The sequence below is a fragment of the Lactuca virosa genome, chromosome 5 (assembly GCF_052849685.1).
Source record: "Lactuca virosa cultivar CGN04683 chromosome 5, Lactuca_virosa_CGN04683_v6, whole genome shotgun sequence".
Lineage (NCBI taxonomy): Eukaryota > Viridiplantae > Streptophyta > Magnoliopsida > Asterales > Asteraceae > Lactuca > Lactuca virosa.
In genome coordinates this window covers 24,244,294-24,316,382 of record NC_136430.1, presented here as the reverse complement: position 1 = coordinate 24,316,382, position 72,089 = coordinate 24,244,294, and the positions used below count along the sequence as shown (strand labels likewise).

The 72,089-nt window shown below is 41.6% G+C and overlaps 3 protein-coding genes and 1 pseudogene across 4 annotated transcripts; 3 read left to right on the top strand and 1 right to left on the bottom strand.

The window, feature by feature from the left end:
• Positions 1–17,512: 17,512 nt before the first annotated feature.
• On the top strand, positions 17,513–19,353 carry GPCR (G protein coupled receptor). Its single transcript, XM_079051815.1, has 6 exons — positions 17,513–17,763; positions 17,853–18,031; positions 18,106–18,217; positions 18,302–18,418; positions 18,487–18,798; positions 18,884–19,353. The coding sequence occupies exons 1-6, from the start codon at positions 17,602–17,604 to the stop codon at positions 19,220–19,222; spliced, it is 1,221 nt and encodes a 406-aa protein (XP_078907941.1). The 5' UTR covers positions 17,513–17,601; the 3' UTR covers positions 19,223–19,353.
• A 1,404-nt stretch (positions 19,354–20,757) lies between these two features.
• On the top strand, positions 20,758–23,195 carry LOC145115636 (mediator of RNA polymerase II transcription subunit 4 pseudogene; annotated as a pseudogene). Its single transcript, XR_013711637.1, has 3 exons — positions 20,758–20,987; positions 21,614–21,679; positions 21,840–23,195. The product of XR_013711637.1 is annotated as a mediator of RNA polymerase II transcription subunit 4 pseudogene (transcript).
• A 32-nt stretch (positions 23,196–23,227) lies between these two features.
• LOC145111076 (lanC-like protein GCR2) lies at positions 23,228–23,774 on the top strand. The gene is made up of 2 exons (XM_079047379.1): positions 23,228–23,350; positions 23,436–23,774. Exons 1-2 carry the CDS (start codon positions 23,228–23,230, stop codon positions 23,772–23,774), a joined length of 462 nt encoding a protein of 153 aa, XP_078903505.1.
• Positions 23,775–23,979: 205 nt separating this feature from the next.
• LOC145115637 (protochlorophyllide reductase, chloroplastic-like) lies at positions 23,980–25,599 on the bottom strand. Its single transcript, XM_079051981.1, has 4 exons — positions 25,447–25,599; positions 25,286–25,366; positions 24,316–25,203; positions 23,980–24,223 (listed from the first exon to the last, which is right to left on the bottom strand). The coding sequence occupies exons 1-4, from the start codon at positions 25,489–25,491 to the stop codon at positions 24,068–24,070; spliced, it is 1,170 nt and encodes a 389-aa protein (XP_078908107.1). The 5' UTR covers positions 25,492–25,599; the 3' UTR covers positions 23,980–24,067.
• Positions 25,600–72,089: the final 46,490 nt, after the last annotated feature.

Sequence of the window (72,089 nt, the reverse complement as noted above, 5' to 3'; positions counted from 1 at the left end):
TATATATATATATATATATATATATATATATATATATATATATATATATATATATATAAGTCATATTTTGTAAATCTGTTGTGCATTGGTTTACACCAATGCATCTCGTAACTAGGTATTATAAAGTGTAATTCCATGCATGATTTGGTGAGTAAAATTAATGATTATATAGTCGAAGTTTATTCGTTCATTTTGCCTTAACAATGTGGGCCCCTCGATGATTTGTTGTGACATTTGAAGTGCTTGGCCAAGCCCAAACTAAATTGATGTGTTCAATTAGTGGTTTGAATTCAATCGTCATAAATCGGGAAATTGAGAAATAGAATCTTGGACAATGAGATTGATTCTAATCCATGTCTTGTGTCCATACGATATCTTGTATAACAGATAGATAGTTGATCGCTTATCTTAAGACCAACGTCTAATCAGAGTTTGACAGTGTCTTTGGAAAACACTCTTTACTGGGTATTCGAAGTTGTACTTGCAATTGTAGTTAGCGCCTTATCCAAGTGGGAGACTGTTGGATTAAGTGTCTAAGGTCCTAACTAAATTGGTATAATGTTGATGAATAAAAGTAAAGTCCTTTTTAGGTTGCCCTTATAACCAGTAAATGGCTTAGATTGATCAAAAGAGAGAGATAAAAATACTTTGTTAATATATTATGTGATTAATATATTAGTTAGAAATTGTTAATTAATGATTTGTTAATTTATTAAATGAATAATAAATTAATTAGAAATACGTAATAATTGATTAAGTATTAATCAGAATTATTATGGAATTAATTCGGGAGTAATTGGAATTAATTAAAGGTGCAAGGGGTAAATTGTAATTGTTCATAGTTGAGCAAGGAAAGGCAATTCTAGATTGTTCTATGAGGTGGAAGGTTTTATGGAGCCTTTTAGGGTTTCCAAAATCCTCCTAACGGTAAATAAGGAAAGGATTTAGTTTGGGATTAAATTTATTATTTAATCATTTAGATCTTGCTTTGTCCCTAAGTTAACTTGGACTATAAAGAGAACAAAATAATCCTTTAGATCTTGATTTGCCCCTAAGTTAATTTGGACTATAAAGAGAACCCTTAGGCATTTAAAATTCATGCCACTCTCATACCCTAAAGGGGAGAACGAAATTCTCCACCTCTCTCCTATCTCTCCTTCAATCCTAAGGTTTCTTTCGTTTTGGGTGTGAACCATTAGAGGCTCGCACACTATTGGAGCTAGGTTTTCCAAGGAGACTACAAGACTTCTATTATCTTGATTTGGATCTACAAAAGGTATGTAACCCTCCATTTAATGTGAATTTCGATTTCATCTAGGGTTTATAAGTTTTTGTTGTTCAATAATATGTTGTTTCAATAGTGTTATGACATAGATCTATTATGTTGCGTGTACCCTTAAGAGTATAAGGATTTTTCCGCATTATTACATGTAAAACCCATCAAGAAGACATAATATGGATTTTAGAGAGTTTTCCATTCAACTTCTTGTTTGCTACGCGACAACAAATGTGATCCATTGGGTTGTTGGATTGTCCAAGCTTAGGATTTTAAAGAAGCATCAATACGATAAGTTTTTCGATGTTCAACAAGTATGATTGTTTTTATAAAATTTTCATTTTCACCCTTATGTATAATGATGTTAAAATTTGATCTATAATTATGTTAGGAGGAAAATAAACTTATAGAGAAGTTGCAGCCGACAACTGATGAGAGTCCTGCGGCCTGGTGGTCTTTTAGCTCCGCATGGATTGAACGTGGTACTTTACCTACTTCATATGTTCACAGGGCACCATATCTAACAATATCACCTTGCAAGTCACATACTTATGAGCCTCCACAAAGCAAGCACGATGAGATGCTAAGAAATGTTTATATGCATCCGACCCACCACCACCACAAATTATACCAGATATAAGGACCAAATGATAATGGACTTGCAAAAGGAGCTTCAAGAATATCATAGGCAGTTGGTAGTGTTTGCTTGTATTTGTTTTTATATGATGTATAGTTAGGGTCGTATATGTAAATATTGATTATGTACTCTATATAAAATGCAATGGAATACAAAGTTACCCTAACGAGTATTTTTACACAATTCAATATGAAGCCTGCACAGTCATTTTTTTCTATATAACTCTTTCTTTTTCCGATCCCATACATCGTTTTCTTTCGGCATCCTCACTTGGGCAGCGTTTTCCGGCAACTACAGTGTGCCGCCTTCCCCTCCGACGCTTCTCATGCCTGCTATTCAGATGTCTATAACATGTCGTGTTCTGTCCCCATTACAACACTGTTTTTCGGAAACCCTCACAATCAAGGTTTTCTTGTTCGTTTCCATCTATCAGGACAATCTCTTCCACTGCCTTGCTTATCACTTCAGGTCGACCGTCGTTGGTATCGTATAATGGTTACAATCACTCTACCCATAGTAAGCAACCTAACTTTTGTTACATCCTTTTATTTCACTTTATTTTTCTATTTTTTGGGATCAGGTTGACACCTGCATCGTCATCAAACACCATGTCTGTAGCTCCTTAACTCATGTATGTTGTCACCAATGTCTATGCACACTTTAGTTTCAAACTTACTATTGATGGTTCCAAATACAAGTTATGGTGTTGTATCTTCTTTGATATTTGAAAATGTGCAAAGGTTGTTAGACATATTAATGGAAAATCAAAACCCGAAAACGATGACGATAAAGGTTATGAGTCTATTGACTCACACGTTAAGTCATGATTCGATTTAACTTGTGGCCCGAATCTCCTTCAAATCATATCGATTGATAAGTGTATGGCTACGGATCTATGAGACAAGCTTGATGAGTTCTTCCTAAATAATAAAATGTCTCGTGTGCTTCAATTACAAGATTTTCACAACACTAAGAAAGGTGCCTCATCCATTATTGATTATTGTCATACTGTAACACCCTCTTCCGAATCGTTTCCTATGTGGGGGTGGTGACCCGAAGATCGAGTATCATCAGGATTAGGGCATTTGAGGAAAAGATATTTAGACCCATTTGGGTGTGGGTAATGTAATTTGGATGATCCGGGAGTTCAGTCTGTTCTTGGCGCCAAGGGGTATTTCGGTAAAGTGTCAGTTCGGGCTTTTATGAATTTTAGATTTTTGTTCGGAATGTTTTAAGGAAAGGATGAGTTTATAGAAGTGTAGAGCTTCTCATTACCTTTCTTTGGATATAAATAACGTCAAAATCGGAGTTAGAACGAAGAAGTTATGCACGTTTGAAGTTTGGTCAGTTTTTGGTGATGTTGAGTACGTTGGGCGTACACAGGGAGTACGATGGGCGTACTGAGACACCCTAAGTACGCTGAGTATATGCAATCAGTGCCTAAACCCTATTTTCATGGTTTGAACCCTATTTAAGCTCTTCAACTCCCCCAAACCCACTCCATTCTCAGCCTCCACCCCTCCAACACCCCTTCCATGAAACCCTAACGCTAGTTGAGCCTTGTGTCCTAAAAGAAGGTGTTTTTGAGTGTTTTGGAGTATGCATGGTGCACCTTGGAGAAGAAGAAACTTCTTGGAGAATTTTTGGTTGCTTTGGAGCTTGTAGATCTGGACTTTGTTCACCTTGGTCTATCTTTTAGAGGTATAAAGTTTGAATTTTGATGATGTGTTTGTTAGATCTAACTAGTTTTGGATGTTATGAGCTTTTGGTCATTTTAGTGCATAAAGTTTGGATCTTAAAAGTTTGTGACCTTGTTATGGATAAAGTTGGAAACTTTATCCATCTAAACATCATTTTGATTCAGACCTGAAAGTTGGAGACTTGTACTTAATGGATTAAGTTGAAAAAGATGAACTTTTGGGTCCCTTTGAGACTTAAAGACTACTTCTTGTTTGTTGGGACCATTCTAATGGATAAAGTTGGAAACTTTATCCATTATAAAGCTAGTGTGAACTATAAAAATGTGATCTTGGCCCTTCTATCCCTTTCATGCAAGAGTTGTGATGCCTTCTTGGGTTAAGAACTTAGGGATTTGAACATTAAGCACTTTATAGCCATGAAAAGTCATAAAGTTGGAAACTTTATGACTTAGGACATCATTTTGGGCATGGATTTGAGTTTTGGATGTAAGAACTTAATGGAATAAGCTCTTAATGGAGTTTTGGGATTGGGCTGAGTATATTAGGCGTACCTGGTGGTACGCTGCGCGTAATCAGTCAGCGCCCCGCTATTGGTCAACATCAGAGTACGCTGGGCGTACTCTCTTGGTACGCAGGGTGTACTCTGCTGGGAAGAAATATTGACTTTTGGACCTTGACCGTTGACTTTCATTTTGAACGGGGTTGACCCAAGTTTGACCTAAGGGTATTTTGGGTTATTGGGTTAATTAGTAATTAAGATTGTATTTATTATTAGTTGGCACGAGGTTATCCGATTCGGCGGTCTGAGCAGTTATTTGATTATCAGCGGATTGAGGTAAATCTTCCTCGCTGTATTTACGGGTCGAAGGCATCAAGGCCGGGCCATTGGATTAGATATCATGATATGTGATAGTATGATGCTATGCCTAATGATCTGTAGATCTGCCTGTTTGCATGTTGATTGATTATATGTTTATCTGTTATGTATATGTCGACATATTGTGTAACATCCCAAGTTCGGAAGCTAGAAGTTGGAGGGTGCTAAGTGTAAAATTAGGAAAGGGACTCGACGAGTAGGTCCGTCTACTCGCCGAGTCGGAACGGGATTGATCGCGGTATTAAGTGGCCAACTCGCCGAGTCGGCGGCTTGGACTCGACGAGTTGGTGCTGGAATGAGAAAACCCTAATCCCGAGGGTTGCACCCTATTTAAAGGACTTTATGTCCTTCCCCCAGCCTCCTAATCCCCCCAAAGAGTTCCAGAAACCCTAATTTCGTGTGAGCTTCCATTAATAGAGAGAATAGAGCTTTGGAAGAGGAAATCTTGGAAAGAGGCTTGAAGATCAAGAGGCTTGCTGCAAAGGAGTGGTGTAGATCCGGGATCTACTTCAGTTGGAGCTTATATTGGAGGTAATAATCTGTTGCTTGGGCTCTTTTGCATCTAGATCTATTATCATTTGAGATTTGGGGCATTTTTGGTATGATTATGAGCTAATTCGAGTTAGAGGCTTAGATCTGAGGTTGCTACTTCAGATCTAGACTTGTGTTGGTCCAGAAAGTCATAAATCATCAGTCTTTGAGTTGTTGGTGAAGCCCCTTTGTCATAAACCCTAGCCCTAGAGTGTTTTGGACTTATATCTCCTTGGTTTCACGTAAAGTTTGCAACTTTATGTGAGGGTTAGGCTGTAGAAGAGTGGATCTATGGATTGGAGCCTCAGCATGGCTCGAAAAGCCTCTGTATGGATTGAGAACTGAAGGGACTCGGCGAGTCACATGGGTGTACTCGACGAGTTGTATGAACATGTGCATGGACTCAGCGAGTTGATGAACAACTCAGCGAGTCTGTTGAAGATTGCCTTGGACTCGGCGAGTCTGTTCTGGACTCGGCGAGTCTGGTCGCAGAACCCCAATCTTTTCTGGTCAAACCTTGAAGCAGTGAGTCGGGAGGTGACTCGGTGAGTTGAGCAGGACGGGACTCGGAGATCGTTGGACTCGACGAGTCGACGGGTCGACTCGGCGAGTAGAGTCAGTCAGGGAGGTTGACTTTGACTGAGGACTTTGACTTTGACCAAGAGTTGACCAGTTTGTCTACCAAGGATATTTTGGTAATATTGGGCTTATGAATCTGGTTCTTGGTAGTGTACGGTGGTGGAGTTCGTGTCGGTGGTCGGAGCAGCTGATCTTATCCTTCCAGTCGGCAATTGCGAGGTGAGTTATCCTCACTATATCGACAGGGTCTACGGCACCAAGGCCGGCCCTTGATCGGATGGGAATCCGGGTATTGTTGTTATGTTATTGTTTTGTTAGAATTGCATCCTGGTATTTAGGATGGTATTATGTTAGTGACCTGGTTAAGGTCGGTACCCGGGACATAGGATAATGTTATGCTAGTGACCGGTTAGGTCGGAATCCTGATTAGGATGTTGATATGCTATGTGATCTGTTAGACTGTTTGTCTGGTTGAGGATTGTTATGCGATTAAATGTTTTATGTGCACATGATTGTTTGATGGGGGTTGGGTTGAGGCGGGTCCTGCTTTGTGCTGTAGGCCAACATACCCAAGGCGGACCGGATGTTCCGAAGGCCCAGCGAGCGGTCCGGATAGGCTGAAGGCCCCTAGAGGGCGGACCAGACGTGCCGAGGCTCGGAGAATGGACCAGGCCGACTGAAGGCCCGGTGTGGGCGGACCAGACCGACTGTAGACTCAGAGAGTGGACCAGGTGGATTGAAGGCCCGGTGCGGGCGGACCAATCACATTATAGACTCGATGTACATGGCTAGACTCGGAGGGTGGACCAGGTGGACTGAAGGCCCGGTACGGGCGGACCAGTCACACAAGTAGACCCGATGTGCGTGGCTGTTCTATTTATGATATGTTATGAGTATGTTATGTGTGGTTGGTATTTTGGGGGTAACTCACTAAGCTTGCGGGCTTACAGTTTCAGTGTATTGTTTCAGGTACTTCAGGAGATCGTGGCAAGGCGAAGGCGTGATCGTACCGCTCCTCATGTTTTATGATTTATATGATATGGTTCTGGGGGATACTCTGATGTTTAAACTATTTTGAAAACAAGTTGTAAGAACGTAATGGTTTTTGAATGATTTACAACGTTTTAATTTGGCTCAAAATTTTATGGGTGTTACAAGTTGGTATCAGAGCCTTGGTTTGAGTGAATTGGAGGAACATTCGTGTGAATCCAGTCTCAAATCAAGGAGGGATTTTCAAAATGGTTTTCAAAAGGTTTTCGAAATAAGTAAAGGAGGATGCAGAGGGTACGATCAGCCAGAGCCAGTAAGTAGACCCCAAAATACCATACAAGTTATTTGATTATGTGATATGTTAGAACAGCATGCTAGTACTAGGCTAGGGATCTTCAGGAATTGCATGATAGAATTGCCTGATTATGTGATGCCTATTACCTAGGGTTTTCCTTATTTGAGATATGCAGCTTTTCCTCTAGGAGTGAGGATTGAGCGGGTGTGTATATATATGGTTAGAGTGTTGTGGTGATACTTGAGACAAATATGGGTAGGTGTGGAAGGTGGTATGGGCCCGTACTACTGAAAGCACAGGACCCATACGCGTATAAAGGAAGTCACAACTCTCTAGGGTATCGGTTATGAGATAGTTCCCCGGGTGAATATGTGATGTGTCTAAGGGTCTCGTTGGTGTATTGCAGTATGGAGATTACGAGACGTTTCGGGGCAGAATCCGGTTCGGGATCAGGATCGGGAGAGGGTGGTCAGGATGGGTCAGTACCACCCGAGGTCATTGGTCAGATGACTACGGACGAGTTGGATGCCAGGATTCGTGAGATCCTGCATGATGAGGTTGCTGCTATGTTCCGGACCGAGCTGCCGGAGATGTTTGGGTCGATCAATACCGCCATGGTTGAGTACTTTGATGAGTGTTATGCAGCTCTTGCGGAGGCGGCCGCCGCGGCAGCTACAACGACTATAGCAGTGGCAGGGGGAGGAACTGGTCGAGGTTTTCAGTATCGGGACTTCGATAATACGAAGCCCCTACTTTCGATGGAGTTCAGGATCCGATCGTTGCTATGAGATGGTTGTCAGACGTGGAGGGTTGTTTCTTCACGTGTTCATGCCCTGCGGATCAGAGGGTGAGGTGTGCTCTGAACCTCTTAAGGCTCGGGGCGAAGGATTGGTGAAGGTTGACTACGGGATCTTACTCTGATGCGCAACGGTCTGCGGTTACTTGGGATCGGTTCCGGGAGATGTTCAGTACTCGTTATGTTCCGCAGGTTGAGAGATAGAGGTTGGCTCAGGAGTTCCTGGAGCTGAAGCAGGATTCAGAGTCGGTGACGGAGATCACCATGATGTTTACTGAGAGGGCGATGTTTTGCCCAAAGTTTGCTTCAGAGCAGTATCAGATGTCCCGATATCTGAGTATGCTCAAGAGGGACATCAGGCAGTTTGTGTCCACACAGAGGTGTGATACCTTGTTAGAGCTGCAGGAGGCCGCCAGGCGGCGGGAGTTAGAGATGGAGTTGCAGTTACGAGAGCAGAGGCAGGCTCCGGTACAGTCGCAGCCGGCGCCGAAACGGTTCAAAACCGTTGACTCTAGGAATGGGGGTCAGAGCAGCCATACTTGTGAGAAGTGTGGGAAGGGGCATACCGGAGTTTGTAGTTCCGGTGGTGCGTGCCGCGAGTGCGGGAGAGAGGGGCATTATGCGAGGGATTGCCGTCAGTCAGCCCCGGTACAGGATATGAGGATTTGTTATCATTGCCATCAGGTTGGGCACTTGAGGGCCAACTGTCCCCAGCTTGTTGCAAGACCGGTGCAGGCTCCAACACCGGCCACTCTGAGGATTACTGGCGGAGGTCAGGGTGGAACGGAGCCTCTGAGGGCTCAGGGACGCGCTTTCCAGCTTACAGCAGAGGAGGTCAGGGCAGAGCCGGATGCAGCTGCGGGTATGTTTCCATTTTGATATCTTGTTATCTTGTTGATTATGTGGTATTGTAAATCTGTTCGCCTTTTTCGCATGAATCATGGTATGATTGAGGATCTTAGTAGTTAGGGGTTGTAGTCGGTTAGCATCCAAGAGGATAGGTGATCGGGAGATTGGATATACGATCTCGTTGCTAGGAATAGCAACTGCGATGCATGAAGTGTTCAGTTGGGATTCAAACTTCCTTGGAGTTCGGGATGTGCGATGACGGGAGAGTATTCTGTGAAGGTTGCTCACTTCGGAGGGATTTAGTTCCAGGAGATGAGAGAGAACTTTATCAAGTAAGGTCGATCGAGTTATGACGGTTTGTCAGTGGAAGTTAGTAGTTGGTACACTAAGTGGGGAGAATTGGAAAATTCTCCGGTAAAACAGCAAGTATCCAGGGTTGGTTAGCTGTTTAGATTTATCAGTGTTGTTAGCCGAGAGTGTGGCATGATTAGAGCAAGTGATAGACAAGTGGGGCAGGGAAACAGACTATGGTTTCAGCTAAGGTAGTTGGTCGATGTGGGGCCTGGGTTTAGGCCATGGAAAGGATTCCGGGAATGGAACTGGAGTTCGGAACCCCAAGAGGGCTAGAACAGACTGCGTGGGAGAGATTCCCGGGAAGAATGGGTCAGGGTGATGTGCGACAGTCTTTGAGCGGTCCGGATAGACTGAAGGCCGGTAGGCGTACCAATCAGGCCGAAGGCTCGGGGAACGGTCCAGATAGGCTGAAGGCCAGGAGGGCGGTCCAGACATGCTGAAGGTTCTGAGAGTGGTCCAGATAGGCTGAAGGCCTGGAAAGGCGGTCCAGTCATGCTGAAGACTCTGTATGTGATAGTGGATCGATGTGAGGAAAATGAGTAAATATGTCGCCATGCAATAGTAATCGATATGGTCTGGCCCCAAGTATTGATCATGATGATGGAGATGGCTGGAGGCCGTGCGTGGGCCTTGTTAGTTATGTGATCGGATTCAGAGTATATGGGAGTTAGAGAATAACGGTTGCTCTACATGGATAGTGTAGAGTGGAGTTTAGCTCTGTGGCACTTATAGGTGCGGTAAGGGTTGTTGAGTAGACTTCCTGGAAAGGGAAGGTATGTAGCTCCGGAAGGAGCGTGGGTCCTCTGAGGGGAAGGCAGCAGAGTAAATGGATGATCGAAAGTGCTTGGTAGCAAGCACTGGGATTGTACCAGATATATGGAAGCACATACGGGTTGGATGCCCGTTGAGGTTGTGGCAATGTTTGATGATGCGCATGCATGTTTTCGGTCTCCTTGGAAGAGGAGAAGGAAAGGGATTCCCGATTGGAGATTGGGACAGAGGAAGGTGAGACAGCAGGTTAACAGACTCGAGAGTAGTCTGGACCGGTGCTGAGGACTGCATAAGGATATTACAGTCGGAGGTTAAGGACCTAGAGATCGTGATAGGGAGGTGGGAGTGGATTGCACTCCGTTGTGTCGAACCGAAGGGTTCGAGGGTGACGCGAGGACCAGGTCCTTGGTTCCGAGTATGGTCGTAGGCTTGAGTTGTGTATGAGGAGGTATTTCAATCTGGGGTATTCCATCATGAGGATGACCGGACCCTATGATTGATTGGGTCTGGTGTGTTGGTATTCCAGCCCGAGGCTGATTAGGCCAGGTACGAGTGGTTACACGATATGATTGGTTGATGGGTTACGGGAGCTGAAGGATGCGGCATCCTGTCAGAGCGTAAGGGATAAAACCCGAGGGTGGAACAAGATTCGTTCCAGGTTGCAGTTATCAGGGTTATCGCCAATTTTTGGGCGAAGGAAGATGGATTTGTGTCTTGGCAGGAGCTCAGTGGGTGTTGTGGTATCCAGTTTCGCAAGTTGCGAATGAATGCGTAGGACGGAAGTAAGGTAGTGTCTTCAGGTGGCACTTAGTTGATGAGTATTGTGATCAGAAAAAAGAAGCCGGTGGCCGACTTGAAGCAGTTGATCGGGACCCTGCAAGGGAGGAGATGCATTTTAGAGATTCGATATCTGTGTTTGAGGGAATCTGGGTCGGTTCGAGATCATTGGATGCATTGTAGGAGTATCATCTGGAAGTTGTGTTGCCGCAGGCTTCGAGGACGAAGCCTAATTTAAGTGGGTGAGAATTGTAACATCCCAAGTTCGGAAGCTAGAAGTTGGAGGGTGCTAAGTGTAAAATTAGGAAAGGGACTCGACGAGTAGGCCCTTCTTGTTTGTTGGGACCATTCTAATGGATAAAGTTGGAAACTTTATCCATTATAAAGCTAGTGTGAACTATAAAAATGTGATCTTGGCCCTTCTATCCCTTTCATGCAAGAGTTGTGATGCCTTCTTGGGTTAAGAACTTAGGGATTTGAACATTAAGCACTTTATAGCCATGAAAAGTCATAAAGTTGGAAACTTTATGACTTAGGACATCATTTTGGGCATGGATTTGAGTTTTGGATGTAAGAACTTAATGGAATAAGCTCTTAATGGAGTTTTGGGATTGGGCTGAGTATATTAGGCGTACCTGGTGGTACGCTGCGCGTAATCAGTCAGCGCCCCGCTATTGGTCAACATCAGAGTACGCTGGGCGTACTCTCTTGGTACGCAGGGTGTACTCTGCTGGGAAGAAATATTGACTTTTGGACCTTGACCGTTGACTTTCATTTTGAACGGGGTTGACCCAAGTTTGACCTAAGGGTATTTTGGGTTATTGGGTTAATTAGTAATTAAGATTGTATTTATTGTTAGTTGGCACGAGGTTATCCGATTCGGCGGTCTGAGCAGTTATTTGATTATCAGCGGATTGAGGTAAATCTTCCTCGCTGTATTTACGGGTCGAAGGCATCAAGGCCGGGCCATTGGATTAGATATTATGATATGTGATAGTATGATGTTATGCCTAATGATCTGTAGATCTGCCTGTTTGCATGTTGATTGATTATATGTTTATCTGTTATGTATATGTCGACATATTGTGTAACATCCCAAGTTCGGAAGCTAGAAGTTGGAGGGTGCTAAGTGTAAAATTAGGAAAGGGACTCGACGAGTAGGTCCGTCTACTCGCCGAGTCGGAACGGGATTGATCGCGGTATTAAGTGGCCAACTCGCCGAGTCGGCGGCTTGGACTCGACGAGTTGGTGCTGGAATGAGAAAACCCTAATCCCGAGGGTTGCACCCTATTTAAAGAACTTTATGTCCTTCCCCCAGCCTCCTAATCCTCCCAAAGAGTTCCAGAAACCCTAATTTCGTGTGAGCTTCCATTAATAGAGAGAATAGAGCTTTGGAAGAGGAAATCTTGGAAAGAGGCTTGAAGATCAAGAGGCTTGCTGCAAAGGAGTGGTGTAGATCCGGGATCTACTTCAGTTGGAGCTTATATTGGAGGTAATAATCTGTTGCTTGGGCTCTTTTGCATCTAGATCTATTATCATTTGAGATTTGGGGCATTTTTGGTATGATTATGAGCTAATTCGAGTTAGAGGCTTAGATCTGAGGTTGCTACTTCAGATCTAGACTTGTGTTGGTCCAGAAAGTCATAAATCATCAGTCTTTGAGTTGTTGGTGAAGCCCCTTTGTCATAAACCCTAGCCCTAGAGTGTTTTGGACTTATATCTCCTTGGTTTCACGTAAAGTTTGCAACTTTATGTGAGGGTTAGGCTGTAGAAGAGTGGATCTATGGATTGGAGCCTCAGCATGGCTCGAAAAGCCTCTGTATGGATTGAGAACTGAAGGGACTCGGCGAGTCACATGGGTGTACTCAATGAGTTGTATGAACATGTGCATGGACTCGGCGAGTTGATGAACAACTCGGTAAGTCTGTTGAAGATTGCCTTGGACTCGGCGAGTCTGGTCGCAGAACCCCAATCTTTTCTGGTCAAACCTTGAAGCAGTGAGTCGGGAGGTGACTCGGTGAGTTGAGCAGGACGGGACTCGGAGATTGTTGGACTCGACGAGTCGACGGGTCGACTCGGAGAGTAGAGTCAGTCAGGGAGGTTGACTTTGACTGAGGACTTTGACTTTGACCAAGAGTTGACCAGTTTGTCTTCCAAGGGTATTTTGGTAATATTGGGCTTATGAATCTGGTTCTTGGTAGTGTACGGTGGTGGAGTTCGTGTCGGTGGTCGGAGCAGCTGATCTTATCCTTCCAGTCGGCAATTACGAGGTGAGTTATCCTCACTATATCGACAGGGTCTACGGCACCAAGGCCGGCCCTTGATCGGATGGGAATCCGGGTATTGTTGTTATGTTATTGTTTTGTTAGAATTGCATCCTGGTATTTAGGATGGTATTATGTTAGTGACCTGGTTAAGGTCGGTACCCGGGACATAGGGTAATGTTATGCTAGTGACCGGTTAGGTCGGAATCCTGATTAGGATGTTGATATGCTATGTGATATGTTAGACTGTTTGTCTGGTTGAGGATTGTTATGCGATTAAATGTTTTATGTGCACATGATTGTTTGACGGGGGTTGGGTTGAGGTGGGTCCTGCTTTGTGCTGTAGGCCAACATACCCAGGGAGGACCGGATGTTCCGAAGGCCCAGCGAGCGGTCCGGATAGGCTGAAGGCCCCGAGAGGGCAGACCAGACGTGCCGAGGCTCGGAGAATGGACCAGGCCGACTGAAGGCCCGGTGTGGGCGGACCATTCATACTGTAGACTCAGAGAGTGGACCAGGTGGATTGAAGGCCCGGTGCGGGCGGACCAATCACATTGTAGACTCGATGTACATGGCTAGACTCGGAGGGTGGACCAGGTGGACTGAAGGCCCGGTGCGGGCGGACCAGTCACACAAGTAGACCCGATGTGCGTGGTTGTTCTATTTATGATATGTTATGAGTATGTTATGTGTGGTTGGTATTTTGGGGGTAACTCACTAAGCTTTCGGGCTTACAGTTTCAGTGTATTGTTTCAGGTACTTCAGGAGATCGTGGCAAGGAGAAGGCGTGATCGTACCGCTCCTCATGTTTTATGATTTATATGATATGGTTCTGGGGGATACTCTGATGTTTAAACTATTTTGAAAACAAGTTGTAAGAACGTAATGGTTTTTGAATGATTTACAACGTTTTAATTTGGCTCAAAATTTTATGGGTGTTACATATTGTGTTAGGTTGAGGTTGTACTGCTTTGTGTTGTAAACAAAAAACCCAGGAGCATTCCAGTTATGAGCCGAGGGTCGGGTGGGGCATGTCAGGCTCATACTGAGGGCTCAGGTGCATTCCAGATACGAGCTGAGGACCGGGTGGTATGCCCGAATCGTACTGAGGGCTTGAGAGTATTCCAGTCTGATGACTGATTGGGTTAAAGAGCAAGCCATACATAAGTTGTGGTCCCCGGGGCAAGCCATACTTATGTTGTGGGCTCGAGAGCAAGCCAAATATGAGTTGTGGTCCTGATAGGCAAGCCAGACTCATACTGTAGGCTCAGGGGTAATCCAGTCTTTTAGCTATGGACCTAGTACATGCTGTTATTTGAATATGTTATTTGTTTGTGTGTTGGTACTTTGGGGGAACTCACTAAGTGTCATGCTTACAGTTTGGTTTATGGTTTCAGGTACCACAGTGGACAGTGGCAGGGCGAAGGCATAACCATACACATCATTGGTTTTACAACTGATTGGATCTTGGGAGACTCTGATTTTAAATAGTGTTTTGGAAATAATAGTTTGTAAACGCTTTATTAATAAATGGATCACTTTTGAAAGGTTTAAATTTGTTGAAATTTTGGGTTGTTACACATACTCTCACGAATCCTGTGCTGATGTTGACTCGCCAATCACCAAAATTGATCTTGTGATGCAAATCTCACATCAATTACCACCGTCTTATCATATCATCGTTGATGTTATTACCAACACCAAACCCTTCCCGTTGTTTTTAGAAGCTTAAAATATGCTCCTCTTACATGAAGTTCGTGAAGAAAAATTTGATTCAAGCACGAATGCTCCAAAGTCCAACACGAGTCTTTATTCCATTTCGAAAAATCCCGATAAATCGAAAAATAAATGGAATAATAATCGTAATAATAGTATGGGTGCTTCCATGGGGGTAATTCTAGCATAAATACTAGTACTAACAACAACTTTGTAGGAAATTTGTCTACCATAATTAACAATTTTGTAGAAAACAATCTGGCGTCCCAAACATAATCTACTCTAATAAATGAAGGTTTTTTTGTCACATATCACACTCTCATTCAATTTGCCAAATGTCATTTTATGGTTATGTTGAATTAATTTCTTTTCCACATGTCATTTTATGGGTTTTTCTATTTTAATAAATTCCACATAATACTTTAATGTAATAATTACAATAAATGTAGTAATAAATGAATATCAATTTCATTAATGAACTTAACTTCTTATTTCAAAATTCACAAATTAAAGATCATTAGTTTATTTTGTTTATTTATTTAAATTTAAAAGAAAAAATTAATTTTAATAATTTATTATTTTTCTTATTTTCTTATAAATCCAAAGTTCTTAAATATTTAGACATTTATATTTTTTTTTGATTAACCCATGTAATACATGGGTCTTACACCTAGTTTTAGGAATATTATGGGCTAACTCTGTTGCTTTTAATAACTATGGAGGTGCACATAAAAATTCCCATGCATTTTCCGCTTACAGTGCGTTCAGTCAATATGGGAGTCACCAAAATGCTACCCCTTATCAAGTTTACGACCTACAACAACAAATGGGGCTCTTGCCTTCTTCTGGCCCAAATACGCTCGCCCATTTTCCGCCAACCACCTTCACTGCTGGACCAGTTGCGCCAAATGCAATATTGTTGAATACAGCTCACCATTCAACCCATAAGCTCTTGTCGGCCAATCTACAGCCCATCTCAATCGCTCTACTTCATTCATATTAGCTCCTAACAACCCGAAAATTACTTCTTTGGTCAAAATATGCAAAACAAGCGCCATAATTTATTGATTTAAGCTCCGTTTTCCAAGCGATGTCATTTCAACTGCCTCAAGACGATCACTTTTACATGGGCACCGGAGCCAGCTCGCATATGTATTTTAATCAAAGTAACATGCTTTCTTTAACTCCTTGTAACTCTACGTCTATTATGGTTGGTAACGTTACTATGCTTTCGGTTAATTACATTGGTCACACTTTCCTCCCATTTTCACCAGATAAAATTATTTTCAATAGGCAGCACATGATATTCGTATTTTACAACTCGAAGCTACAATACATCCTAATAATAAGGGTGTCACAAAGGATGATGGTACCTCATATGGGTTGGAGGTACATTCTTATTTATGGTTTACTCGTTATTGCATCGTTGATAATTTAATTGTATGAAACCGTTAAATGATTATAGGGTGACAAGGTTACCCCCGTACAACCATTTAACATAGAGGATCGTGGTACTTTAAAAGATGATGACTTTTAGACTCTTTGACTATGAGGTTCGTAAACAGTTGCATATGTGTTTTTTACACGCTCTTGTATTTTTAAAAACATAATTAAATATAATAATTTCTTTTTGTAGTTTGAAGGAGCTGAACATAAGGCTAATATATAGATAAACAGTGTACCTACACCTCTATCTGTAGACAAGTTGGAGATAAAAGAGATTCCTTGGACAGATTACAAAATGTCACCGCTAGCTCTTAGGTGTACCCAACGAGAAATACATACATCTATATGGTTGAGGTCCCCATGGATATAGATGAAAAAGAAAGACATTTCACGCCGACACCCACCACCATTGGACAATTGTATAGATAGTAGCATTCACACTCTATATGAAAACAGGGATGCTTCAATACTGTTTGTTCACCGATTTCTCACGTATATAACGACGATGGAGTTTTGGATGCGTATTTATGGGGACATTGACTCGGGCAGGCTGGAATGTGATGTAAGTTACTTAAGCATGTGATCATTACATACTAACCAATCACTTGGGTTACTTACTTTATTGTACATATGTTGATTGACAACACATCATGATCTAGATTTCGTTGATGATGAGGTGAAGATCGGATGATGGTCGGTGGACATTTGTAATGACAACTTTCAATATAAATTTAGAGGAGTGGCGTAACATGGCTGATAGATTCATTTTCCCAACTTGGTCTAAATGTGATACGATATACTTGTATTTCATTTACATTACCTGAGCAATAGTCACTTATGAGAAAATTTTATTTGATGATTAGTTTATTCCAACCTTTTTTTTGCAACTTTACATCCTTATCAATATATCGCAACCGCAGGTCCACTGGTTTTTGGGAGTTTTAGATTTTCAGACTTTCACATTGATTATATATGATAGTTACTAGGAGGGCTACTATTTTTCAGTAGATGCATCTTGGTTTAAATCTGTGCGAGCTTGTATCCGCAAACTCCTAGTGAGTATCAACTATTAAAGTATCAAACCTACTGATCTGATCCCCATTGAGAGTTTCAAAATCACCATAGTAAAATGCACAAACGTACCACACCATTCTAGCGACAAAGATGATTATAGAGATGTTGCTCGCTGATAAATCTGTGAGGATAGAAGGTTCAACCGTCACCTGGACATGTCATATCGGAATCTAATAATTATTTCCCTTAAGAAAACTATTCGTCAAAAAAGCTATTTATCGTCGTCATTTTGTACAAACACACCTCTAGTTATTATTTAAAATATATTTAAGTTTATATAATTATTATATTTTGATTGTTTAAAAAAAACAAAAAAAAAATTACTCAAGGGTACCACTCCAACCTCCGGAATTTGGGCTCTGAAACATATTATTATTGACTAAGTGACCATTTTATAAAAAAATAAAAATAATTAAGAAAAAACATTTATATTAGTTAGAATATTCAATTCCTTTTAACAAAACACATAAATCATGAAGCAATTTAGCTGTTTCCTTTTTCCAAAAAAAAAAAAAAAAAAAAAAAAACATTTATATATATGTTTTTCCAAAAAATATAAATCAATAAGCAATTTAGCTCGAAAGCATTTTCCCTAAACCTTCTGGCTTCTACCTTTAGCCTCGAAGAATCTGATCACATCTTCCAAAGTCCAAACGAACACAACCCAAAATGGCGGATCGTTTCTATCCAAATGAAATGCCGGAATTCATCAAAGAAGAAGAACTACCGCCACCTGAAACCACCACAAGTCCCCTGACAAAGACTCTATCTCTTCCTTACAACCTATTCTCTGATCAACTCAAACGAGCAGCCTTCGACCTCAAAGACACTGTATTTTCTACTTCTTTATTCCCTTAATTTCTTTTTTCTCCCTTTCTTCCTTGTGTTGATTTTTGATTTACACATGTTCCCAATTATAGGTTGTGTTGAAAACTTGGGGAAACACCGGGAAACGTTTAAACGATTACACACTGTACACAGGTGCCTTAGGCACAGCTTTCATGGTTTTCAAAGCTTACAAAGTTACCCACACCAAAAAAGATCTTGATTTATGTAAAGACATTCTTAAAGCTTGCGATTCCGCCTCTGTTGGCTCTAGGTTTACATTATTCTCTGTTTCCATATCTGTTTTTGAGCAAGACGATTGTTATTAATAGCTTATTGCGATCGCAGCCGTGTGACATTCATCTGTGGTCAGGCCGGTGTATCTGCTCTTGGGGTCGTCGTGGCCAAACAAAGCAACGATAATCACTTGTTTAATCACTATTTGACAAGATTTAAAGAGGTAGTAGTTATTCATTTGATGATGTAATTAAACATGACGTGTGCTCTTATTTTGTTTATGGGGCCAATTGGATTTTGATTACAGATTAAGCTTCCTAAAGATCTTCCAAATGAACTATTATATGGTAGAGCAGGTTACTTACGGGCATGTTTGTTCATAAACAAGAATCTTGGTGAAAACATTATATCCTCTACCCACATGGTAAAGCTTTGTGATTATCATCTTTAAATTATTTTTGCAAAAAGATTTGATTTTTATTATGTTTGCAGAGAGAAATCAAAGATGAAATTATCAAGGCTGGTAGAAATATGTCTACTAGTGAATGTCCATTAATGTATGAGTGGTATGGGAAAAGGTATTGGGGAGCTGCCCATGGGTTAGCAGGGATAATGAATGTCTTAATGGACATGGAATTGACTGAAGATGAATTGAAAGATGTTAAGAGTACACTTATTTACATGATTAACAACCGTTTTTCTAATGGAAACTATCGATCAAGTGAAGGTAGTAATTCAGACCACTTAATTCATTGGTGCCATGGTGCTCCTGGGATGGCTCTTACACTCACCAAAGCAGCCACAGTATGTATTCAACCATTGATATTTGATAAAGATAAACTTAAAAAAAAATCTTCTAAAACACTCAAGTTTGTTAAAATGTTAATAGGTTTTTGGAAGTGATGAGTTTTTAAAGGCAGCAATTGATGCGGGAGAGGTGGTATGGAAACGTGGTTTGCTTAAAAAAGTTGGAATCTGTCATGGAATCAGTGGCAATGCGTATGTTTTTCTTTCACTTTATCGCTTAACAGGCGACATCAAGTTCTTATACAGAGCCAAAGCTTTTGCCACCTTCCTCTATCATAAAAGTCAAACCCTTATAACTCAAGGGTCAATGCATGGAGGTGATCGACCCTTTTCACTATTCGAAGGCATCGGAGGTACAGCTTATCTTTTTCTAGACATGGTAGATCCATCCATGGCTAGGTTCCCTGCCTATGAGATCTAGATGTCTTTTTCTCCATTAAGTCATGTATGTGTAAATGTAAAGTAGCCGAATGACTGAATAAAGTGATGTATACATTACAAGTTGGGTGGTGTCTTAATATATGACAGGTTTTATTTGCTTGATGTATTAAAGTAATCTTGTCCATTTTAAGTTAAAAAGAAACAATAGGTTAACTAGTGTTGAATCCATAAAAGGTTATTAATGATAAGAAAAACAGCCTCTAAATGGCTAGTGATTTTATTACCGGATATCATTCAAACCATTTCCTATGCTCGCTCACATTTTAACCAAAACTAAGCTAACCCAACAAGTTTCTCACTAATCTCCCATACTTTACGTGCCTTGGTGACATCACTAGCTTCTTCTGACAACTGGTTCTCAAATGAAGCTGAGTTATTATTCCAACTCCAGTAAACACCCGATTTTGTCAAACTTGGATCACTCACAACCTAAATCATGAACCAAATAATAATAGATTGGTTAAAAATTAATCAAATCATTCGTTATAAGTCGGAATAGATTGGAAATTTGGAATATTCACCTGAGCAAGTCTTTTTCCGGATTCATCCTCTGAAACATACCCTTTGGTGATGTACTTTTGGAAGGGAGGGAATAGGAGTCTGAACAACGGAATATGCTCCCGAAACAAACCACATGTTTATGCCTCCGGTTAAGTTCCAGATTAACCAGGAATCAATGGTTCCAAACAATGCGTCGCCTTTTTCTGCAGCTTCTTTCACCTTCTTCACATTCTCCAGAAGCCATAACAGTTTCATCGCGCTGAAATACGTGCTTATTGGCAACCCACATGTTTCCAGAAAATGGGTTCTTCCTCCTGATAAATGTTTCTCTAATTAGCTGATAAAAAATCGAATCCGGTTTTAAAAACGTTAAATTCATGACATGCAAAAAGGGATGATTTTTGACTATTGTTATTCAAGGATGCGAATTGGAAAAAAAGATTTGGGAAGAGATGACGAGGAGGAACCTGCAAATGGAGCTGGTGCGTATATCCATCCATACAATTGCATTGTAAAGAGGAATTCCGGTGGATTTGATCCAAACAACGGTGGTTTCTCTCTGATTCGTGATTCCGATTGCTTTGAGGCCATTGCCAATGTTGTATCCATTAGCGGTGGCTTTGTCTATGGTCTTTGATACGTATATTCTCACACTTTCAAGAATCTCCATAGGTTCGTGCTCCACCCATAGACCTGACAAAATCTGGCACGACACGACAACCCGCCATGAACCCGACACGAAGTTAATGGGTTAGGGTCAGAGATTTCGACATGTTTATGTACACGGCTTGACACGACACGACACGAAAAACAAAGGGTAGGGTTAGGGTCAAGATTTTCAACTCGAATATGACCCGTTTAATTATATATATTATTATTTCAAAATTTATATTTTATATTATATATATTATATGGTTAAAATTATAATAAATACAATTTTGGGCTTAGTATTTGGGCTGCTAAAAACCAATTCACAGCTCACAAACAACTCCATTAGTGTTTAGGATTGGAAACCTAATCTAATTTTTATTCCCGTGCCCGTATCCATCCGCCTCCTAAGTTCCATCCCTCCTTCTGTCCTAAACGAATCGGAATCAGGAGTCGGACTTCACGATTCAGTACCGTTTCACGATTCAGTACCGACTTCACGACTTCACGACTCGGACTCGTCACCCCTCTCCTTCACCGGCGCATCGATTTGATCGGAATCGTCTCAGCCTTGTCGCCCCATCTCAGCGGCTCAGGTATTTATCTCGATTTGTTCGGAGTCCATTTTTAAGATTAAGAATACACACTGTACGTCGTTCGGAGTTCATTTGTTCGTAGTTCATTTAAGCAAATACTCGATTACGATTAAGATTTTTAAGCTTTGATCGGAGTCCATTTGATTTTTTTTTCGTGGAATACACACGGTACGTTCATGGAAACGAGTGTTTGATTTTTAAGCTTTGTTCATTTGATCGGAAACGAGTATTTGATTTGATCGGAAACGAGCTCGGAGTTCATTTGATCGGAAACGATTATTTGGTTTTTAAGCTTTGTTCATTTGATCGGAGTTCATGGAATAAGCTCTGCTCTTATTCTTTATTAAGCTTTGTTTGGATTCTGTGAGTATTTGGTCTACTTTACTTGTTTAACAGATATATATATTTTAACTTGAAAACTAATAGAATGTTGGTCGACAAAGAAGATTGTTTAGTACTATGGCTAGACTAAAATTTTCATCCCAGGCAAATTCATAATTGAAATCCATTCACTTAATACATACTTTCTACACCTTTCCAAAAACTATACTCTTTTTGTTTTACAGTTTTCTTTCTACAAATCAGTTATATGTAATTTTTCTGATGACTGATTTGTGTTGCTTCAGCATTTTGGTCAGTGTGATGTTAAAAGGTGTACATGGCGCAAACTTGCTAGATTTGGCCTGTTGAGTGTAAGTGTGTATATATACTTTTTACACTGTTAGATTTCCTATATTGCTTTCATTAAGGTATCTGAATATTTACTTGAAAACATATAAATGTAGACTGCATTATTATCATCTGATGTTAAACCTTTTTCTTGTTACTTTGTGTTGGTTTTGTAACAAACAGATTCATAAGAAAGTCCAAAAATGCTACAAAACGTACCTCACCAGATGATACAATCTCCCGCTAGGCTAGGCCTCCCAAACCCTAATTCACCATCTTTACAAACCCCTGCCCCTCCAAAATTCACCTCACAAATCCCACAATCACACCCACCTAACCTCCACCCAAATCTACAAACAACCCCCACCTCCCTAACCCTCCTCCCCCTCCTTCCACCTCTACAAAGAGCCCAATCAATCCTCTTAAGAATGTCATCCCTCACAACAAAACTCTTCGATGTCTCCACAAACCAAACCCAATGGCTTACCACATTCCGTGGTTCATTTCCCACATTCCTTTCCACCCAAACCCAAGCCCCAACTGATTCCATTCCCACCACCACAAATGAAATCATCTCCCTCTTTACAACCCTCCAATCCCAAATCTTCGAATCCGTAACTGAACTCCAAGAAATCCTCGACCTCCAAGACGCCAAACAAAAAATTACCCGCGAAATCCGATCCAAAGATTCCGCAATTCTCGTGTTTGCTAACAAACTTAAAGAATCCGAACGTGTTCTCGACATGTTAGTCGATGATTACTCCGATTATCGCCGTTTAAAAAGATCCAAAGTTGAAGAAAGTGAAGAGGATTCAAATACAACAACAGTTGCCACACATATAAACTTAAACGACATTTTATCCTACGCACATAGAATAAGTTACACGACGTTTGCTCCGCCTGAGTTTGGGGCTGGGACAGCCCCCCTGCGGGGGGCTTTGCCCCCCGCACCTCAGGAGGAGCAGATGCGTGCTTCTCAGTTGTACTTATTTGCTGACATGGACGTGGGATTACCGAAATCCGATAAGGAGAAATTTACGATTGAGCCCTTGGCTGAAAATTTGTTGGAGGGTAATTTGGTTGGGAATATGGCGATTAAGGATATGCTTCCCACGAATATTGTGGTGCCGTCTGGGTGGAAGCCGGGGATGCCGGTGCAGTTGCCGACGGATCTACCGATTCTTCCGCCGGCTGGATGGAAGCCGGGGGACCCGGTGGCTTTGCCACCGTTGGATTCAGATGCTGTTGCTCCTAGGATGGAGGAGCAACAGCAACCGGTTCATGTTCCTGGGTTTGGGAAGGGACCACAACCGATACAGGTTCGACATGTGCAGCTTGATATTGATGATGATAGTGATACTGAGTATAGTAGCGATGATAGTTCTGATGATGAAGATTGATATCCACCTTGTAGTTTGTTTCAGTCAATGTCAAGTTTAGGTTTTTCTTCTTAAAAATGCTCATTGTATGTAATAATGTATCAAGAATGTGTGTTTTGTTGGTTGGTTGGATGGAATGGAATGGATCTTTGAGTGTACATATTTAATGTTTATAGGATCTTTTGAGTGTACATGATTAACAACCGTTTTTCTAATGGAAACTATCAATCAAGTGAAGGTAGTAATTCAGACCACTTAATTCATTGGTGCCATGGTGCTCCTGGGATGGCTCTTACACTCACCAAAGCAGCCACAGTATGTATTCAACCATTGATATTTGATAAAGATAAACTTAAAAAAAAATCTTCTAAAACACTCAAGTTTGTTAAAATGTTAATAGGTTTTTGGAAGTGATGAGTTTTTAAAGGCAGCAATTGATGCGGGAGAGGTGGTATGGAAACGTGGTTTGCTTAAAAAAGTTGGAATCTGTCATGGAATCAGTGGCAATGCGTATGTTTTTCTTTCACTTTATCGCTTAACAGGCGACATCAAGTTCTTATACAGAGCCAAAGCTTTTGCCACCTTCCTCTATCATAAAAGTCAAACCCTTATAACTCAAGGGTCAATGCATGGAGGTGATCGACCCTTTTCACTATTCGAAGGCATCGGAGGTACAGCTTATCTTTTTCTAGACATGGTAGATCCATCCATGGCTAGGTTCCCTGCCTATGAGATCTAGATGTCTTTTTCTCCATTAAGTCATGTATGTGTAAATGTAAAGTAGCCGAATGACTGAATAAAGTGATGTATACATTACAAGTTGGGTGGTGTCTTAATATATGACAGGTTTTATTTGCTTGATGTATTAAAGTAATCTTGTCCATTTTAAGTTAAAAAGAAACAATAGGTTAACTAGTGTTGAATCCATAAAAGGTTATTAATGATAAGAAAAACAGCCTCTAAATGGCTAGTGATTTTATTACCGGATATCATTCAAACCATTTCCTATGCTCGCTCACATTTTAACCAAAACTAAGCTAACCCAACAAGTTTCTCACTAATCTCCCATACTTTACGTGCCTTGGTGACATCACTAGCTTCTTCTGACAACTGGTTCTCAAATGAAGCTGAGTTATTATTCCAACTCCAGTAAACACCCGATTTTGTCAAACTTGGATCACTCACAACCTAAATCATGAACCAAATAATAATAGATTGGTTAAAAATTAATCAAATCATTCGTTATAAGTCGGAATAGATTGGAAATTTGGAATATTCACCTGAGCAAGTCTTTTTCCGGATTCATCCTCTGAAACATACCCTTTGGTGATGTACTTTTGGAAGGGAGGGAATAGGAGTCTGAACAACGGAATATGCTCCCGAAACAAACCTGTTGTAGCAATACAACCAGGATACAAAGAAGCGAATGTGATTCCAGTTTCTTCATGGAATCGGCGATGGAATTCCTGCATCATCAGCATGTTACAGACCTTACTGTCTTTATACGCCTTTGCTCCATCAAAATCAGCACCATCGATCATGGCAGAACTATTAAGCCCGTTTAGACCACCTGCTAAACCCCTCATGTCTCCTAAGTTAGCCTTTGGGGGAACATTTCCAGCTAAAGTGTTGGTGTTACCCGTGATTGACCCAACAATTATGAGTCTTTTTGAAGGGTAATCTGATTGTTTCATTTCGTCGAGCAGTAGGCGTGCAAGAAGGAAGTGACCAAGGTGATTTGTCCCAACACTTAGCTCGAAACCATCGGCTGTGTAAGTGGGTTCTTTTGCAGTTGGTAAGTAAACAGCTGCGTTACAGACTAACACATCCAGAGGTTGACCTGATTGTTTGAAGTTTGCTACAAATTGTCTGACACTGTCGAGTGATGCTAGGTCTAGATGCATGACTCTGTAGTTTTCTTTTGGCATTCCAGATGATTTGGCAGCTCTTTCTGCTTTTAGAAAGTCTCTGCAAGCCATTATCACGTGCCATTTTCCAGTTTCTGCTAGAGATTTTGCTGTGGCTAGACCTAGACCTGAGGAAGCTCCGGTGATGACGACTGTACCTTTTCTTAGGGTTTTCTTGCCCTCGGTTGATGCCTGGTTGACTGATGGAGTTGTGGTGGCTACAGCTTTTGTTTTGAGTGCCCCCCTTTGGGTGAATTCCTTCTGTAGCAACAATTCCAATTCTTGAGTAAGTCTAGATTTTGGATTTGAGTGGAAATTAAAAAAGAAAAAAATGTTTTCGTACCCTGTTCTTTGATGATGTGAAGTCGACTTTAAGATGAGTTGACAGTGGTACTCCAAATAGGGTGGAGTCTTTCAAAGAAGCCTGCAAATGCACTGCATTGTGAGTAACAAGTAACAGCAGCATTTATTAAAGACTGTAAACGGTTGGGAAGGCAAGCAAACCTCTTTGTGGACGGCGAAAGAAGATGTAGTAGCCTGGAGTGCCATTGGAGATATCTGTAAATATCTAATTAAGATTGTTGAAGATAGATCATATTGGTGTGGGGGTATTTATATATATACACACACAGAGACACTTGTGATTTGTTTGGCAAAAAATGGATTGTTTTGTTTATTAATTATTAATTATTATTTATTATTTATTATGAGGTGGTGGATAAGAAAATTGATCAAGAAAGTTGGTGGGTTCCACTTTAGAATAAAGTAACCAATGAGAGAGTAGATTGTAGATTTCTAGCAGATAAGTGAGGTGGGCCTGAAGGTGCTCTGCCCGAAGCACATTTCTACTTCCAAACAGTTATGGGCTTTGGAATGGGTAGCAGAATAGGATTTTAATGTATGAGTGGCTGGGGGGCATATTCGCAATTTGCGGTCCGACCGGGCCTTTAACGTTTGTCCTTGACCTTGGTTCTATTCCAGTTTTTGGGTCTTTTGTAACTACTTATAAAGTAGAGGTAAACAAAATCGTGAGGTCTTGGATCGGTTCGGGTTTTTTTCGTTCAATATTTCATGTTTGTATTTTTCTGTTCGGTTTTGTGTTTTTCGGTTTTATTTTCAGCCCGGTTTTGTATGTTTTTCGGTTTAGTCAATTTTGGACAGTTTTATCTAATATTCTAATAACATTAATATATAAAATTTCTATGTTTCATGTATAACTTCATTATTAATTAATATAAAAAAAAACTTAAAAGTTGTTGAATAATATTATATAACTTGTAAAACTAAAACATATCATTGAAACAATATATCTTGGGAAAATTCCTAAAGTTGTAGGTGTCTTGCTAGCTCGCTATATAGATAATATTAGTTAATGGTGTCATGTTGGTGATGTATTTGGTACGTAGCTTAGATTTCGTTCTTGTGTGTTGGTAATGAAGTCGTTGTCAGTTCCTTCAACATCATTATTAGTATATGTCTATATGATGACACTTTCTCTTACCTTCTTTCCATTTCGAACTTCCAAAATATCGTTTTCAATATGGGTTGAATCTTCCTTAATATCCGAGTAATTTTGCTGCAGCGATTCATTGTCAACATACACATTGCACTTAATATCTTATCACTAAGAGAAAAACAACATTCCAAAGCTACGATACTAGCTTTGACCAACAGTACATTCCCATCCATTGAGGCTATGACTTTATATTAACCTAAACTTTTTTTCACTACCATTTTAGAATATCAAATTGTGCAAATTCTTCGGTAGTTATCTTACAATTGTGGTTGCTTTGTAAATTGAAAATTCCTTTAAAGATGATTGAACTCTCGAACGTTTTGATCAAACATAATCATTAAACCATGAGGTGCCCATTATCATTAAACCGAGTGATCTCGAACAACTAGTTTGATGAGATTGGCTTGGGATTGCTTTGGACCAACCTGAGATTGAGACCGACTTAGGACTAACCTTAGATCGTCGGTTGCTGAAAAATGGGGACCAACTCTGGAATTATGGTCTAGACTAGTCTAGTCTATTCTAGAGTCATCACATCAAGTATTGTGTGTCACACCCCCGAACCAGACGGCGGAAACGTCCGGGGCTCGTGTGACTAACAATTGAATTATCATTACAATGAATACTCATGAAACGTAACACATTCATTACCATCATTACATATAACAACCAGCATTGTTCACATCAAGTACATTGTTATAAATACATAGGTTCAAACTATTAAAAGCACGATGAGTGATGTTACATAAAATGAAACCATACATACTTGAAATCTTCCAGCTTAACGATTACCTGAGAATACAAGTTATTTTGAAAAACGGTCAACATATATAATGTTGGTGAGTTCATAAGTATGTTTGAGTAAAAGTCTTTGTATCTTTCGTAAAAACCCAGAAAATCCGATATTTTCTGTAAAATGTTTGAAAATGATGTGAAAATCAAGTATAAATGCATGTGTGAATTTCACAGTAGTGACATATATAAAAGTAGTTTAGATTTCTTTGTATTGTAAGTAAGCGATAATCGAACATTTGTATTTCCCCAGAAAATCCGATATTTTCTGACTTGTTATAATGTCGAGGTTCTTGTATCGTTTAATAAGTTGTTTTGTATTGACACAATCGAAGGGTTAATCTTCGAAATGTTAAATTTGGTATTGAATCTCTATATGAGCCGTTATAATCATACATGATAATGACTAGGTTGTCTGTCTTAGCATTTTTCCAAATGCTGGTATTTGCTCAAGGTTTTGTCGCCCTAGACTGGCCTAGTCTAGCTGTAGCGAGCAGCTAAGGCGTAGGGGGTCACCCCGTATAGATCTATACACAAACTCTAGCTCTCCCTCCAGGATACTTTGATTATAACTACAAGCTACGATTGTACACTCAAAGGTGCCAACCGACACGTCTCATGTCACAACTAGCATTTTTGCTAAGGAATTCTACTCTCATGTAATCATTCACCTAGTATAATAACTTGTACTCTAAGTGAATACTACACTCTATGCTCGTTCAAATGCATCTCATATGTTCAAATAAGGGTTGGAAACTCTAGAAATCCCGACTCAAGTTCATTATGGACTAGGATTCTCTTATTGGGCCTAAGGGACCAATAAATCATCAATTCATCAATCTATAACATTTTGGGCCATTTGGGCCTAGAATGATTCATTCTACCTCTAACGGACCTTATTGGGCCATAACTAATCCAATTAACCCTAATAAGCCATAAATCCACTCTTTTATGCCATTTTGGGCCGTGAATTACCCTAAAGGCCCAATGGGCCGAAAAGTCATTATTGGGCCTCATAAATTCGAACCAAGGCTAGAAATGGGCCAAGCTAATCTACCTCCCTTCTCTTAATCCCAAATTTTCGGCCCATTACCCATTATCCACTATGCTTATTACAAAAAAAGGGAAAATAAGGAAATTTGTGCATCTGATACATCATTGTTGCATGGTGGATTTCCATGCAAGATCACCTCACAAAACTCTCTCTCTCTTCTCTTATTAACCTCGGCCAAACCCCCACCATACCACCTCAAATTTTCAAATCAAACACTTCCAAACACTCTCAAGAAACTTCCTCATCTTACTCTAAATTTTTCGAGCTTTGTGGGTGCTTTCAAGAGGATTCTTCATCAATATCACCATCTTTGGTAAGTTTTTGCTTAGATCTATGATTTAACTTATTGAATTCATCAAAAACCTCTTCTTAACCCACATCATTTCATGATCCATACTCTAGAACTTCATAGAACTCGAGATCTACTCAAGGAAGGCTTGTTAGAGCCGAAATCTCTCTCTTTTCTTCACCAAACCGAGAACAAACAAGCAAGGTGAGTTCATACCCCCTATTTTCGGTTTTTACTTGGTTTTGGGGGAGAATAGAAGTTGCTTTATGTAGATCTATGTGTATATGCATTAATATGTGTGTTTTTCATGACTTATTTGTTGATTATGTGCTATTTACTTCATAAATCTAAAAATATGTTAAGAATATTAAGTTTATCACTTGGATCTACATGAGAACCTTGAGAAAAGTATGTGTTTTCACATATATTACATTTAAACTTGTAGATCTGGGATTTATACACTTAAAATAACAAAAATGAGTGTTGTGCTCAAAGATCTATAAACTAGACTATCAGCCCTTGACAGAAAAGTTTTGGTCCAATCTCGAACTGTTTTGATCACATAAATGATAATATTTTTCAAAACTATTTTACATGAAAAACGTTCAGGTTTATACCTTTAAAATGACTACTCTCACGTTTTCATACGATTTTTCTATAATTTTTGGCGAGTTTTACAAAACTACCTATCAGATTTTAAATAATTTCGGACCAGCCTGTGAAGGTGAGCAATTTCACACTTGTTAGAAGCCATTAAAAATTATGAGAAAAATTCTTAACAAAGTAGACAAAATTTCCAAACTTCCAGAATTTACGGATCCAAATTTCGACTTACGATGATTTTTCTACAAATTTTCCAACAACTAGGTCAGAAAATCCCAAAACCAGAAAAATGTGTGTTTTCACAAAAATCAAGCCAAAAATGATATTTTTGACAAAAATGGGTTTAAAATGTTATTTTTACCACAAACTAGTCATAAACACAAGTTTTGAACAAAATGGGGACTAAAGTGTTATTCTTACAAAAATTGGGCCTTAATTGTAAATTTTTGGCTTATTGGGCCAAGAACGTCATTTTTACAAAAAGTGGGCTTTTATGCTATTTTAGTGAATAATTGAACCAAAACCAACAATAAACAAACAAACGGATTAATTTTGATCATTTCTAGGTTATTGGGCCTTAGTGGCCCATTATTATGTTTGATAGGTTTTGTAAACTATTTGCGTGCTATTTGGGCCTATAAATACCTCCTTACATGTGAAATGGGCCTTCGTTGTCCTTTTACATATATTTTGGGCCCATGTTATAAATCTCATTCATATTAGGTTTTGAAATGACTCACATGTTTAGTGATGCCCTAGTGGCTCACTTACATGGTTCGTTGGGCCTGGAATGAGTTTTGTACGTTTATCTTCGCGTAAATTCGATTAAGGATCTAGTGCGTTTTTGTCGGTTGACACCTATTAAGTGCTCGATCGTAGCCTGTAGTTATAATCAGAGTCTCTTGGAGGGAGAGCGAGGTTTTGTGTATAGATCTAATACGGGGATGACACCTCACACCTGAGCTGTTCGCTATAGTTAGACTACATCAGTCTAGGGTGACTATAACCTTATTCTATTTGTCAGTCGGCGTTCACCAACGCCAAGACAGGTGAAATTGTCATTATTTAGTATGGTTATAACGGCTCACTTAGAGGAATTAATGTTATGAAGTTTGCAAAAGACTATTTTCTTTTAGATTACTAGGTAACTTACTCACACTTGTACCCCACCTCGGTGTTGGTACGGCAACATTATCTATTTTCTTTTATGATTGGATTACTCGGTAACTTACTCACACTGGTACCCCACCTCGGTGTTGGTACGTCAGCATCAACTATTCTTCTTTTACGGGCAACATCGGGTTGTCCGGGGACATTCTATATACATTCTCTTCAATCACTTTTGACATTCTATTAAACAATAACACACATGCATTAATACAAGATCAGACATAAACATACCAAACTATTTTAAGAAAATACAGGATTTTCTTATGATTACAAAGTTATACAAATCATTTTCTCAAATATACTTATGAACTCACCAACATTATATATATGTTGACGTTTTTAAAATAACTTGTATTCTCAGAGACTTGTTAAGCAGAAGAATCAACAAGATTATAGGATTTTATTTTGTGTACTGTCAAACATCATACATTGAATGTTTTGGTCATGTTATTTAAAAGATTGTACTTGATGTAAACAATGGCAGTTGTATTATATTATGCATGGTAATGATGATGTTATGTTTCATTTATATTCACTGTAATGATATTTCAAGATGAAGTCACGCACAAGCCCCCGGACGTTTCCGCCGTCTGGTTCGGGGGTGTGACATATTGGTATCAGAGCATTGTTTATAGTGAACTGGAATATCTAACCATACAAGATATGCAACTATAAATACAATGGGACTAAACTACTCTGAACATAATAATTAAAATACATACTTATGTGTGCATTTTAGAGTAATAACACAACAAGAACAGTAAAAGTCTTTGGAGGATTTGAACATCGCTATTAAACCCGGGCAATTATGTAATCGTATTGGGGGTGAATGTAGCCTGATCAACTACATTCATTCAAAATACGACCAATATGTGTTCGGGAATAATTGTGATGGACAATGAATCAAAAACTTACCATTTAATTATCCAAAGAGCTTATAGAATCAAACCTAAACAAAATTTAAATACTATAAGAGTATTTGGTGTGCTATTTGTTTCTAGTAATTATACCCCTTCGTGCAATACACTATAGACGGGCATCATTAGCCAGGAGACCCTTATTTCCCTAGTCAGGGGAATGCAGGGTGGCTTGACCCAGAAGAAGACTCAAAGGAAGAACCAGAGGAGGAACATGAAGTAGAACTTACAAATGAACCCGCCGAGCCAGTAGTGAACCTCGAAGAGGAAGAGCTCGAGGGCGATGATGATGATGACTTGGATGCAGAATCCGATGTCATCAGTCATTCATACAGAGCCAGAGTACCGGCTTATCGTATGGGCCCCGATGGCCCCACGCCCCATGGACACACGATATTTGGAGATGGAGTCACCAGCAGGGGATACGACCACACTACGGTAGGAACCGGGGACTCTTCGATCTTAGTCATAGAGGACCAACTGACCAGGCCCTCCCAGTCATGGTCCGGCGCACCCGAGACGTTGGCAACCAAACTCAGGACACCCCAAATCAAACGCACCAAACGCGGTTGCTATTGAGAGAGATGAGAGACAAACACAGGAAGTGAATGGAGACTCCCGAGCAGGACAGTTAGTTTGGGAGGTACGAGTACGAGATACCAAGCGACAAGTAGCTCGTCCCCAAGGTGCATCCACTTTATCAGAACCACCACCAGACACTTTCCGCCACAATTAGGATCAGCCTTTTCTTCCCCCGCCCCCTACTATCCGATATGACTCTCTTTCGAGTACTAACACGGTACTTACCAATGAAACAATTATGTGCTATCTTTATTTCATGTTATTGCATAAATTCAATTATATGCACAACCGAACCCTCGAAACCGCTAGATACTTAAGGATCTCAGAACCAAAAACAACCCATATACTCTAAGGATAGACGTAACGATTGTGCCATATTTGCGATTACCTACTACCGTAAATACATCATAGGGATGTAGATGGAAACAATGAGAATCATACGACACGACGCGAAATTTATAGAATACAACCAGGAATGACGATCACTACTTATGATCTGGCTTATCATCATGCAGCAGGAAAATGTCATCCTACATAAATAACAAGCACACCCACGAGACACCGGTCCTGCAGATCGACTATGCTACATTCCAAGCTGCTGTAACAGCGGCAGTAACCACTGCTATGGCACAACTCAACGCAAACAACACCAATAGAGGTGGAAATAGCATCGACAACTCTAGCCGTAGGAACGAGCACGGAATCCAACAAGTGACAACTTATCAAGGCACTCCAAACCCCAAGCTTAAGAACAGGAAGCGAAAGTCTGGAAGTAAGAGAAAGGGACATCCCACTCAAGGGTTCTCGAAGAAGCAACATGTTGTTGCTGTCCATGCGACCATGACCCCTACTACATCAACATCAGCGAGAGCATATGCTGGAAGTCTTCCAAAATGAAACCAGTGCAATTTCCATCATAAGGGAGCCTGCCGGGAGCCGCATTGTAAGAAATGCAACCGAAAGAGTCACACCACCAAATACTGTAGAACTTATCCACGACAGAATCGTCAGCCAAACAAAAACAACAACAATCGCAACAACCTTAACAACAACACCAATGATGAGACCAGCCACAGCTGCTATGGGTGTGGAGGAACCGGTCACTTCAGGCGCAATTGCACCAAGGCTAACTATCAAGGAGCAGAAGGATCAGGAAGGGTCCTGACCTTGGGTCAAGGCGAAGCAGTCCAAGACCTGACAGTTGTTACCGGTACGTTCCCACTTAACAACTCTTTTGCTTGCATCTTACTCGATAATGGAGCTGAGCGAAGCTGCGTTAATAACAAATTCGAGCACTTACTAAAACAACAACCCCAGAAGCTAAACAAAGCCTTCACGGTGGAGATGGCTAATGGGAAAAACCGAATTAACATAGGATATTTATGTAGGGTATACCTTAACACTAAACAACCATTCATTTCAAATAAATTTAATGCCAGTAAATATTAGGAGTTTTGATGTGATAATCGGCATGGTTGGGTTAAGCCCCCACCGTGCTGATACTATGTGTCGCAAGAAGGTCGTTTGCCTTTACCTCCCCAATCACGAAACCCTAATAAACTATGGTGATAAACCTGGCGCCAATCCTCGTCTTATCTCGTGCATCAAGGCACAAAAGTGCCTGCACCAGAAGAACTACGTTTTCCTCGCTCACGTTGTGGACAATACCAAGGAAGAAGTAAGCATACAAGGTATTCCAGTAGCATGCGATTTTCCGGATGTATTTCCTGAAGAACTTCCGGGAATACACCAGAGAGACAGGTCGAATTTCGAATCGACCTCATACCGGGAACCACATAAATTGCCAATTCATCCTACAGGGTAGCTCCCGCCGAAATTCAGGAGTTATCTAGTTCATTGAGAAGAATTGTTGCGCAAAGGATTCATCGGAACAAGCTTCTCACCCTGGGGGGCTCAGGTCTTGTTCATCAAGAAGACGGATCCTTCAGAATGTGCAACGATTTTAGGGAATTGAATAAGCTCACTATCAAAAACCGATACCGACTTCCTCGGATTTACGACCTATTTGACCAGCTACAAGGAGCTATCCACTTCTCCAAAATAGATCTAAGATCCGGTTATCATCACCTCCGAGTCCGAGAAGAGGACATTCCAAGAACTGCTTTCCGAATTCGTGACGACCATTTCAAATTCGTTGTGATACCCTTCGGTCTAACGAATGCTCCCACGGTATTTGTGGACCCTACGAACCGAGTTTTCACAACCATTCCTAGTCAGCCTTTTCATTATTTTCATCAATAACATATTCGTCTGCTCACGAAGCAAGAACAAAACACTGTCAACACCTACAACCGGCCTTGGAAAGCATCAAAGTCGGAGAATATAGCGGAGGAAGCACTGCGTGGATCGAGATAACGGAATTACTTCAAGACTTTGACAGTCACTTCAGAGGGCTATGGGAACATAGCTAGATATGAACGTTGCTTACCACCTTCAAACCAATAGCCAAAGCGAACGGACCATTCAACCACTCGAAGTCATGCTCCGAGCCTGAGTGTTTGAATTCCGCAAGTCATGGGATACCCAGTTGCCCTTGATTGAATTCTCATACCATAACAGCTATCGCAAGAGCATCAAGGTTGCTCCTTTTCGAGGCTTTTTATGGTCGTAAATCCAGATCACTCGCCAGTACTCTCACGGTACCAGAAAACCATTCGCAAAACGACAGAGAAGATAATCCAAATCAGAACTCGACTTCAAGCATCACGAGACAGACAGAAGAGCTATGCTGACAAACGGCAAGGACCCCTGAAATTCCAAGTGGGGGATCGGGTACTATTTGAAAATCTCTCCCTGGAAAGGAATGATTCGCTTTGGGAAAGAGGGAAAATTGAACCCGCGATACATCGGACCGTTCGAGATTCTTGCCCGAATTGGTCCAGTAGCTTATAAGTTGCAGCTACCTTCGGAGCTCAGCAACATACATCCCGTGTTCCACGCCCCAAATTTGAAGAAGTGCTTATCAGATAAAACTCTTGTCATTCCTTTAGAAAAGATCGAAATAAACAAGAATCTCCTGTTCGTCAAGGAACCGGTAGAGATAGTGGATAAAGAAGTGAAGCATACGAAGCAGAATCGCATTCCGATTGTGAAGGTTCGATGGAACGCCAAGTGTGGATCGGAATTCACATGGGAACGCAAAGACCATATGAAGTAGAAGTACCCTCACCTATTCTCTCATTCATGAACCTATCTTTCGAAAGAATTTCGGGACGAAATTCCCTCTAACGGGGGGATGATGTCACAACTAGCATTTTTGATAAGGAATTCTACTCTCATGTAATCATTCACCTAGTATAATAACTTGTACTCTAAGTGAATACTACACTCTATGCTCGTTCAAATGCATCTCATATTTTCAAATAAGGGTTGGAAACCCTAGAAATCCCGACTCAAGTTCATTATGGACTAGGATTCTCTTATTGGGCCTAAGGGACCAATAAATCATTAATTCATCAATATATAACATTTTGGGGCATTTGGGACTAGAATGATTCATTCTACCTCTAATGGGCCTTATTGGGCCATAACTAATCCAATTAACCCTAATAAGCCATAAATCCACTCTTTTATGCCATTTTGGGCCGTGAATTACCCTAAAGGCCCAATGGGCCGAAAAGTCATTATTGGGCCTCATAAATTCGGACCAAGGCTAGAAATGGGCCAAGATAATCTACCTCCCTTCTCTTAAGCCCACATTTTCGGGCCATTACCCATTATCCACTATGCTTATTACAAAAAAAAGGGAAAATAAGGAAATTTGTGCATTTGACACATCATTGTTGCATGGTGGATTTCCATGCAACATCACCTCACAAAAACTCTCTCTCTCTCTCTCTCTCTCTCTCTCTCTCTCTCTCTCTCTTCTCTTATTAACCTCGGCCAAACCCCCACCATACCACCTCCATTTCTCAAATCAAACACTTCCAAACACTCTCAAGAAACTTCCTCATCTTACTCTAAAATTTTCGAGCTTTGTGGGTGCTTTCAAGAGGATTCTTCATCAATATCACAACCTTTGGTAAGTTTTTGCTTAGATCTATGATTTAACTTCTTGAATTATTCAAAAACCTCTTCTTAACCCACATCATTTCATGATACATACTCTAGAACTTCATAGAACTCGAGATCTACGCAAGGAAGGCTTGTTAGAGCCGAAATCTCTCTCTTTTCTTCACCAAACCGAGAACAAACAAGCAAGGTGAGTTCATACCCCCTATTTTTGGTTTTTACTTGGTTTTGGGGGAGAATACAAGTTGCTTTATGTAGATCTATGTGTATATGCATGAATATGGGTGTTTTTCATGACTTATTTGTTGATTATGTGCTATTTACTTCATAAATCTAAAAATATGTTAAGAATATTAAGTTTATCACTTGGATCTACATGAGAACCTTGAGAAAAGTATGTTTTATCACATATATTACATTTAAACTTGTAGATCTGGGATTTATACACTTAAAATAGCAAAAATGAGTGTTGTGTTCAAAGATCTATAAACTAGACTCATAAATCAGCCCTTGACAGAAACGTTTTGGTCCAATCTCGAACTATTTTGACCACCTAAATGATAATATTTTTCAAAACTATTTTACATGCAAAACGTTCAGGTTTATACCTTTAAAATGATTACTCTCACGTTTTCATACGATTTTTCTACAATTGTTGGCAAATTTTACAAAACTGCCTATCAGATTTGAAATAATTTCGGACCAGCCTGTGAAGGTGAGCAATTTCACACTTGTTAGAAGCCATTAAAAATTATGAGAAAAATTCTTAACAAAATAGACAAAATTTCCAAACTTCCAGAATTTACGGATCCAAATTTCAACTTACGATGATTTTTCTACAAATTTTCCAACAACTAGGTCAGAAAATCCCAAAACCAGAAAAATGTGTGTTTTCACAAAAATCAAGCCAAAAATGATATTTTTGACAAAAATGGGTTTAAAATGTTATTTTTACCACAAACTAGTCATAAACACAAGTTTTGAACAAAATGGGGACTAAAGTGTTATTCTTACAAAAATTAGGCCTTAATTGTAAATTTTTGGCTTATTGGGCCAAGAACGTCATTTTTACAAAAAGTGAGCTTTTATGCTATTTTAGTGAATAATTGAACCAAAACCAACAATAAACAAACAAACGGATTAATTTTGATCATTTCTAGGTTATTGGGCCTTAGTGGCCCATTATTATGTTTGATAGGTTTTGTAAACTATTTGCGTGCTATTTGGGCCTATAAATACCTCCTTACATGTGAAATGGGCCTTAGTTGTCCTTTTACATATATTTTGGGCCCATGTTATAAAATCTCATTCATATTAGGTTTTGAAATGACTCACATGTTTAGTGATGCCCTAGTGGCTCACTTACATGGTTCGTTGGACCTGAAATGAGTTTTATACGTTTATCTTCACATAAATTCGACTAAGGATCTAGTGAGTTTTTGTCGGTTGACACCTATTAAGTGCTCGATCGTAGCCTGTGGTTATAATCAGAGTCTCTTGGAGGGAGAGCGGGGTTTTGTGTATAGATCTATACGGGGATGACACCTCACACCTGAGCTGTTCGCTATAGTTAGACTACATCAGTCTAGGGTGACTATAACCTTATTCTATTTGTCAGTCGGCATTCACCAACGCCAAGACATGTGAAATTGTCATTATTTAGTATGGTTATAACGGCTCACTTAGAGGAATTAACGTTATGAAGTTTGCGGAAGACTATTTTCTTTTAGATTACTAGGTAACTTACTCACACTGGTACCCCACCTCGGTGTTGGTACGACAACGTTATCTATTTTCTTTTATGATTGGATTACTCGGTAACTTACTCACACTGGTACCCCACCTCGGTGTTGGTACGACAACATCAACTATTCTTCTTTTACGGGCAACATCGGGTTGTTCGGGGACATTCTATATACATTCTCTTCAATCACTTTTGACATTCTATTAAACAATAACACACTTGCATTAATACAAGATAAGACATAAACATACCAAACTATTTTAAGAAAATACAGGATTTTCTTGTGATTACAAAGTTATACAAATCATTTTCTCAAATATACTTATGAACTCACCAACATTATATATATGTTGACGTTTTCAAAATAACTTGTATTCTCAGGGACTCGTTAAGCAGAAGAATCAACAAGATTAGGGGATTTTGTTTTGTGTATTGTCAAACATAATACATTGAATGTTTTGGTCATGTTATTTAAAAGATTGTACTTGATGTAAACAATGGCAGTTGTATTATATTATGCATGGTAATGATGATGTTATGTTTCATTTATATTCACTGTAATGATATTTCAAGATGAAGTCACACACAAGCCCCCCAGACGTTTCCGCCGTCTGGTTCGGGGGTGTGACATCTCACTAGATTCTCAACCTTTCGTACTATGTTTAATGTTTTACGTGTATGTTGTATGTTATCAAATTCAAAGGTACATATATAAGTATACGAAGTTCGATAGTTATGTAAAGGTACAGTTACGATCTACTAAGCATGTGAATTTCAGTCCAAGCCGAATTAGCATGTAAATGGATCACAAATGCCCAATAACATGTAAGTGGGTAATTTGTGCCCGATAGGCATGTAAATGGACCACAAAGGCCCAACAAACAAGTGACCCATAACTCAGACCCAAATTAACATGTAAATGGGTCGCAAGGCCCAATAAACATGTCATGGAAAATATTGGGTTTAATATACACTTGAATGGGCCCTTAAGGCCCATTGGCCATGTAATATGAATATTAGGCCAACCGACAAGTCTCACTAGATTCTCAACCTCTTTTTATACTCTATTTAATGTTTACGTATATGTGATATGTTTTTGTATTCGAAAGGTACATGAATAAGTTTACGAAATTTAATGATTACATAAAGGTATCGTTACGGCTTACTAACATATGAAATTTCCATTCCAAGCCCTATTAGTATGAAATTTGGCCACAAAGGCTCAATCACATGTAAAAGGGTAATTTAGGCCCAATAGGCATGTAAATGGGCCACAAAAGCCCAATAAACATGTAATCCATAACTTAGGCCCAAATTAACATGTAAGTGGGTCGCAAAACCCAATAAACATGTCATGGAAAAACATTGGGTTCAATACACACTTAATTGGGCCCTTAGGGCCCAATGGCCAAGTAATGTGAATATTAGGCCCAATAAATAGTTATCGACGTATTTCGTTCGTTTGTTTTTATGCCATTGTTTGTTTTAGCTTGAGGTTTACTAGATTGATGAAAATAAGCTTTCATTTGTAAAAATGACATTTTTGGCCAATAATCCTCCAATTTTAATTAAGGCCCAAAGTTTTCTAAAAATGACACTTTAGTCCATAATTTATAAAAATTTGTAATTTTGTCCCAAATGTTTGGAATTTCACGGATTTAGCCTAAAAAGTTACATTTTCACATTTAGAACCCTGTTTTACAGAAAAGTACATTTTCAGCTCCTTGTTGTAAAAATTTACACTTTCGGCCCAATTTTGGAAAAATTTCCATTTTTGGTCCAATTTTAAAATAAATGTTATTTTCACCCCTAAATTTGGTTTATTTACATTTTTGAGTCAAACTTTGGCCAAATAACATTTTTAAATCCCAAAACTTCATTTTTTCGCAAATTGGGCCCAAAACCGCGAGGCCCAAAGGTTTTGGCCCATTAAGCTCAAATTTTGTGACAACCCGAAGTTTCTATCCTGTACAATTATTCAAATCAATCAAAGTCGGATTCGTTTTTGCTACTTTATAGCATTGTTAAGAGTCAATTTGAGTGTTCTAAACCTAGTATCTTCAAGTTAGGGTTTAGATTTGGGTTCCACAAGTTCACCACTACCCAAAAATGGCCAAACGCTCCATCATGAGGAGTGCACGGCCGTACACTTGGGTGTACGGCCGTACACCCCCTCTGGCCGTACACTCTCGTATATAAATGAAAGGCTTGGCCTTCATTCAACCGTTTTCACCCTCCTAATCAAGAACTCATTCTCTCTCAAGTATCATCCAATTTTTCAACTAGATCTTCAAGTGGTAAGTGTTTCTTTCCTTTGATTTGTTGATTCCTTACTCCATCTAGTAAAGATCATTGATTTCATCCATGAAATCACTTCATTTTGGTAGATCTTCAAGTGTTCTTCAGTTTCACCAAGAACACCTACTAATTTCTTGGGCTCCAAACACCCTTAAGCGCTTCTATATCATAAGTACCCTTCGTATGCTTGTTACTTACTAGTTATGAGCCTTAGAAAACGTCCCAAAAATGATCATCAAGGAGTGTACGGCCGTACACACCTCATGTGGCCGTAGACCCCTTTGTTTAGTGCTTAAGGACCTCAAACTCAAGTTGTATGCTAGCACATGATCAAGGACACTTAGGGGATGCAAGATAGGACCTTGGAATATACTTTTTGACCATTTTATCAAGGAGTTTACGGCCGTAAACTCCATGGCCGTACACACCAGGCCGTACACCCAAGTGGTCGTACACCTGGTGGCCGTACACACACAAGTGTGGTCGTACACCCATTTTAGGCAACCCTTTGAGCTTCTAACACTTCAATCTAGGTGTTTTCTAAGTCCTAGGGTGTTTTCCTTTCATGATTAGTTGTATAAAGACTAATTATATACATATACGTGTCAATATATGCTTATTAGGATCCGTTGTGCTCAAGTCTTCACTTGACACTTAGCATCCTACAAACCGAGATTTCATTCATATCACTCACTGCAGGTGAGTTCATACCCCTTTAACTTACCTTTTAAATGATTTGAAATGTTTTTATGGGGGGGGGGGGAATACAAGTAGAAATATTATAGTTATTATATCAATCACATGTGATTAATAACTATCAAACAATGGATTTCTTACACTTCAAACTGTGTTTTCAAACAAATTGCTTCAAATCATTTTACGAACTCTTTTATATGCAAAATTCTTTATTAAACTCTTTTAAAGTTATATTTTGTCAAAAGCATATCTATATAGATATAGTTATATAAGTAGGATTGAAAGGACTTAGGACTGATAACTAGCCTTACTTCCTGTTCCTTGTTTGGTTGTGGACTTAGGGTATCAGTTGTTTGTCCGAAGGTCGTTTGAATCTTAGTTATATATTATGTGTATGTATATAGATATAAAAGTTCTTCATTCAGTTCAAATCCTTTGGGTAGCAAAGGTGTACAAACATGTTCATTCATACAAACAACATTGCTAGTAAACTATAATAGGTATAGTTTAGGAAGTCACTAATACTATTACTAGAACAATGAAACATACAAAGGGTCAGTTCATACATGAGTCAGAACATACTATAACGAGAAACAATGCTCACTATAAAGAGAAACAGAAAGAGAATACTATAACGAGAATCAATACTAACTACACACTATAAATTAGAGAACATACTACATACTAGATCGAGAGAATACTACACTAGAACATACTATAATACAAGAACACTATAACATTAATGTAAGATACTACTTCATGGTGCGGCATATACTGTTGTGTCACGTTTTGTACCCAGAGTCTCCTGGAGGGAGAGCGTGAATTTGTGTATAGATCTATACGGGATTAACCATCCCACACCTTGCTGCTAGCTACAGTGGGACCTGCAGGTCTACGGGTGACGAATGTCATATCTTTTCGACGTCTCGAACGTCGTGTTATACTAAGTCAATCAAGTATGGATACAATCATATCACATTTTACCTTAATTAAACTAACAAGTTTAAGGGTAGTTAGTACATTAGTAGTTACCTAGATAAAACTACTAGTACATCTTTATTTTCCCATTTCATTCACATTGTGATCTTCTCACATAGCGGTAATGAAAAACTATATTTCCGGTAATGATAGTCATACTTTGGGAAAACTCACACTTTTACAAAAGAAAAAACATAGAAAACAGTTGAGTCTTGGTAGAAGACTACTTTAGTAGAAAATATAGGATTTTCTAGGAAGGTTACAAACATTTTCATCAAACACTTACAAACTCTTACATCAAACATTTACAAGTACTTTCTTCAAACTTATACAAACAATGACACTAAAATACTTATGAACTCACCAGCTTAAATGCTGATCTACGCTTTCAAAATAACTTGTATTCTCAGGTCGCCAGTAGACAGGTACCGATGATCAGGTTTTTGAGAAGATGGAGCACATTCAAGACTCATCTTTTATTTTGTTTATTCATTTTTGGTGTCATATAAACTACTGAACACACTTGTATTAAAATTATACTATTAATGCAATGGATGATGTTGTTGCTTGTTTACTATTATGCATTGTTGTGATGCTATACATGACGTCCTCCACCCCCGAACGTTCCGCTGTTCCGGTTTTGGGGTGTGACAGATTGGTATCAGAGCATTGTTTATAGTGAATTGAGTATATTCACCCATAAAAGATGTACAACTATAAACACAACGGGATTAAAATACTCTGACCAAGAGTTTATATTTTTAAATAATAAAATACTTAACCAAAGTATACATACATGCATTCATACTAAAATCAGTGTCACTAGGACAGAACAAAAGTATTACGATTGTTGGACAGCACAAGTAGGCTTGGGAACATATAGTCAGATCTGGGAGTGATATAGCCTGATCAATTATATCTTTCCGAGAAGTGATTAGCATGTGCCTAGGAATGGTTGTGATGTTGCAGCAAGTCTAAAAACTTACCAACACTACTACAATGAGAACATTAGAACAGAACATAAACTTAAAATACTATAGGAGTATTTTGTGTTACTATAGTTACTTATGTGCAAACTAAAAAGATCTTTATTAGTATGTCAATAGTTACTGAGTGGGTACGCTAAGGTTATATGTGACCAAGGTGTCATAGAATTAGAATCTATGATCTTTGCTTTACTTCCTGTTCCTTGTTTGGTTGTGGACTTAGAGTTAGGATCACTTATTCCAAGGTCTATCCTGTTTTGGTTACATATGACTGGTATGTACTACGCAAATGTTGGAGTCACTGATAAGGATCATCTTATAATTATCTTAATTAGTACGTCTATTAACTAATCCTGTTACCCCCATTCTCGTATAGATAACATGGCTGGATTCCATATCCCCGCAGACCCGTACTTTCCCAACAACGACAATGGTGGATGGCTCGGTGATGAGCCAGAGGAGAATCATGAAATCCCATTGGACGATGACTTCGCAGAGAACTTCCCGGAGGATTCTAACTCCGAGCCCGAAGTCAATGATCAACCCCTGGTAGCTCCAATCCCGAATCCTAACCTTCGTCCGACTTTTCAAGGCCCGACGCCTCTGTGGGCAGAAAACTTGGGAACTTGGAGTTAAGATCAAGGTCAACCTATGCCTTACAATGGATACTGAAGCTTCTACAACCTGAGCGAGGGAGGCTCAGCGGACAGAATCTTGCCTATCCTGGTCCGAAGGGTTGCTCGTAATGGAGAGCAAGGTAGGGCAGCCATCAACCGAATCATGCAGGTTGATGCTGATGCAGGAGTCAACACTGTCTGCATTCGTCATCTAGAAAGTGCTCGGGAGAGATCTGAGAGAGACCATGAGTCTCTACAGCGAGATCTAGCTGCAACTCGAGCTGAAGTCGCAGAGCATCGCGCGCGTCATCAAGTGTACGAGTGACGCCTTCTTGACATGGAGCGCCAGCTGGCTGACTTAAGGGTTCGCCCAAGGGGTTCCCGTCACCAGTAGGGAATGCTCTGCTTAAATTCCCTTCTTATCTAAGGATTAGCCTTCATATCTATGCTCTAAGTAGCACTTTTTCCTGTAATTTTTCCTGGTTATCTAAAGACCTTGAACTTTCGATCGATAGGTCTTTATTCTGTCAAACTTTTCTTATCTTGGTATGATGTAAGACCTACTCCTAGGTCATTTTCCCGAACTTGTTACATCTGTAATACCAATGTTATTGACAGATATCTAATTTCATGGAAATTATCCAAAAACTTTCATCTTGCCAATACTAGATTTCTAGTTAAACATGCTTTCAATTGTGTTGTTGGGCTATAGAGAGTTAGTCCATGAGTCACTCTCATCATTCTCTCTAATTTATTCTTACCAACATATTCATCTTTGTGATTTTATATCTTCAAGATGCCTCCGCACAGATCGAACAGGCATGTTGTTCCAAGAACTCCGAATCAAACTCCACCTCCTCCTCCTCAATTCAACCCAACAGCTGTCCAAGCTGCTGTGAACGCGACTGTTACTGCAGCCCTGGCACAATTCAACACTATCGGTACCAGCGGGAGTGGGATTAATGTGCCTCCCACTGTTACCGAAACTCTGGTGCGCTCTAGGGAGTGCACGTACAAAGACTTCACCAGCTGCAAACCCAAAGCCTTCGATGGAACTGGTGGAATCATTTCCCTCTCGTAATGGTTCGAGAAGACGGACCGAGCACTGATGTGGTGGAACAGCCATGTCAAGTCACTATCTCTGGTGGTGGCAAATGCTATCGGATGGGAAGTTCTTAAGGAGCTCATGATCGAGGAATACTGCCCGAGGGGTGAAGTTCAGAAGTTAGAGCAGGAGCTCTGGAGCCTAACCATGAAAGGCTCCGACATAGTTTCCTATACTGCCAGATTTAGCGATCTGGTGGCGCTATGTCCGGGAATGGTCCCGACTGAAGCGAAGAAGGTGGAGAGGTATATTTTGGGGCTGGTGCCTCCATTTCAGGGGAACGTTCTAGCTTCAAACTCCACTACCTTCGACAGTGCCAAGCGATTGGCACAAAGGCTCATTGATCATGGGTTCCGTACCTCGTCAGCCATCTTAGAACCCTCCAAAACCGCTGGCAACAAGCGGAAGTTCTGGGATAACAATAAGAAGAAGAAAGCTGCCAAAAAGGAGCAGGTTGTAGCTGTTCATGCTGCGATGGCACCTGCCGCAGCTGCCCTGATAAATCAGTACGCGGGAAACTTGCCAAAGTGCAACAAATGCAGCTTCCATCACAATGGACCCTGCCGGGAAATGCAGTGCTCTAACTGCAACAGGAAGGGGCAAGGCTCTGGCAAGGCCAATTACCCAGGTCGTCGACGCTGGTGTGGGCCAGGCTTGCTACGGTTGTGGCGAGGCGGGCCACTACAAAAGGAACTGCCCGAAGGCAGGGAATGCCGGCGGAGTGGGAAGAGTTTTGGCTATAGGCCACGAGAAAGCGGTTGCCGACCCCACAGTGGTCACTGGTACATTTCTCCTCGATAAATCATATGCATGCATACTGTTTGATAGTGGAGCGGAGAGGAGTTTCGTGAACCAGAAATTTGCTCACTTTCTTAAACATAAATCGCATGCACTTAAAGAACCGTTCACCGTAGAAATGGCTAACGGGAAGACAGAGAGTACTAGCTGCATATACATAGGGTGTACAGTAACTATAGATAGCCATTCATTTCCAATCGACCTCATGTCGGTCTCAATTAAAAGTTTCGACGTCATAATCGGCATGGATTGGTTGAGCTCTCATCGTTCCGACATTATGTGTTACGAAAAGGTTGTTCGCCTTAATATGTCGTCTAGCGAAACCCTAGTTATCTAAGACGACAAAACCGGCACCAACCTTCGCCTCATCTCGAGCATTCAAGCCCAGAAATTCTTGCGAAAGGAATGTCGTGCATTCCTTGCTCATGTTGTCGATGTGAGCCAAGAAACGAAGGACATAAAGAACATTCAAGTGGTACGCGATTTTCGCGACATCTTTCCAGAAGAACTCCCAGGTTTACCTCCGCAACTTCAAGTCGAGTTCAGAATCGACTTAGTCCCAGGGGCTACCCCAGTAGCCAAATTGCCCTATTGGCTAGCACCAGCTGAAATGCAGGAGCTATCCAGTCAACTTAACGAACTGCTCAGCAAGGGCTTCATTAGACCAAGTTTCTCACCATGCGGAGCATCAGTCTTGTTCGTCAAGAAGAAGGACGGATGATTCCGTATGTGCATCGACTACAGAGAACTGAACAAAATGACCATAAAAAATCGTTACCCTCTGCCTCGCATAGACGAATTGTTCGACCAACTACAAGGGGTGAATTTCTTTTCAAAGATTAACCTGAGATCCGGGTATCACCAGTTACGAGTGCTAGGGGAGGATGTTCCGAAAACAGCCTTCCGAAATCATTATGGACACTACGAGTTTGTAGTGATGCCGTTCGGATTGACCAATGCACCCGCGATGTTCATGGATTTAATGAATAGGGTGTACCGTCCTTACTTGGATCAGTTCGTCATTGTCTTCATCGATGACATACTTATCTACTCTTGTCGTAAGGAGGAGCATAGTCAACATCTACGACATGTCTTGGAAATGCTGCGATCGAAGAAGCTCTATGCGAAGTTCTCGAAATGCAAATTTTGGATCTGAAGAGTCGAATTCTTAGGGCACGTGGTTAGCGAAGAGGGAATCCACGTGGACCCTTCCAAAATGAAAGCCATTGAGAACTGGTCAGCACCGAAGACGCCTACAGAAATTCGTCAATTTCTAGGCCTCGCTGGCCACTATCGCAGGTTCATTTAGAACTTCTCACGGATTGCTAAACCGCTTACAACATTGACCCAGAAGGGCGTGGCCTTTGACTGGGAAGAGAAACAAGAGAAAGCGTTCCAAACGCTAAAGCGGGCCTTATGCACTGCACCGATACTGTCTCTCCCCAAAGGGACAGAAGACTTCGTGGTTTATTGCGATGCATCCAACCAAGGGCTCGGATGTGTTCTGATGCAACAAGGTAAGGTTATTGCCTATGCCTCAAGACAGCTGAAGACACACGAAGTCAACTACACCACACACGATCTTGAGTTAGGAGCAGTGGTATTTGCTCTAAAGATCTGGAGACACTACCTGTACGGTACAAAAAGCACTATCTTTACAGACCATAAAAGCCTACAACATATATTCGATCAGAAAGAGCTCAACATGAGACAACGATGGTGGGTCGAGCTACTCAGTGATTACGAATGCGAAATTCGTTATCATCCCGGCAAGGCCAACGTAGTAGCTGACGCCCTAAGTCGGAAAGAATACTTTGGTCGAAGAGTCAAATCATTGACTATGACTATCCATTCACACTTGTCCACACAAATTAAGGAGGCTCAGCTCGAAGCTTTGAAACCTGAAAATGTGGCGGGTGAATCCCTTAGAGGGATGGATAAAAACTTGGAAGTCAAGGGTGGCGGAGCCTTCTATCTCGTGGATCGGATCTGGATGCCGAAACACGGAGGTTTCAGAGACTTGGTCATGACTGAAGCTCACAACACTCGATATTCCGTCCACCCAAGTTCAGATAAGATGTATCTGGATCTTAAAAAGTTATACTGGTGGCCTAACATGACAGCAAAGATTGCTACCTTCGTGAGTAAATATCTTACTTGCGCCAAGGTTAAGGTCGAATACCAAAAACCATCAGGTTTACTTCAGCAACCGGAGATACCTGAATGGAAGTGGGAGCGGATCACGATGGACTTCATAACCAAATTGCCCAAGACAACGGGTGGTCTCGAAACCATATGGGTGATCGTAGACAGGTTAACAAAGTCCGCACACTTCCTTCCAATCAAAGAAACTGACAAGATGGAGAAGCTAACAAGAACATACATTATGGAGATCGTACGACTGCATGGTGTTCCCATATCCATTATCTCCGATAGACATAGTAGATTCACTTCGAGGTTCTGGAAGTCGCTACAAAGTTCCCTAGGAACTAGGATGGACATGAGAATATCCTACCATCCGCAAACCGACGGACAAAATGAGAGGACTATTCAAACTTTGGAAGATATGTTGCGAGCTTGTGTGATAGACTTTGGGAGGGCATGGGATACTCATTTACCCCTTGTCGAATTCTCCTACAACAATAGTTATCACATGAGCATAAAGACTGCTCCATTTGAAGCCCTCTATGGCCGTAAGTGCAGATCCCCTCTGTGCTGGACTGAGGTGGGTGACACTCAGTTAGCTAAAGGATGAGTTCCTGACAGCACTCTGACGGGTCCGGAAATCATTCGGGAAACGACATAGAAGATCGTTCAGATTCGTGAACGATTGAAAGCCTCTAGAGACCGACAGAAAAGCTACGCAGACAAGAGAAGGAAACCGTTGGAATTCCAGGTGGGTGACCATGTTCTATTGAAGGTCTCACCCTGGAAGGGCTTGATACACTTCAGAAAGTGTGGAAATCTAAATCCAAGATACGTAGGGCCCTTCGACATTCTTGCTAGAATCGTCCCTGTAGCTTACAAACTCAAACTACCTCGCGAACTCAGTAACGTACATTCTATTTTCCATGTCTCGAACTTGAAAAAGTGTCTGTCTGATGAGACTCTTGTAATCCCACTCGACGAGATCGAGATCAACGAGAGCCTCAACTTCGTGGAAGAACCTGTAGAGGTCATGGACTGAGAGGTCAAACGAAAAAAGCAAAGCCGTATCCCAATAGTGAAGGTTCGCTGGAACGCCAAGCGAGGACCTGAATTTACTTGGGAGCGCGAGGATCAGTTCAAACTGAAATATCCTCATATTTTTGCTTAGTTATTTGTAATAGCTTAATTGTTTAAATCTAATTTCGGGACGAAATTCTCTCTAATGGGGGGATGATGTGACAGCCCGGAGTTTCTATCCTGTACAATTATTCAAATCAATCAAATTCGGACTCGTTTCTGCTACTTTCTAGCATTGTTAAGAGTCAATTTGAGTGTTCTAAACCTAGTATCTTCAAGTTAGGGTTTAGATTTGGGTTCCACAAGTTCACCACTACCCAAAAATGGCCAAACGCTCCATCATGAGGAGTGTACGGCCGTACACTTGGGTGTACGGCCGTACACCCCCTCTGGCCGTACACTCTCGTCTATAAATGACAGGCTTGGCCTTCATTCAACCGTTTTCACCCTCTTAGTCAAGAACTCATTCTCTCTCAAGTATTATCCGATTTTTCAACTAGATCTTCAAGTGGTAAGTGTTTCTTTCCTTTGATTTGTTGATTCCTTACTCCATCTAGTAAAGATCATTGATTTCATCCATGAAATCACTTCATTTTGGTAGATCTTCAAGTGTTCTTCAGTTTCACTAAGAACACCAAGAACACCTACTAAGTTCTTGGGCTCCAAACACCCCTAAACGCTTCTATATCGTAAGTACCCTTCCTATGCTTGTTACTTACTAGTTATGAGGCTTATAAAACGTCCCAAAAATGATCATCAAGGAGTGTACGGCCGTACACACCTCATGTGGTCGTACACCCCTTTGTTTAGTGCTTAAGGACCTCAAACTCAAGTTGTATGCTAGCACATGATCAAGGACACTTAGGGGATGCAAGATAGGACCTTGGAATACAATTTTTGACCATTTTCTCAAGGAGTGTATGGCCGTACACTCCATGGACGTACACACCAGTCCGTACACCCAAGTGGCCGTACACACCAGGCCGTACACCCAAGTGGTCGTACACTTGGTGGCCGTACACACACAAGTGTGGTCGTACACCCATTTTAGGCAACCATTTGAGCTTCAACACTTCAATCTAGGTGTTTTCTAAGTCTTAGGGTGTTTTCCTTTCATGATTAGTTGTATAAAGACTAATTTTATACATATATGTGTCAATATATGCTTATTAGGATCCGTTGTGCTCAAGTCTTCACTTGACACTTAGCATCCTACAAACCGAGATTTCATTCATACCCCTCACTGTAGGTGAGTTCATACCCCTTTAACTTACCTTTTAAATGATTTTAAATGCTTTTATGGGGGGGGGGAATACAAGTAGAAATATTATAGTTATTATATCAATCACATGTGATTAATAACTATCAAACAATGGATTTCTTACACTTCAAACTGTGTTTTCAAACAAATTGCTTCAAATCATTTTACGAACTCTTTTATATGCTAAACTCTTTTAAAGTTATATTTTGTCAAAAGCATATCTATATAGATATAGTTATATAAGTAGGATTGAAAGGACTTAGGACTGATAACTCGCCTTACTTCCTGTTCCTTGTTTGGTTGTGGACTTAGGGTATCAGTTGTTTGTCCGAAGGTCGTTTGAATCTTAGTTATATATTATGTGTATGTATATAGATATAAAAGTTCTTCATTCAGTTCAAATCCTTTGGGTAGCAAAGGTGTACAAACATGTTCATTCATACAAACAACATTGCTAGTAAACTATAATAGGTATAGTTTAGGAAGTCACTAATACTATTACTAGAACAATGAAACATACAAAGGGTCAGTTCATACATGAGTCAGAACATACTATAACGAGAAACAATGCTCACTATAAAGAGAAACAGAAAGAGAATACTATAACGAGAATCAATACTAACTACACACTATAAATTAGAGAACATACTACATACTAGATCGAGAGAATACTACACTAGAACATACTATAATACAAGAACACTATAACATTAATGTAAGATACTACTTCATGGTGCGGCATATACTGCTGTGTCACGTTTTGTACCCAGAGTCTCCTGGAGGGAGAGCGTGAATTTATGTATAGATCTATACGGGATTGACCATCCCACACCTTGCTGCTAGCTACAGTGGGACCTGCAGGTCTACGGGTGACGAATGTCATATCTTTTCGACGTCTCGAACGTCGTGTTATACTAAGTCAATCAAGTATGGATACAATCATATCACATTTTACCTTAATTAAACTAACAAGTTTAAGGGTAGTTAGTACATTAGTAGTTACCTAGATAAAACTACTAGTACATCTTTATTTTCCCATTTCATTCACATTGTGATCTTCTCACATAGCGGTAATGAAAAACTATATTTCTGGTAATGATAGTCACACTTTGGGAAAACTCACACTTTTACAAAAGAACAAACATAGAAAACAATTGAGTCTTGGTAGAATACTACTTTAGTAGAAAATATAGGATTTTCTAGGAAGGTTACAAACATTTTCATCAAACACTTACAAACTCTTACATCAAACATTTACAAGTACTTTCTTCAAACTTATACAAACAATGATACTAAAATACTTATAAACTCACCAGCTTAAATGCTGATCTACGCTTTCAAAATAACTTGTATTCTCGGGTCGCCAGTAAACAGGTACCGATGATCAGGCTTTTGAGAAGATGGAGCACATTCAAGACTCATCTTTTATTTTGTTTATTCATTTTTGGTGTCATATAAACTACTGAACACACTTGTATTTAAATTATTACTATTAATGCAATGGATGATGTTGTTGCATGTTTACTATTATGCATTGTTGTGATACTGTACATGACGTCCTCCACCCCCGAACGTTCCGCTGTTCCGGTTTTGGGGTGTGACAAATTTGCATTTTTGGCCCTTTTAAAGTATGTTTAACATAAAAATAGCTTTTCATACATGTAGGACCTGTTTGTCCCTTATAAAAACATAAATTCCACTTTTTACCCTTATCTTTTGTTTTCTTGACAATTTTGACCTTTAACAAGGTTTTGTTGAAATCTTTTGTATCTTAAACATGTAATCACTTTTGGCTTGTTAATATGTTGTATATAATGTTGTAGTTCATAGATCTTTGCTACATAATACTTAAAATTTGGAGATTCACTAAGATCTAACACGTTTTTACCAAATAAACTAAGAATTCACACAAAACATGCATATAACACATAGATCTACACATTTTACTTGCATTCTCCCCCAAAAATCATTTGAAAACCGAAAACAAGGAGGTATGAACTCACCTTTGCTTGATGTTTCGGTTTTTGAAGAAGAAATGAAGAATATTTTTGATCCTAGCAAGCTTTATTGAGTGGATCTCGAACTTAAGAAGTTTTCTAGGAGTATGATCACCGAAAGGTTTTTTAGGAGGAGTGATCTAACATGAGAAAGAAGTTATGTAACTTGGATATGTAAAGACTTACCAAGAATAATGATTTTTGGTGATGGAAACCTTCTTGAAGATGCTCTAGATCTCGAAAATTAGAGAGGAAAGGAGGAGTGTTCTTGTGAATGTTAGAGAGAAATTTGCAATTGGAGTGTGTGTGTGTATCCTCGGCCGAGAGTAGAAGAAGAGAGGAGAGATAGAGAGGTGAGGTGACTAGCATGGATATATAGTGGTCCTTTCATGGATACATGATGTATAAAATGGAGGTGGAATCTCCAAGTCAACCCCCCCATTACACTTCTTTTCTCTTTTTTTTTGTTCTACACATGGGCCGAGATTTTGGGCCAAGAAGAAAGGGTGGAGTAGTTTGGGCCCATTAATTTTAGTTAGGATATTTGGGTTCTAAACATAACGTTTTTGGCCCATTGGGACTTTGGAAGCATTTACGACCCAAATAGAATAAAAGAATGGGCTTATGGCTCACTAAGGTTAATTGGATTAGTTATGGCCCAATAAGGCCCATTAGGGTTAGAATGAATCATTCTAGGCCCAAATGGTCCAAAATGTTTTAGATTTATGAATTTGGGTCCAATTAGGATCCAATTAGGGATTCTAAGTCCAATAAGGTTGAATTGGGTGCTTATTGGTCCATTAGGCCCAATAAGGAACTCCTAGTCCAATATGGACTTAAACCATGGATCTTAGGGCTTCAGACTCTTTGATGAACATGAATGGTGAATCTAAATGAGCATTGAGTGAGATTTACTTAGAGTATATTTTTTACAATAGTTGAATGGTTACACAGGAAAAACATTTCCTAGCTAAAATGCCAGTTGTGACATCATCCCCCCCCCCATTAGAGGGAATTTCGTCCCGAAATTCTTTTGAAAACTAGGATCGTGAAGGAAGGAATAAGTGAGGGTACTTTTGCTTCATCTGGTCTTCACGTTCCAACGTGAATTCCGGTCCACATTTTGCGCTCCATCGAACCTTCACGATCGGGATGCGACTTTGCTTTGGTCCAGGGTTTCCACGGGTTGGTCGTTGGGGCATCTTTCTGTCATTGAACGGAAAGATGTTGAGCGCCTATTATTTTTTGTGAGATTGTGGTCCTATAAACTAGGTGTATGGTGTATACTTAAGTGGTTATGCATGTTAACATACAATCATGGATACATAACACATAACAGATAACAACATCACAATAGAACACATAAAATTTTCCATTAATATTATCCGCATTTTTGTTACATGAAAATTTGCTCGAAGGAGCATACATAAGTGGTGCAGGTTCGGCAGCGTAATGACTCTATGAGTAGTGTAATCACTTAAACATAGAGTCGATGGTACATAGCATAGATCATATAAGCATAATACTAACGATAGATATGACTAGTCCTAACACTCTAAGGAGCGCTCGACGACGGTAGTGAGGTCATATACCTAAGTGTTGTGCCAACAACTGGGCCATCTCAGTCATTTCTCCAATGACTTCATCTCTCTCTGTCCCGCTTGCACTGCTCGTGCTTCCATGGCGAATAGCTGTTGCCGCAGAGCAGCAATCTCAGCTTCCGGAGAGCGATTCTCCCTCGAGGGGTTTCCTGGGGGGGCGGGGTGGTCCTGCTGCATCTCACTGGTAGGTGATGTGGCAGAATCCTTGCCCGAGTCTTGTTTTTCATCCATGTCATCGTCGGTCCCATCAAACTCGTAGTCTGTGTCCGTGTACTCGTCGGGCCCAATGCCGTGTGCTCCCCCTTGGTCTCCCTCGGGTTCGTCCTCGATCATTCTGTGGGCCACTAAGGCCTGATGAAACTGAATGCCCTGGTGTTCTCCTTCCATGGTGACTGAGAGGAGGTATATGAATAAACTATTATTACTCCTAAGATGTTTTAATTATTATGTAGATTGAGTTGATGTTCTTTTCTTGGTAACAAGGGTATGTTTTTAGGTTTACCGTCCATCGAGGTTTTTACCGGGGTATGTAATAGTTGTACTTCGGAGAAAATGTAGTTGATCAGGCTACATCCACCCCTTAATACAACTAAGCACAATCCCGACTTAACCAGATGTTAGTATTATCTTATTTGACTTGGTATTATGTTCTTTTTCCTATATCGTACAAGTAAAGATGTTTTGTCGTTGTGTTTTATTTGTTTTGTTCAGAGTTGTTTTAGTCCCTCTTTAGTTTATAGTTGCATATCAATGTGTGGTTAGATATGCCAGTTCATTATAAACAGAGCTCTGATACCAACCTGTCACACCCCCGAACCAGACGGCGGAAACGTCCGAGGGCTCGCGTGACTTAAATTGAATATCATCACAATGGATATAAATGAATCATAACATAAACATCACCATGCATCAATACATTACAACTGATATTGTGCACATCCAGTACATTGTTTTAAATATTACACATCCATAACATAAGTTGTTTAAGAGTTTTGAAAACATAGCTTCCTAACATACTTGATATTACCCTGCAGCTTACCTGTTACCTGAGAATACAAGTTATTTTGAAAAACGTCAACATATGACATGTTGGTGAGTTCATAAGCAGGGTTGTGATAAAAATGATTTGTGTAGTTTATAAAACCCAGAAAATCCGATATTTTCTGAAAAGACAATTGTTTACCAAAGTGTGAAGATTCATAAGTTGATGCAAGAATGATTTCAAAACGTGTATAAAAGGGAGTTTGGTATTATAGTTATAGAAAAATACAAGCGAGTGGTATTGATTTCCTCGAAAAACCCGATGTTTTCCGATAACATAAAATATAATTGTTTTTCAAATTGCTATACCGTCACAACGACTGATTTTGATTACTCTTTATTTATTTCTCGGATGGTATTGGATTAATTAATTTTGTGAGTCGTTATAACCATGCATAATAATGACTAGTTCGTCTGTCTTGGCATCCTAATGTACGCCGGGATTGATCTTAAGATTTTGTCACCCTAGACTGGCCGAGTCTAACTGTAGCGAACAGATGAGGTGTGGGTGAGTCACCCCCGTATAGATCTATACACAAACTCTCGCTCTTCTTCCAGGAGACTTTGATTATAACTACAGACTACGAACGACCCTTAGAGGTGTCACCCGTTATTACTCACTTAATCCAAACAACATTGATTACTATTGATTAACGACCTGAATTTGTTTACTTTGATTACACATAAGCCTAACAAATGAGGAGAAGAGGAATACAAAGTCCTGCTACTTTCGTGAGTTATTTTAGGCTGTTGGGTATACGAAGGACACGTTGGCCCATTTCGCATTTGATTTACTTGGACCTTACTAGCAATGCTAATGGGCCACTAAGGCCCAATAGCACTTAAAGCCATTGAGGGTCCCTTAAATATGAAATCGGGTCATAGAAGGCCCAATAACATTTATTATTATTATCCCTTGGGCCCAAAAATCATGTTAATGGATCACAAAGGCCCAACAAGCATGATTGTAACTTTCAAGCCCAAAGTTTCGAATGTTTACTTGTTTTAGGTGTTGTATAATTGTTGGAAGGTTTGATTGGACGATTGTAATTTTTGTATCGACACGAGACCGATCGATTTGTTTATAACGATTTTTGGATTTATACGTATATTCATCTTTCTATTTTCATGAGTTGTAGTTTTTGGTATTTTTGATTCAATTATCTTAACAATAAAATAATTGGTTCAAAATGTTGGTTTTGACCTTTTCAGCCCTTCTTTAATAAAAATAACAATTTTAGTCCTTTATACAAACAAAAGACATTTTAAGCCCTTAAACTATTTTCTTGACACTTTTGACCCATAGACTTGTTCAAGTGGTATTTTTAGCTCAAAGCTTATTCTTTGGCAGTTTCAGCCCTTCCAGAAAAGTGTTTTTCGGTTAAAGTCCAAACTTTTTGCAACTTTTACAATTTTGGCCCAAATTCCAAAAACTTTACATTTTTGATCCTTTTTGGAAAAGAAAAGCATTTTAACCCTTGAAATAGTTTTGTTTAAACTTTTTACCTCCTGTTTTGTGAAATTTATCATTCAGCCCCTTGAAAATTTGTTTTTTCGCAATTTTGGGCTTAATGGGCCGAAAAGCCCAAAATTTGGCCTATTAAGCTACAATTTACATTTCAAGTCCTTTGAAGAGCATAATATTCATAAAAACATTTATTTTAACTGTTTTGACTCCTTTGACCCTTAAGAAAAACCGTGAATGGCAATTTTAACCCAACTTTTGTTTATTTGACAATTTAAGCCCAAAAGTTGGTTTCATGTTGCTATATGTTGATTTTAATCTTAGAGGGTACTTTTCTTGACTTTTTTAGTGTAGTATACCTTAGATCATGTTTGTTTTCCTTCTTATGCCATAGATCTCGAGATTTCTTTCCTTTTTGTTTACATATTCAACATATAAGCACATAAAATCACACATACATAAATGAAATCATACATAGCATACACATACTCCTAGATCTACACATTTTACTTGTATTCTCCCCCATAAAACTTGTGAAAACCGAAAAGAGAGGGGTATGAACACACCTTGAGTTTGTGGGTTCGGTTTTGAAGAAGAATGGAAGAAGTTTGATGCTATTCTCGGCCTAGCAAGCTTCTTGGAGGATCTTTGGCTTAGATGTGTTCTAAGAGGTAAGATCACGAGTTTGAATAGATTAAGAGAAGATTTTTGATGAAATGAAGTAGTTAGATCATGGATTTAAGCATCAACTTACCTTAGATGATGACTCTTAGGGAAAATCCTAATTGAAAGCTCCTAATCTCGAAATTTTTTAAGGAGAAGTGAAGGAGTTGTAGTGTGTTCTTGAGAGTGTTTAAGTGAAATAATTGTGTGTGTGTATGTGTGTGATACTCTCGGCCGAGAGTAGTAGAAGAAAAGAGAGAGAGAGGGATGAAAGGATGTGCATGGAAACATGTGAAGTTGCTTGGATATCTCCTCCTTAATCCTCTAATTCTTTTTTTTAAACTTGGGCCGAGAGATAGAGAAGAGAGGAGAGAGTTTGGGCCTTGAGTGCTTAAGTCCAAGATATGGGCCAAATTTACATCAACGTATGAGTCTTAAGGCCTTTTTAAGTTCATTAGATTTGTTATGGCCCATTAGGGTATTTTATTTCATTCTAGGCCCATTATGGCCCAAATTGTTAAAATAAATGAAAGTGGGTCCAATTAGAGTCCATATAGGAGTTCTAAGCCCAAAATAGTCAAATTGGAAGCTTATTGGTCCATTAGGCCCAATAAGAAAATCCTCATCCAAAATGGACTTAAACCGGGATTTCTAGGGTTTCCAATTCTTTGTTGACTATTTGCAGTGCTTGTATAAAGTGTTTGATGGAAGTTTTGTTGTTATTGAATAAGCATCTTACATGCTTTCACATTTTTGGTTCACAATGTTATCATTGTTGTTGTTACAAAGCATCAAAATTCCTAGTTGTGACAATTCGATCATAGGCAAGTGGGCATCCCATGATTTTCCGAAGTAATCACACAAGCTCGGAGCATATCCTCGAGTTTCTGGATGGTACGCTCACTCTGACCATCCGACTGTGGGTGGTAGGCGGTGCTCTTATCTAGCTGTGTTGCCATTCCCCTCTGAAGAGATTGCCAGAACCTTGAAGTGAATCTTCTGTCTCGATCCGAGATAATCGATACTGGCACTCCATGGAGTTTCACAACCTCCTTAAGGTAGATTCGGGTCAGCTTTTCCATCTTGTAGGATTCTTTTATTGGCAGGAAATGAGCGGATTTTGTTAATCTATCGACGATTACCCAGATAGCATCCAATTCGTCCGCTGTCTTTGGCAATTTTTTCACGAAGTCCATAATAATCATTTCCTATTTCCACTCGGGTATCACTGGTTGTTGCAATAGTCTCGAGGACTTTTCGTATTCCACTTTCATCTTGGCGCAAGTAAGGCACTTGCCCACGAAAGTAGCTATCTCTGCCTTCATATTAGGCCACCAATATTGCTGCTTGATATCCAAATACATTTTATCTGACCCTGGATGAATAGAATATCGCGTCTTGTATGCTTCATGCATGACTATCTCTCTGAATCCCCCATCTTTGGGAACGCAGATTCTATTCATGAAGTAGTGGGTTCCGTCGTCTCTAGCTTCGAGCTCCTTCTCCATTCCTCGTAGTGACTCGCTAGCGACATTTTCCATCTTCAATGCGTCCAGTTGGGCTTCTTTGATCTGTGAGGCAAGATGGGATTGGATGGTGATCGACAGAGTCTTCGCACGACGACTTGAATACTCCTTTCTGATCAGGGCATCGGGCACCACGTTAGCCTTGCCTGGATGCTATTTGATCTCACACTCATAATCATTTAACAGCTCAACCCATCTTCGCTGCCTCATGTTCAGTTCTTTTTTATTTAGAATGTGCTGGAGGCTCTTGTGGTCTGTAAAGATGGTGCACTTGGTACCATATAGGTAGTGCCTCCAAATTTTTAAGGCGAAGACCACCACCCCCAGTTCAAGATCATGTGTGGTGTAATTTACTTCATGCGTTTTCAGTTGTCTGGATGCATAAGCAATTACCTTCTCTCGTTGCATGAGGACACAACCTAAACCTTGATTCGAAGCATCACAGTAAACTATGAAGTCTTCAGTTCCCTCCGGTAAGGATAGCACTGGAGCACTACAGAGGGCTTGCTTCGAGGTTTGGAAGGCAAACTCTTGATTTTCGGTCCATTTAAAGGGTATGCCTTTTTGGGTTAACGTGGTGAGGGGTTTGACTATCTTGGAAAAGTTCTAAATGAATCTTCGGTAGTAGCCTGCAAGACCCAAGAATTGGCGAATTTCTGTTGGCGTTGACGGAATTGCCCAGTTCTCGATTGCTTTGATTTTGGAGGGGTCCACATGTATTCCTTCCTGACTGACTACATGGCCCACGAAGTTCACACTGCGGAGCCAGAACTCGCACTTGGAGAGTTTCGCATACAATTTTTCAGCCCGTAGGGTTTCTAAAATCTGTCGAAGGTGTTGGCTATGATCTTCTTTGCTTCGAGAGTACATGAGAATATCGTCGATGAAAACGATCACGAGTTTATCAAGGAATGGGCGACATATTCGATTCATGAGGTCCATAAATGCAGCGGGGGCATTTGTTAGACCGAAGGGAATTACGACAAATCCGTAATGACCGTAACGAGTTCGGAAGGCCGTTTTAGGAATGTCCTCATCTCGGACTTTGAGTTGGTGATAACCGGATCTCAGATCTATCTTTGAAAAGTAACTAGCTCCTTGAAGCTGGTCAAATTGATCATCAATTCGTGGAAGTGGATACCGGTTTTTGATGGTGAGTTTGTTTAATTCCCTATAGTCGATGGACATCCTGAAGGATACGTCTTTCTTTTTAACGAAAAGATCCGGAGCTCCCCATGGCGAGAAGCTGGGTCTGATGAATCCTTTATCCAAGAGTTCGCTTAGTTGGCTTGATAACTCTTGCATTTCAGCAGGGGCCAACCTATAGGGTGATTTGGCTATTGGAGTGGCTCCAGGCACTAGGTCGATTCGGAATTCGATTTGTCGTCCTGGGGGTATTCCCGGAAGATCTTCTGGAAACACGTCCGGGAAGTCACACGTCACTGGGATGTTGCGAATGCTCGCTTCCTCTTTGGTTTTATCCACCACGTGAGCAAGGAATGTGTAGTTCTTCTTTTGTAGACACTTTTGTGCCTTGATACATGAGATATGTAACACCCATAAAATTTGAGCCAAATTAAAACATTTTAATCATTCAAAAACCATTACGTTCATACAACTCGTTTTCAAAATAGTTTAAACATCAGAGTATCCCCCAGAACCATATCATATAAATCATAAAACATGAGGAGCGGTACGATCACGCCTTCGCCTTGCCACGATCTCCTGAAGTACCTGAAACAATACACTGAAACTGTAAGCCCGAAAGCTTAGTGAGTTACCCCCAAAATACCAACCACACATATCATACTCATAACATATCATAAATAGAACAGCTATGCACACCGGGTCTACTGTGTGACTGGTCCGCCCGCACCGGGCCTTCAGTCCACCTGGTCCACCCTCCGAGTCTAGCCATGTACGTCGAGTCTACAGTGTGATTGGTCCGCCTGCACCGGGCCTACAATCCACCTGGTCCACTCTCTGAGTCTACAGTATGACTAGTCCGCCCGCACCGGGCCTTCAGTCGGCCTGGTCCACTCCCTGAGCCTCGGCACGTCTGGTCCTCCCTCTTGGGGCCTTCAGCCTATCCGGACCGCTCGCTGGGCCTTCGGAATATCCGGTCCGCCCTGGGTATGTTGGCCTACAGCACAAAGCAGGACCCGCCTCAACCCAACCCCCGTCAAACAACCATGTGCACATACAACAATTAATCACATAACAATCCTCAACCAGACAAACAGTCTAACAGATCACATAGCATATCAACATCCTAACCAGGATTCCGACCTAACCGGTCACTAGCATAACATTACCCTATATCCCAGGTACCGACCTTAACCAGGTCACTAACATAACACCATCCTAAATACCAGGATGCAGATCTAGCAAAACAATAACATAAAAAATAATACCCGGATTTCCATCCGATAAAGGGCCGACCTTGGTGCCGTAGACCCTGTCGATATAGTGAGGATAACTCACCTTGCAACTGCCGAAATCCTGCAAATCTCTGACCGCTGACTCACCGGGACTCCCAACTATCACATGATAATCACCAAGTTAGAATCCAACATGACTTTCTAGGCCAAGGGCCCACAACACTCATTAAGTCCGTCATCCTCTTATTGGGCCAAGACCCAAAACCAAATCTTCATGCAAAGCCCAATATTTGCCCAATTTACTAAATTGGGCCCACCTTTCCAAACGGGCCTAGATCCAAGGTCCATAATAATTATTGTGTCCAATTTACTCCATCCATACTATTCAGTCACGGCCCAAGCCCAGCTAGCCCATAAACAACCCAATTACTCAAGGCCCAAAATTGAAAACCCAACAGAGGGCGTACGCTGGGCGTACTCCTCTGGTACGCGGGACGTACGCACGTCTGCACCAAAATCCTTCCATGTGCTTAATGGATTAAGCACTTAAGTCTATATGCCAGATCTAGTGACAAAAAGGGCCTAGGACTCATAAAGTCTCAATCTTTATCCTTTTGGACGTCCATAAAGCTCTTAACTCAAGGTCTTCACCCATTAAGACCTTCCTACTTCTTACATGGGACAACCAAAGCCATTGGGACCTCATTTTTCTTACTCAAGACCTCTCCAATGGTCTGAAAGGACAACTCATCTTAACCAAAACACATCATGCATCATAATGGGGGTTTTTGGGACAAGAATGGTGTCAAAACTTCACAACACTTAGATCTACACAAAATAGATGTCAAGCAAGAAGCTTCATACCTTAAAGTAGTTGCAAAAGGTGCTGCTATCTCAGATCTACAAGCTCCAGCCACCAAGGTTCCTTCTTTGCCAACCTCTTCTTTCTTCTTCTAAGCTTTTCTTGCCAAACTAAGCTCCACAAGGCCAAACACACCCAACAATGGAAATGGAACGGCTATCTAGGGTTTTCTGAGGATAAGGGAACAGATAAGGAGGCTAGGGTTGATCCCTTATGTTCTTTATATAGTGGTTGTCCCCAAAATTAGGGTTTAACGACTCTGAGCGTACGCTGGGCATACCTCTAGTACGCTGGGCGTACCTCTAGTACGCTGGGCGTACGCGTACTTGCACCCGCGAACATTTGCTCTATTACGTTGGGCGTAACCCAGCCTACGCTGGGTGTACCCACGCGTGTCCCAATTGCATGCATGGCTTACTTTGACACCTTTTTCCATTAAGGGCCATAAATGTCACTTTCTTTAAAATGTCATAACTCCTTTATTCTAAATCTGTTTCCGACGAACTTTATATCCACGAAAAGGTGGCGAGAAGCCCCATGCTTCTAACGACACACCCCGGTCCGAAACCTTCTCGAATGAAAACCATTGCCCACAAAAGACCGAAACGCCCTTACTCTTGATCTCGGAAATTCATAAACAATTACTCTTAGAACGGGGCGTTACAATTCTCCCCCACTTAAATATGATTTCGCCCTCGAAATCGCTAATTGCCAACTCTGGCTACCCAAACGTACATACATCAATACCCTTACCAAAACCAACACTCACACCTGGCCCAATCAGCCTCCGGCTGGAATACCAGGCATGCCTACGATGGGTCCGCTCATCCCTAGGATGGAATACCCTCGTATCCCTACCCATGTTTGGCCCAATCAATCCTCGGGTTGGAATACCAAACACATCAGGTCCAATCAATCATAGGGTCCGGTCATCCTCATGATGGAATACCCCAGATTAGAATACCTCCACATACATAACTCAAACCCAAAACCATACTCGGAACCAAGGACCTTGTCCTTGCGTTCCCCCTCGAACTCTCCGGTTCGCCACACTTGAGTATAACCCACTCACACTTCCTATCACGATCTCTAGGTCCTTGACCTCCGACTGTAATATCCTTATGCAGTCCTCAGCACCGGTCCAGTCTACTCCCGAGTCTGTTATCCTGCTGAATCACCTTCCTCTGTCCCATTCCCTGATCTGGAACCACTATCCTCCTCCTCTTCCAAGGAGACCGAAAACATGCCTGCGCATCATCCAACATTGCCACAACCTCAACGGGCATCCAACCCGTATGTGCTTCCATATATCTGGTACAATCCTAGTGCTTACTACCAATAGCTGAAGCACATTCGATCATCCATTTACTCCACTGCCTCCCTTTCGGAGGACCCACACTCCTTTCGGAGTTACATATCTTTCCTTTCCAGGAAGTCTACTCCACAACCATAACCGCACTTATAAGTGCCATTGAGCTAAACTCCACTCTACCGATCCACTAACACATACAGAGTCTTCAGCATGACTGGACCGCCCTTCCAGGCCTTCAGCCTATCTGGACCACTCTCAGAACCTTCAGCATGTCTGGACCGCCCTCCTGGGCCTTCAGCCTGTCTGGACCACTCTCAGAACCTTCAGCATGTCTGGACCGCCCTCCCAGGCCTCTCAACAATCACTTTCTCTGAAAACCATGGTCAGTTCCCTGCCCTACGTGTCTATCTCTACATTCTCGGCTAGCACAATGCTGAAATCCAACAGCTAACCATCCCTGGATGCATGTTGTTCCACCGGAGAATTTTCCAATTCTCCCCCACTTAGTGCCTCGACTACTAACCACCGTTCCCAAAATCGGCATGGCTCAATCGCCCTTACTCCATATATTCCCTCTTATCCATGAACTGACTCCCTCGGGAGTGAGTAACCTTCACCGTATAACCCTTCCGCCATCGCACACCTGAACTCCAAGGAAGTTCGAATCTCAACTGAACACTCCTCGCAACGCAGTCGCTATTCCAAGCAACGAGATCATATACCTTATCTTTCGACCAAGAATCCTCCTGAACACTAACTACCACTCCTAACTACTAAGATCCTCAATCATACTATGAAACATGCGGAACAAGGCAGACATATTTACCATACTACACAATCAACAAGATAACAAGATATCACAATGGAAACATACCCGCAGCTGCATCTGGCTCTGCCCTGACCTCCTCTGTTATAAGCTGAAATGCGCGTCCCTGAGCCCTCGGAGGCTCTGCTCCACCCTGACCCCTGCCAGTAATCGTCAAAGTGGCCGGTGCTGGAGCCTGCACCGATCCTGCAGCAAACTATGGGCAGTTGGCCCTCAAGTGTCCAACCTGATGGCAATGATAACAAATCCTCATATCCTGCACCGAGGCTGACTGACGGCAATCCCTCGCATAATGCCCCTCTCTTCCGCACTTGCGGCACGCACCACCGGACCTACAAACTCCGGTATGACCCTTCCCACACTTTTCGCAAGTGTGGCTGCTCTGACTCCCAATCCTGGAGTCAACGGTTTTGAACCGTTTCGGCGCCGGCTGCGACTGCACTGGGGCATGCCTCTGCTCTCTCAACTGCAACTCAATCTCCAACTCACGCCGCCTGGCGGCCTCCTGCAACTCTAACAAGGCATCACACCTCTGTGTGGACACAAACTGCCGAATATCCCTCTTGAGCCTACTCAGATATCGGGACATATGAGCCTGCTCCGAAGCAAACTCCGGGCAAAACATCCCCCTCTCTGTAAACATCCTGGTGATCTCCGTCACCGACTCTGAATCCTGCTTCAGCTCCAGGAACTCCTGAGCCAATCTCTCTCTCTCAACCCGCGGAACATAACGGGTACTGAACATTTCCCGGAACTGATCCCACGTAACCGCAGCCCGCTGCGCGTCAGAATAATATCCCGTAGTCAACCTCCACCAATCCTTCGCTCCGAGCCTCAAAAGGTTCAGAGCACACCTCACCCTCTGATCAGCAGGGCATGAACACGTGAAGAAACATCCCTCCACGTCTGACAACCACCTCATAGCAACGATCGGATGCTGAACTCCATCGAAAGTAGGGGGCTTCGTATTATCGAAGTCCCGATACTGAAAACCTCGACCGGTTCCTCCCCCTATCACTGCTACAGCCGCTGTAGCTGCCGCGGCAGCCGCCTCCGCAAGAGCTGCATAGCGCTCTTCAAAGTACTCAACCATGGCGGTCTTGATCGACCCAAACATCTCTGGCAACTCGGCCCAGAACATAGCAGCAACCTCATCATGCAGGATCTCACGAATCCTGGCATCCAACTCGTCCGTGCTCATCAGACCAATGACCTCGGGTGGTACTGACCCATCCTGACCACCCTCTCCCGATCCTGATCCCGAACCGGATCCTGCCCCGAAACGTCTCGTAATCGTCATACTGCAATACACCAACGAGACCCTTAGACACATCACATATTCACCCGGGGAACTATCTCATAACCGATACCCTAGAGAGTTGTGACTTCCTTGATACGCGTATGGGTCCTGTGCTTTCAGTAGTACGGGCCCATACTACCTTCCACACCTACCCATATTTGTCTCAAGTATCACCACAACACTCTAACCATATATACACACACCCGCTCAATCCTCACTCCTAGAGGAAAAGCTGCATATCTCAATAAGGAAAACCCTAGGCTAATAGGCATCACATAATCAAGCAATTCTATCATGCAATTCCTGAAGATCCCTAGCCTGGTACTAGCATGCTGTTCTAACATATCACATAATAAAATAACTTGTATGGTATTTTGGGGTCTACTTACTGGCTCTGGCTGATCGTACCCTCTGCATCCTCCTTTACTTATTTCGAAAACCTTTTTGAAAACCATTTTGAAAATCCCTCCTTGATTTGAGACTGGATTCACACGAATGTTCCACCAATTCACTCAAACCAAGGCTCTGATACCAACTTGTAACACCCATAAAATTTGAGCCAAATTAAAACATTTTAATCATTCAAAAACCATTACGTTCATACAACTCGTTTTCAAAATAGTTTAAACATTAGAGTATCCCCCAGAACCATATCATATAAATCATAAAACATGAGGAGCGGTACGATCATGCCTTCGCATTGCCACGATCTCCTGAAGTACCAGAAACAATACACTGAAACTGTAAGCCCGAAAGCTTAGTGAGTTACCCCCAAAATACCAACCACACATATCATACTCATAACATATCATAAATAGAACAGCCATGCACATCGGGTCTACTGTGTGACTGGTCCGCCCGCACCGGGCCTTCAGTCCACCTGGTCCACCCTCCGAGTCTAGCCATGTACGTCGAGTCTACAGTGTAATTGGTCCACCCGCACCGGGCCTACAATCCACCTGGTCCACTCTCTGAGTCTACAGTATGACTGGTCCGCCCGCACCGGGCCTTCAGTCGGCCTGGTCCACTCCCCGAGCCTCGGCACGTCTGGTCCTCCCTCTTGGGGCCTTCAGACTATCCGGACCGCTCGCTGGGCCTTCGGAATATCCGGTCCCCCTGGGTATGTTGGCCTACATCACAAAGCAGGACCCGCCTCAACCCAACCCCCGTCAAACAACCATGTGCACATAAAACAATTAATCACATAACAATCCTCAACCAGACAAACAGTCTAACAGATCACATAACATATCAACATCCTAACCAGGATTCCGACCTAACCGGTCACTAGCATAACATTACCCTATATCCCGGGTACCGACCTTAACCAGGTCACTAACATAACACCATCCTAAATACCAGGATGCAGATCTAGCAAAACAATACCATAACAAACAATACCCAGATTTCCATCCGATAAAGGGTCGGCCTTGGTGTCGTAGACCCTGTCGATATAGTGAGGATAACTCACCTTGCAACTGCCGAAATCCTGCAAATCTCTGACCGCTGACTCACCGGGACTCCCAACTATCACATGATAATCACCAAGTTAGAATCCAACATGACTTTCTAGGCCAAGGGCCCACAACACTCATTAAGTCCGTCATCCTCTTATTGGGCCAAGACCCAAAACCAAATCTTCATGCAAAGCCCAATATTGGACCAATTTACTAAATTGGGCCCATCTTTCCAAACGGGCCTAGATCCAAGGTCCATAATAATTATTGGGTCCAATTTACTCTATCCATACTATTCAGTCACGGCCCAAGCCCAGCTAGCCCATAAACAGCCCAATTACTCAAGGCCCAAAATTGAAAACCCAACAGAGGGCGTACGCTGGGCGTACTCCTCTGGTACGCGGGGCGTACGCACGTCTGCACCAAAAATCCTTCCATGTGCTTAATGGCTTAAGCACTTAAGCCCATATGCCAAATCTAGTGACAAAAAGGGCCTAGGACTCGTAAAGTCTCAATCTTTATCCTTTTGGACGTCCATAAAGCTCTTAACTCAAGGTCTTAACCCATTAAGACCTTCCTACTTCTTACATGGGACAACCAAAGCCATTGGGACCTCATTTTTCTTACTCAAGACCTCTCCAATGTTCTGAAAGGACAGCTCATCTTAACCAAAACACATCATGCATCATAATGGGGGGTTTTTGGGACAAGAATGGTGTCAAAACTTCACAACACTTAGATCTACACAAAATAGATGTCAAGCAAGAAGCTTTATACCTTAAAGTAGTTGCAAAAGGTGCTGCTATCTCAGATCTACAAGCTCCAGCCACCAAGGTTCCTTCTTTGCCAACCTCTTCTTTCTTCTTCTAAGCTTTTCTTGCCAAACTAAGCTCCACAAGGCCAAACGCACTCAACAATGGAAATGGAACGGCTATCTAGGGTTTTCTGAGGATAAGGGAACAGATAAGGAGGCTAGGGTTGATCCCTTATGTTCTTTATATAGTGGCTGGCCCCAAAATTAGGGTTTAACGACTCTGAGCGTACGTTGGGCGTACCTCTAGTACGCTGCCTCCCTTTCAGAGGACCCACACTCCATTCGGAGTTACATACCTTTCCTTTCCAGGAAGTCTACTCCACAACCATAACCGCACTTATAAGTGCCATTGAGCTAAACTCCACTCTACCGATCCACTAACACATACAGAGTCTTCAGCATGACTGGACCGCCCTTCCAGGCCTTCAGCCTATCTGGACCACTCTCAGAACCTTCAGCATGTCTGGACCGCCCTCCTGGGCCTTCAGCCTGTCTGGACCGTTCCCTGAACCTCCGGCCGACTCCATCATCATGATCAATACTTGGAGCCAGACCATATCGATTACTATTGCATGGTGACTTATTCACTCATTCTCCTTCTATCGATCCATGAACATATACAGAGTCTTCAGCATGACTGTACCGCCTTCCCAGGCCTTCAGCCTATCTGGACCACTCTCAGAACCTTCAGCATGTCTGGACCGCCCTCCTGGCCTTCAGCCTGTCTGGACCGTTCCCCGAGCCTTCGGCCTGACTGGCACGCCACCTGGCCTTCAGTCTATCTGGACCGCTCAAATGTCGTCGCACATCACCCTGAACCACTCCTTCCGGGAATCCCTCCCATGCAGTTTGTTCTAGCCCTCTAGGGGTTCCGAACTCCACATCCGTTCTATGAATCTTTTACCCCGGCCTGATTGATCCCAGGCCTCTCAACAATCACTTTCTCTGAAAACCATGGTCTGTTCCCTGCCCCACGTGTCTATCTCCACATTCTCGGCTAACACAACGCTGAAATCCAAGAGCTAACCATACCTGGATGCATGTTGTTCCACCGGAGAATTTTCCAATTCTCCCCCACTTAGTGCATCGACTACTAACCACCGTTCCCAAAACCGGCATGGCTCAATCGCCCTTACTCCATATATTCCCTCTTATCCATGAACTGACTCCCTCGGGAGTGAGTAACCTTCACCGTATAACCCTTCCGCCATCGCACACCTGAACTCCAAGGAAGTTCGAATCTCAACTGAACACTCCTCGCAACGCAGTCGCTATTCCAAGCAACGAGATCATATACCTTATATTTCGACCAAGAATCCTCCTGAACACTAACTACCACTCCTAACTACTAAGATCCCCAATCATACTATGAAACATGCGGAACAAGGCAGACAGATTTACCATACTACACAATCAACAAGATAACAAGATATCACAATGGAAACATACCCGCAGCTGTATCTGGCTCTGCCCTGACCTCCTCTGTTGTAAGCTTAAATGCGCGTCCCTGAGCCCTCGGAGGCTCCGCTCCACCCTGACCCCTGCCAATAATCCTCAAATTGGCCGGTGCTGGAGCCTGCACCGATCCTGCAGCAAACTATGGGCAGTTGGCCCTCAAGTGTCCAACCTGATGGCAATGATAACAAATCCTCATATCCTGCACCGAGGCTGACTGACGGCAATCCCTCGCATAATGCCCCTCTCTTCCGCACTTGCGGCACGCACCACCGGACCTACAAACTCCGGTATGACCCTTCCCACACTTTTCGCAAGTGTGGCTGCTCTGACTCCCAATCCTGGAGTCAACGGTTTTGAACCGTTTCGGCGCCGGCTGCGACTGCACTAGGGCCTGCCTCTGCTCTCTCAACTGCAACTCAATCTCCAACTCACGCCGCCTGGCGGCCTCCTGCAACTCTAACAAGGTATCACACCTCTGTGTGGAAACAAACTGCCGAATATCCCTCTTGAGCCTACTCAGATATCGGGACATCTGAGCCTGCTCCGAAGCAAACTCCGGGCAAAACATCGCCCTCTCCGTAAACATCCTGGTGATCTCCGTCACCGACTCTGAATCCTGCTTCAGCTCCAGGAACTCCTGAGCCAATCTCTCTCTCTCAACCCGCGGAACATAACGGGTACTGAACATTTCCCGGAACTGATCCCACGTAACCGCAGCCCGCTGCGCGTCAGAATAAGATCCCGTAGTCAACCTCCAGCAATCCTTCGCTCCGAGCCTCAAAAGGTTCAGAGCACACCTCACCCTCTGATCAGCAGGGCATGAACACGTGAAGAAACATCCCTCAACGTCTGACAACCACCTCATAGCAACGATCGGATGTTGAACTCCATCGAAAGTAGGGGGCTTCGTATTATCGAAGTCCCGATACTGAAAACCTCGACCGGTTCCTCCCCCTGTCACTGCTACAGCCGCTGTAGCTGCCGCGGCAGCCGCCTCCGCAAGAGCTGCATAGCGCTCATCAAAGTACTCGACCATGGCGGTCTTGATCGACCCAAACATCTCTGGCAACTCGGCCCGAAACATAGCAGCAACCTCATCATGCAGGATCTCACGAATCCTGGCATCCAACTCGTCTGTGCTCATCTGACCAATGACCTCGGGTGGTACTGACCCATCCTGACCACCCTCTCCCGATCCTGATCCCGAACCGGATCCTGCCCCGAAACGTCTCGTAATCGCCATACTGCAATACACCAACGAGACCCTTAGACACATCACATATTCACCCGGGGAACTATCTCATAACCGATACCCTAGAGATTTGTGTATCACCAACGCGTATGGGTCCTGTGCTTTCAGTAGTACGGGCCCATACTACCTTCCACACCTACCCATATTTGTCTCAAGTATCACCACAACACTCTAACCATATATACACACACCCGCTCAATCCTCACTCCTAGAGGAAAAGCTGCATATCTCAATAAGGAAAACCCTAGGCTAATAGGCATCACATAATCAAGCAATTCTATCATGCAATTCCTGAAGATCCCTAGCCTAGTACTAGCATGCTGTTCTAACATATCACATAATAAAATAACTTGTATGGTATTTTGGGGTCTACTTACTGGCTCTGGCTGATCGTACCCTCTGCATCCTCCTTTACTTATTTCGAAAACCTTTTTGAAAACCATTTTGAAAATCCCTCCTTGATTTGAGACTGGATTCACACGAATGTTCCACCAATTCACTCAAACCAAGGCTCTGATACCAACTTGTAACACCCATAAAATTTGAGCCAAATTAAAACATTTTAATCATTCAAAAACCATTACGTTCATACAACTCGTTTTCAAAATAGTTTAAACATCAGAGTATCCCCCAGAATCATATCATATAAATCATAAAACATGAGGAGCGGTACGATCACGCCTTCGCCTTGCCACGATCTCATGAAGTACCTGAAACAATACACTGAAACTGTAAGCCCGAAAGCTTAGTGAGTTACCCCCAAAATACCAACCACACATATCATACTCATAACATATCATAAATAGAACAGCCATGCACATCGGGTCTACTGTGTGACTGGTCCGCCCGCACCGGGCCTTCAGTCCACCTGGTCCACCCTCCGAGTCTAGACATGTACGTCGAGTCTACAGTGTAATTGGTCCACCCGCACCGGGCCTACAATCCACCTGGTCCACTCTCTGAGTCTACAGTATGACTGGTCCGCCCGCACCGGGCCTTCAGTCGGCCTGGTCCACTCCCAGAGCCTCAGCACGTCTGGTCCTCCCTCTTGGGGCCTTCAGCCTATCCGGACCGCTCGCTGGGCCTTCGGAATATCCGGTCCACCCTGGGTATGTTGGCCTACAGCATAAAGCAGGACCCGCCTCAACCCAACCCCCGTCAAACAACCATGTGCACATAAAACAATTAATCACATAACAATCCTCAACCAGACAAACAGTCTAACAGATCACATAGCATATCAACATCCTAACCAGGATTCCGACCTAACCGGTCACTAGCATAACATTACCCTATATCCCGGGTACCGACCTTAACCAGGTCACTAACATAACACCATCCTAAATACCAGGATGCAGATCTAGCAAAACAATAACATAACAAACAATACCCGGATTTCCATCCGATAAAGGGCCGACCTTGGTGCCGTAGACCCTGTCGATATAGTGAGGATAATTCACCTTGCAACTGCCGAAATCCTGCAAATCTCTGACCGCTGACTCACCGGGACTCCCAACTATCACATGATAATCACCAAGTTAGAATCCAACATGACTTTCTAGGCCAAGGGCCCACAACACTCATTAAGTTCGTCATCCTCTTATTAGGCCAAGACCCAAAACCAAATCTTCATGTAAAGCCCAATATTGGCCCAATTTACTCAATTGGGCCCATCTTTCCAAACGGGCCTAGATCCAAGGTCCATAATAATTATTGGGTCCAATTTACTCCATCCATACTATTCAGTCACGGCCCAAGCCCAGCTAGCCCATAAACAGCCCAATTACTCAAGGCCCAAAATTGAAAACCCAACAGAGGGCGTACGCTGGGCGTACTCCTCTGGTACGCTGGGCGTACTCCTCTGGTACGCGGGGCGTACGCACGTCTGCACCAAAAATCCTTCTATGTGCTTAATGGCTTAAGCACTTAAGCCCATATGCTAGATCTAGTGACAAAAAGTGCCTAGGACTCATAAAGTCTCAATCTTTATCCTTTTGGACGTCCATAAAGCTCTTAACTCAAGGTCTTAACCCATTAAGACCTTCCTACTTCTTACATGGGACAACCAAAGCCATTGGGACCTCATTTTTCTTACTCAAGACCTCTCCAATGTTCTGAAAGGACAGCTCATCTTAACCAAAACACATCATGCATCATAATGGGGGTTTTTGGGACAAGAATGGTGTCAAAACTTCACAACACTTAGATCTACACAAAATAGATGTCAAGCAAGAAGCTTTCTACCTTAAAGTAGTTGCAAAAGGTGCTGCTATCTCAGATCTACAAGCTCCAGCCACCAAGGTTCCTTCTTTGCCAACCTCTTCTTTCTTCTTCTAAGCTTTTCTTGCCAAACTAAGCTCCACAAGGCCAAACACACCCAATAATGGAAATGGAACGGCTATCTAGGGTTTTCTGAGGATAAGGGAACAGATAAGGAGGCTAGGGTTGATCCCTTATGTTCTTTATATAGTGGCTGGCCCCAAAATTAGGGTTTAATGACTCTGAGCGTACGCTGGGCGTACGCGTACT

Bases quoted from the DNA above. Each gene is read 5' to 3' on its own strand.
- GPCR (XM_079051815.1), top strand. From the start codon at position 17,602: ATGGCGGATCGTTTCTATCCAAATGAAATGCCGGAATTCATCAAAGAA. The intron at 18,419-18,486 runs GTAAAGCTTTGT...TTATGTTTGCAG, and splicing joins TTATATCCTCTACCCACATG to AGAGAAATCAAAGATGAAAT. The intron at 18,799-18,883 runs GTATGTATTCAA...AAATGTTAATAG, and splicing joins CACTCACCAAAGCAGCCACA to GTTTTTGGAAGTGATGAGTT.
- LOC145111076 (XM_079047379.1), top strand. From the start codon at position 23,228: ATGATTAACAACCGTTTTTCTAATGGAAACTATCAATCAAGTGAAGGT. The intron at 23,351-23,435 runs GTATGTATTCAA...AAATGTTAATAG, and splicing joins CACTCACCAAAGCAGCCACA to GTTTTTGGAAGTGATGAGTT.
- LOC145115637 (XM_079051981.1), bottom strand. From the start codon at position 25,491: ATGGCACTCCAGGCTACTACATCTTCTTTCGCCGTCCACAAAGAG. The intron at 25,204-25,285 runs GTACGAAAACAT...TTGTTGCTACAG, and splicing joins TCACATCATCAAAGAACAGG to AAGGAATTCACCCAAAGGGG. The intron at 24,224-24,315 runs GTGAATATTCCA...TTCATGATTTAG, and splicing joins CCGGAAAAAGACTTGCTCAG to GTTGTGAGTGATCCAAGTTT.